Raw genomic sequence first — 63882 nt, 5'->3', positions numbered from 1 at the left:
TATATGAGTGATCTTTGCCCTGCATGGATCAGAGATTCTCGACAGAATTGGAGTACCACAAATTCTCAAAATCTTCAAACTGGACTCAAGCCTTACTCCGGCCTAACCATGTAACCAAAATCTCGGTGTAGCGCATTCTATAGCCAAATGGGTGCAACCGAAAAATTCAGAGCTGATGAAACGAAGCCTCTAGTTCTTGGTTTGAACAATTCGCAGCCAACGATACCGAATGCAAATTATTACACAAGGTGGCAAAGTTATAGCCAGAGCGGCTCAGTTTTCAACCGTGGCGTGCCCTCTACGGGTATTGAAAATTCTTCCCTAGAATTGTCGAAGACCGAGGTGATGTTTTTCGGTGTCTATTTGTTTCGCCCACATCATGTAGTGTATTTGTTCCGCCCACATTCTTTTGCTGGAGCGGACCATCTGCCAGCAAGCTGGGCCAGTTATACCGTGGGTTAATGAGCCTTGCAAATGCTTGTAATGCATCTAGACAAGGCATCCTTTCAGGGAAAATTGAAATGGGTCTTCATAGGTTAGTTTTTGTGAAATGTTTACATAGAAACCGTAGTATCGGTGAAAATTCATAGCCTTGCTGCGAGGTGCTGGAACTTAATAAAAACTTTCGAAACAAACTTTAGAAACTTTAGTTCGATGTATTTCTAATAATTGGGTTTGTTGACTATCAAACATATTTGACAGAGTGCTTCATGAATTCGGAAAAGCACGTTCTGCTTTGCGCTAAATTGTTTGACTTTGCTTCAGAACAAACGGTCAAATATTAATCGGAAATATCTTACCGATCTGTCTGCCTTTTGAGATGTTTTTCCCCACCGACTCTGAATAGGAAATTTCAGGGATTCTCACACCCCATGCGACAGTCCGTTGTCAGTACTGCCCTGTAGGTACATGGAAAAAACACGGGTTAGCTTGATATATACTAGTGGTTACATTTTACTTATGCACAGCATAGCCATAGAGCTGGCTGTACGGAACTACGGATATTCCATGCACAGTAGCCCCTAACGAGTAAAACATTTATCATGGAACATTATAGGAGACTTAGTAGTGACTACGGATGCGACTACAAATACGAGATTCGTTATTTTTTAGTGCTGTTTGTTGGGTTTGTTTTTAAGACCGAGTTTGCAGATCAATTTCGTAGTTCAAAACCTAATAACTTCGAGTTTCGGCAGATGGCGTAAGCAATCAGCACCGAGTGCGGTGCAAGTATAGGAACAGGGGTCTGAGAACGGATTAAGACACGGGTTTTCTTTCTTCAGGCATATTCGTTGAAACACGTGTATCTGACGTGTACACGTTCAGCGATGTATTAATATTAAGTACCTCGCTCAAAACACACCTTCTATTCATAAACTCAACTCTCTGCAGTATAAACTAGCAAATTTTTTGAAGGAACATACATGAACCAGTATTAATTAATTGCATTGGCACGCTCTGATGAAACTTCACGAACGATTTACAAAATTCCTGTAAAAATACCCCGGCATATTAGCGAAATTACAAACGATTATGCAAATATCCGCATGGGAATATTATAACTTATAAGCCACAATAATACGTCCAAGACATTACGCACATGATGAAACTCATTTCGAATGCAGCCAGCACGTGGCCTCGCGTGGCCGATAATCACGCGCAGCGTTCAAGGACACGAGGCGGAAGAATCGAGTGATGATAACGCTTACACAAGTTCCCACGCTGTCGAATGGGAAATCGTGTTTCAATACAGTTGATTATGGGCTCTAAAGTCAAAATCAAACTCGATTTACAAACATTGAATCAGAAATGTACGGTTATGTGAAATTCAACCGAAATCAGTGATCATTGTTTGTAATCTTAACGCAGAGTAACCTTTGAAACTACTGAACCTATAAACAGAGTTGTAAAAGGCGACAAGGCTGATCTGACAATGTTTGATGCGTGAAATTCAACCATACTAAACAAACAGCATACTGCATCCTCAATATAGTGTGTTTCTTTTGGGATTTAAGGGATCTCGCGTATCGTGCTTAATTGTGTCTTGCACTTATGTGAAGGAATCTGGAAAGAGGCATTCTTATCCAGTTGGTCAGCTTGCAGACTTATAAACCAAGGATTCTTCCACAAAACTAGTCGCATTGAAAGATTAGATGAAAACCTGAACAAAGCTTAGACCACAATTGCCTCTGATATTCGATACTATCATCATTAAGAAAGAGCAGTGTAGCAACTCCAATGTTAATGCTCAATAGACATCAAAGAAACGTTAAAAAAGTATCCAAGTTTCAATAGTTCTAGCAATGCTAATTGCTCTAAACCACCGCGATATGACAATGTACTCATTTGTTGCAATTTTACGACTTTTTTCACATTTTGTTCGTGCAAAAGTTAGCCAATGATGTCTCAACATTAGTTTCATTCATAACGCTTGCTCTTTGTGCCAGCACGCGCTGCTAATAATAGCTCATATCGTCTATGGCATTGTCTCGAAACGATCGCTATTGTTAAGGTAACCATGTGTTCACACATTCAAAAGCTCAACGATGCATTGAATTAAAAACACAACGCACAATAACCTCGTATTCACTGACACCCAATACACTCGACACATCATCTTACATACAAAGCACGTTGGTTGACCACGATATGACTAAAGGTAAGACTAGAGATAACTATTCCCAACGATATATTTCTCGTAATCCTAGTTCAAGTAATTTATACGAGGGAATTTGAATATCGAATGATGCTTATCCAAGTTTAAAAGGCTCAACGGTCATTGAAAGACACGTGTGAGACCGTTAATACAGACTTGGTCTATTTCGAGTCGATTCGAATTCATAGCGGTTGTTAATTTGTAACATTGTTGTACAAACGCCATGCAGGAGATACAAGTACGCTTGCTGTCGTATAAACTACTACAGCTTTATCTAACCTGCAAGATTTTAAAATAACATTGTTTGTTTACTATTCAAAACGACGCGTGATTAAAATACTGTCAGGGGGAGTGGTCGGGAATAGATCTTCCGAATCCCTTGATGCATGCTCGACAGTTTAAACTCTCTTCAAATATAGTAACGAAATCTAGTCCGAAGTCAGAATCGTAAAACACAACTAAAACCTCTGAGTATTACAAGTTTGTCCTATAAAATTCCTCGTCCATATATCAACATCGGTAGAGTGTGGTTGGACTTCGTTTCCATTGATCCCCGTATAGATCAAAACGAGTGCCAAATAGTAGCTGTCATGATATATATGTATATGTATATATATTAAAGGTTGATTATTTAGTAGTTCAAGTTTACTTCGGCCAATCTGAGTCTAGTATTTTTGACTAGACCACCGAAAATTCATGTACATCGAACACTGGCCGATTCGGTTGGTCCCCTACTGACGTATGCGATTTGCCGGATTTGCTGACACGAGTCATCCCATTGGCTCCTTTCTCTTCGAAAGGGCAGCTAACGGTGTATTTTATCAAATCACATACGTTAGGAGTTGGGTTCTAATATATATATTTTTCGAAAAAGCCCTTTAAAAATAAATTTGGGTAGTAGTATGCAATACATCACGCGGCAAACCGACGGATTGGCTTGCGAATGTATTTCACATCCGACTTTTTAATGATTTTGTAATCGCTTCTAAAAAGTTGATTATTCTGACGAACGCGAGAGTGTCTGGTCTCGAGTAGGATGAGCATTAGCGCGGTTTGATATTTCAAGCGAACTAAGAAGGACGCAATTAATTCCCTTGAATTTCATTGGTTACTCGTTGCTGCGCGATCAATTGGGGTTAGACTGGACATGTGCGGGGGGGATTGCTTACAACGACGGCTGCTTTCGAGAGGGACATAATACAACCACCTGCCATCTAGAACACGTCTGTTTTTTCCCTTGGTCTAAAACATCCAAACGTTTCCTATTCGCGGTATGGCTGAATTGAGCCATACAACAGGCAGGGACTTAACACCAGTTGACTTTCAGAATTCTGACAACAGCACCAGTTTGTTTTTAAGTCCGTTGAAAGACGACAGTATTCACGAAAAGACAACGGCTTCTGAACCGAATTGCTTGAACGACGACGATTTTCTCAACGAAAATACGTTTCGAAGCTCGTTCTCTCATTCACAAATCGCAAACAACAACAACGGTGGCGTCGCGAGCGACTTTAAGCGAAATTTTCTAAGCACCGCGCCAAGCACAACAACTAACTCGATGTTTCACGATCTTACTCCAGGAAGCTTGTGGACACCGCAAAGCCGGGAGGACATTCAATCTCAAACAATGGCGATTTCGTTCGCGGGCAACAATTCCTTTACGCCAAATCGTTTTCACTCTCCGAAGCCGAGCAGAATCCCGGCTACGAACTATCCCGCCTCGACCGGACATCAAGGAAAGCGAAACCTTCCTGGCTTCTCGTATATGCCGATAGGCAACTCCGCTAAACCTTCAACGGGATGGAACGCGACGAACAGCCAACCTGTGTCCGGTTGGCACCATTTCCCGGCCAACCCGAATACTTGGCAGTTTCATTCAAGTCCGCATTATGGCATGACGAATCACGTTAGTGTGATTGGACAGAGAAATGGTGTTGCCTTGAGTAACGGTCGTCCATCATTTCCACCTTCGAGCAAACATCCTCGTGGACAAAGATCGAATTTAAACGGGTTGTATTCAAAACCTGTGTGCACAGCAAATTTGACACAAGGACTTCAGGCATGAGTCTATCCGAACGACCGATTGACGGAACGGTCGTTGGCGATTCTGGTATCCTTGGAATATCTGGAAATCTAACGGAATTGTCTAATTCCTTGTACATGGTAAGAATCACTTTTTTATATGTCACTATATATCAGAAAATAATTGTTTTTTGTTGTGTATTCCATTACAATACGGGACTGAGGATTTTATTTTCTGGTGAGTTTTACCAAGGAATAAATAGGAATTCCAGGGAAATAACACATATTATTGTTGATACTGCAATGGACATTTTTTTGGCTGTGTTAGGTGATGTTTGTAGCCGTCGCAACATTTGAACGCCAGACCGGTTTTGTGAGAATCTCATATATGAAGTACTTCAGATTAGACGGTAGACTAGAAACAGCATTTGATTTTGGGCCTTACATGGGGTTTTTAGACGATGTTTTAATTGTATTTATATAATAGCAGGAAAAATTAAATGAAGCTATACGACATAAATATATATACGACATAAATATATGAATGAAAAAAAACCTCTGTGAAACAAAGGACAATTTCAAAATAGGACATGCGACAGAATATTATTATAAAACTTCCATCGCAACTGTCGTGTAAGTCCACAATCTATCACGATTTCCCCCACACGACAAGGACAATATTTCAATGATTTATCAATAGATTTTGGCTTCATGTCATATTTTTTATTGTTCAAAACGTGAATGTAGCTATATCGTTATGAGCTGCGTTAAAGTTAAGCCGGGTAGAGAATCGTTCAAAGCAAGTGTTACTTCCTGTACAGCGAGTGCACTGCTAATATATATATTTATTATATGTAACATGCTCAGACAGAACTAGAATGAAAATCCTAAAAGCCAACTAAATTTCACATTATATAGAATACCATCTTTAGATTACAAATGCTGTCTTGTTGATATATGAAAATTACATGTGTATATAAAGATTTTTGCTCAACCACTAGCCAATAGAAGTTCCCACCAATGTTTTTGTTTGTAATTCTTCGTAATTTTGTTATTCAGTCTAACAGCAGTTTTTTTTAAACTCACAAAGAAATTTCAAATTTCACTCTATTAATATTAGATCGTGAGTACATAAAGGCCTAGCTTATCCTATACTTTTTGGCAGGATATCCTGTTGCTTCAACGCAGCATATATGCAACGTTTTGGTGAACAGAACGATCCTCAAAAGTATTTACCTTCATGTCTAAAACCTAACAGATGTAATTATAAATTTCACGACGAGGAAAAATATCAGCGTGGTTGTGTCGTTGGGAAATATCCCAGCGTAGGAACAGCTGTTGCAAAATAAATAATGCCTTCATCTGCAGTTATCTCTTTGTGCAATCACAAAAAACGCGCGCCCCCTCATATAGCCAGTAACATAAAAACGCGCGGAGACAATGAATGTAATAATTTCATATTTTCATTTATATATTCCTTTAGGATAAAACCAAGCAACATTCGAAGCTTTCAAACTTAGAAAGCAGCCTCTTGGACATGATAAAATCACCCCCTGATTGCTCAGACAATTTAACAGGTAAACTTAAATACAATTTCAAAACTGGACGCAAGCGTATATGAAATATGGTCAGTTCCAGTATTCCCGATAAAAAAAAGCGCGCGGCTATTATATGAACGACAATAAAATACAGATTGATCAATACAAAATAGAATTTGACTGTAGAGTGTTTCTAAATAAATGGACGGTATTACAACACCACAGATCGACTTTTTCAGTTCGACTTTCCTATCCGGCTCTTATGTTCTCAATTGAAGCGTTGAGAAAGATTTTAATATATACATGCAAGTTAAAAAATCAAATGACTTGAGAAAAGAAAAAACGGATGAAAAAAGACTAAAAGCTCGTATTATTATTGTATTTTCGAAGTTTCTAATCTTAAAATCGATCCAAATATGATATTTACTCTGTTAAAAGGGATGCAAAGTAGCCATTAATGTGGATTTTAACACAGGTTTGCAGATCGGCAAGAGAGTGAAAGACGTCATATTCATGTTGTCCGTGGTTTGATTTAGGCAAGCCGATTTGTCTGCGTTTTCAACCGAAGAGCAATTTTTTCATGTCTACTTGACAACTTGGGGAAATTAATTTTGACTTTTTGTTTTCATCTGAATGCAAATCAGATGTATATGTACATAATTATTTTATTAATGAGCGGAGAATATCAAACCCTGAATTGACGTTGAAGTATATGCTTGCGATATAATATCCTTATACTGACATCCTCTGTCGATTGTGCCAAAGAACAGCTTGTATGAAAAATGATTAAGGCAACGTCTTTCATTAAGTTTTGATATGTACAGAGCTTGCCTATAGGCCTAGAGTTTATTGGTATATTTGCATATGCACTTGACAGAACGACTCGAGACGGGACAGTTCATGTGATCCTTTTTTCCTACACGTTTCAGCTTTAAATTCTTATCATAATTTGTAAGAAGCGTAATCAGCGAGAATAACAACTTTGGGAAACAAATTTTCAAACCGCCTGGCAAATTCTCGTTCATTAAATATCGCATTTGAAATCATTTTTGGCTTGTTCTAGAAGCCTCTTTCGCCCACACAAACGCAAACAATTAAAATGGAGAGAAAAATAAACGATGTTTTCAACTAATGCAACTAGCTTATACTCCCTCGGATTTCACCTGCTTTTCAAATCGCTTCAAGTGAGACGATAGATCTTAGTATGTATGTATAAGAAAGTGTTCAGCTAACAGTCAATACTCAGCTATCACACGTATAATCGTTTATATTCATTCAACCGGATGTAAATGTAAACGTTTCCTTCGATTGAGGAAACATGAAATTAAAAACAGAGATTCATTTAACTATCGACTAAAATTACTTCCGCTTTTGGCTTTGCAATTCAAACAAATCATGTTTTTCAACTGAAACACAGTGAGAAAATTTCAAAAAGGAAAACACATTTTCAGTGCTATAGTGCTTATTTATAAAACAACGTTCCCATGCAAGCTGACCTTCGCCATAAGATATTTTTCATTTGTTTTTATTTTAAATTTTGTTTCAAAACCATATTTAACCGTGCGTTAGACTGCGGGTAAACGCGTTAGTGTTTTGTTTATAAATCTGAGGCAATATTTTTAACTGAGGAACATTTAAGAACTAGGCTTGAATGCAGGGGGAATATCGCTACTGACATCAGTATCCTCGATATATCGCCATGGAGCTCAAAACTCACGCAGATGAGATCATGAAAAACGTTTCATTTGCAGACATGCAGTGCGCCATGTGTTTCCGATAATGTTCTAATCTATTAAAAGATCTTTTTCAACTAAAATTTAAATTAAAGCAGGCGAGCTTTTATCACCAGTTCGAAATTACTTGGGCTTTTCAATTAGTCGTGATTATAAGGACCGGAAATTTTTTAGCAGTTCGGTGGTGGACACGAGCAAACGGTTGATGACAGATTGACTGCGCCAATCACTCCGGGATAACGCATAATTAATTCAACAGAGTTCAACTTACATTTTTGCTGAACGGGTTTCAAATTATCACCATCTGTTTCTTTTGATTCTCCTTGTAGCATTCCGAGCTCAGCTGCAGAAGAAGTCGTATAATCAAGGTAAGTTTTTTGTGCAAAAGAGTGGCCATTGTTGAAGCAAATGGGATACAACGATACTGAATACGAAAGAAATGCACGAAGCAAATCCAGTAACTAGTGTCTGTAGATCAACGACCGTTTTTTAAGCCTTCATTCAACTCAATCAATTCAAGTTATAAGTGTGGTTCGATCAATTCAAACGATAAGCTATAGCACTCAGCACAAGTGGGTGAACATGCCCTAAGTTACTTACCTCGTTTTTTTCTCCTCAGATCAGACAGTCCCATCTTTGGGATCTTCCTTGAACACCTCGCCAAAATCCGACGATTCACTGGAACGATATTCCAGAAAGGTGTTTGTCGGTGGTCTTCCTCCTGACATAGATGAAGGTAGGTTCAATGAAAGCCTAAGCCTCTACAAAAATCATAGACATAGATTCAACAAAGATTCTTACCATCTTTTAAAACAAGTGTTGCTTGCCTGAGTAAGAAAAGTCTAAGAGAAGAGTAATTTAGAATTCCTCACCTGCACGTTCTGCTCTTTTTGCGATCGTTGCGAGAAGATTGAGAGTGATTTTACCATTCTATAGTTGAAATCCACGCGAGTTTTTGTAAGTTTGGGAACCTGACAGTTGATTGGCCACACAAAGCTGAAAGCAAATCTTACTTCCCTCCAAAAGGTGAGTTAGTAGCACCGATATAAACACCATTGATAACAACTTTTTGGACTTCATTTTATCATAAAACACCGCACATTTTTCCAAATTCGTTATGCAGCGAACAGGAAACAGTTTTTGACAAAAACATTGAATTGTTTACCTCAGGTTATGCGTTCCTGTTGTTCCTTGAAGAGATCTCAGTGCAACGTCTCATTGAGGCTTGCATTGAACAGGATCAAAAGCTTTATCTGTGCGTCTCAAGCCCAACGATCAAAGACAAACCGGTAAGGATCCAAATTTACCTTAACTTTGACTACTAGACTTGTCAGGGAGACAGAACGGTAGTGACTAGCTGTACTGCAAAAACCAGAATATAAAATATAACGTGTTTAAGTGAAAGGGATCACAATGCCCGCTTGGCATTGAGGATGGGTCCCGTTGATCTCGTCTATTTAGACTGCTGAAGCCTGCAAAATTTTAAGCTTTAGAGAGGGATTGAGTAATTGACATGTTAACCTGTAAAAATATAGAATATAACAACGAACTCACCTTAAAGGGTGAGGTCTCCGATGTTTTACAAATGTTACAATGAATTATTTTCAATAAATTCATCTCGTTCCTGTCCTAAGGTACAAATTCGTCCATGGTGTTTATCAGATGCCGACTTCGTCATGGATGCCTCTCAAGTGCTCGACCCACGAAAGACAATATTTGTCGGAGGCGTCCCACGTCCCCTCAGAGCCGTGGAACTCGCCCTTATCATGGATCGTCTCTACGGTGGCGTGTGCTACGCTGGCATTGATGTTGACCCCGAACTGAAGTACCCAAAAGGTATGTTCAGTGGATGGAAAAAAACTGGCCGATGGTTGACCGGGGAATGCGGTAAAAACGTAGGAGGAAGGGGAGACCTGCGCGGGCAATTTAAAATTATTCCATCCAAAACATTTACAAAATCCTGTCATCACAGGGAGAAGTATTTCTGGAAATGCGTTGTCGCTTGGGCTTACGTTTTTTTCAAAACATTTCAGGTGCTGGACGCGTGGCTTTTTCTAACCAACAAAGTTACATTGCCGCTATTAGCGCACGATTTGTTCAGCTTCAACACGGAGACATTGATAAGCGGGTGAGAAATTACGATTCCTGTTGAAAAACTACAATCTTCAGAATTCCCATGAGGGAGCGCAGAGCAGGCAGCTCCCATATAACCCCACCCTTTACTCCGAAAGTGACTGTTTGGGTCTCTGCTCATTCAAGAGCACTTTTTATTCAGTTATCACTCATTTGTTTCTTTGCTCGCACGCTCAGGTTGAAGTGAAGCCATATGTCTTGGACGATCAAATGTGTGATGAATGTCATGGGGTGCGCTGTGGCGGTAAATTCGCGCCATTCTTCTGTGCCAACGTCACGTGCTTGCAATATTATTGCGAGCAATGCTGGTCGATCATTCACTCGAGAGCTGGGCGCGAGTTTCACAAACCGCTGGTCAAAGAGGGTGCCGATCGTCCACGCAGTTTGCCGTTCCGATGGTGAACGAAGCACTGGGCACTAACGAAGAAATTCTGGCGCGAAACAGGTTTTTAACAAAAGGAGGGGTGTAAATATTATGAATAGCGCAGTTCAGTTTTGTACTTGCCTTTGTAAAAGCGATGCCATTTTACTCCACATAACCACAGAGCATACAGAGGTTTGACTTTGCATTAATTATGCGTTCCTGGCGGCCATGTTGTTAGCCAGTGCGCTAAAGAGAGGCCCTATCCCCCCGAACATTATAAATAGCCATCGCTATATAAATAAACAGATCGCTCCCACTTCTATACTCTTCTATACTCTTCTAAAGGATAAAAACTAACAAAATCTGGTTTTGAGAAAAAAATTGAGCAACGTTTTTGTCAAAAATACGATTTCTCCAGATAGTTCTGTCTCGGCTGTTTATATTCCATACATGTGTTCAAGCCGCCGCCATATGCATGATTTCCCGGGGGGAGAAACCTCTCTTGAGCGCACTGGCTAAGCCAGGGGTACGCAAAATTAACAGCAGTCAAACCTCTGTATGCTCTGTGACATAACTCAACAGTCCAGATATATTTCAGTCCGTAAATTAACCGCTAGACGATGATCTCAATACACGATTAATCTGCTTCGATTTAATCAATAATAGTGCATCGCTTACAAACGATTGCAAATACTGAACTCGTGACGAAAGGGGAATTTCTTCAGATTCAAAAGGATCCCGACCATTTTTACTATTATACTTTATTTTTTATTTTAAAAATTATATTCTTAAGCTGAATCTTTGTACTAAAAACGTTTCCAGAATTTACAACCGGAAAGTAATATATATTTTAGATTAGGACGAAACGGTTCGTATCCTGTATTGCCAATCGATGAATACATCGAATTTTTTTCGAATTCAAGTTTCAAGATTAGGTTTTCAAGAAATGTATAAAAATTCTAAGAATTCAATGCTCCGAGATTCTATGAAACTTTGATAAAAGTTTTAAGTTTCCATTTTCCATCTCTGATGAGAACCGTGGATTTTTTTGGTAAAGATATATATATATATTATAGTTATCTTAAAAACGATTAAAAAAGTCGTGGACCGAATGGCCACTGATAAAAAAAATTCTTGCACAGGGAACGACGAAAGGTTGAAAGCAAATCAATGTCATTTGTAGAGTAAAGAGAAACACAATTCCGTATTGAGATATTTCTTTGTGACGTGAATACTTTATTTCGAAAAGGAAAATGCGATTTTACGACAAAACTTATCCGGTATATATATTGAGAGGAATAAAAATAAAAGTTTTTCTCTTCGAAGAATTCTAGTTCACTCAAGTTTTCAATTGAACTGCAAAGCACTGTTTGACATTGAGAGAAATTAATTTATGAAAGCCTGTTTTAAATGGGAATCGACAATAGAAACCTAAATATTTTCGATCATAATATTAAGAAAGTATATATAATATACCTATAGTGCATTTTAATATGAATTTATCCTTTTTCGATTAATTTACCCAATAAGATTCGTATTTTAGCCATATTTTATGCCAAATATATTGTAAACTTTTCTAGAGATTTTATAATTCACCCATTATTGCGGTAGTGAATATATCGTTAGTGGTGCTTTGCAAATTTCACAATCTGTTATAAATAAATTTAGTAGAGCTTTTTGCACAGATAATTTCTATATGAATATAAATATATCGGTAAATTATAGTTTGATTTTGTTGTTTTGATGTATATTAAACTTAAAAATGACCTCACCGGAAAATATAAATTATTTTTTAAACATATTTGCAAATTTTCAATAACTTATTTCTGTATAAATTGACATGCCATTGATCATTTTGTACTATGAAAACAGCTGGACTTATAATAACAAATCGCTGTAAAAACTAAAAACGGTCTCTATTCTTACTGAACAGTGAACAGCAAATTAATAGAAAGATACAAATTGGTATGTAGAATTATACAGAAGTACTTCATGTAACAATATAGTCAATAGCAGTTTAAAGACAACTTTACAGTACTTAGCAAAACTTTGCGAATTTTCTAGATAAAAACTCCCTTGTTATCTAAACACTTCTTTCATTTTACACATCAGTTGATCTTGCATTGATCTTGCTAAGGAGAATCGTATTTGCTAAAACGTTGTCTTTAAACTGTGAACTGTTTTTTCAACGAAAATTCACATGAACTTGTCTATTGTGGCTTTGAATTATTCAAAGCTTTTTAATCTTGTTTTTTACTCGTGGACATGCTAAGAGAATAATGAACCGGCTTTGAAAATCAGCACGCTGAAATCAATACTTCAAACTTTGACAAGTTTTAAATTATGCGTTGCAAAAACAAATGACTTTCAGTATATAAATACTGTACTGGATTGTTTGTCTCGATGTAAATTAGTTTTCTGTTCAATATACATTCTATTTGTTTATATGAACTCTGATTATTTACTATAATTATATACGAATTGTTTAAAATTGTTCAATAAATATCTTATTGTTAAGGAACTGATGTAGCGTTTTCACTGCCTCAGAAAGAAATAACCGTCTTCAGAAACCTATTTCTTAGCAAGGTTAATACAATTTGTCTACGGGACTTTGAGGACACATGATCTGCCATGTTTGAATGCGATTTTTTAGACGCAAAGTGACATTTCACGCAACGTTTTCACTCCGACACGAACATGTACTTTCATCTACTAGACTGTCATGATATTTCATCATAATTTTTGTTCTCTTCTGTCTCTAAGCTGACTTCCTCTGAAGGATGGGAATATTTACATGCATCACCCAACGAACACAAACCTTTTTTGAACCTTTTGCATTCAAAATTCTTTAATCTTTCTTCGTTGTAGGACGGTGTTTTTCGCTTGCCTTGATTTCTCTTGCGTTTATCCGCAAGCTCGTCGGAATCATCGACACATTTGCGAGCTCTTAAAAAAGAAATAAAAAGGCAAGATTTTAGAGGAAGATACTACCATTTTGTACCATACCCATACCATACCATACCATACCACATTACCATACCATACCATACCATACCATACCATACCATACCATACCATACCATACCATACCATAATCATTAACATACCATGCCAAACATACCTTGCCTTTGGTCCCCATTCTGGCTCAGGATTTTCAGGAAATCGCGTCATTTTGAGTTGTCTTGAAGTGGGATTGGCGCCGGGTTGAAACTCAAAGCTCACTTCTGTCTGCGGTGGTTTACTCAATATTGCATGACCCGGAGAATTTTCATGTTCCTTCTTTAAGGGATGTCTCTTTACCCATTCTCTCATTATATCCCAGATGACTAAAAGGTAAAATGATTTTGAAATAACCAATTCAGGCCTTTCTCCAAATGTTTCCAAAGAGAACCACTATTACCTGATTTATCTGATTTGTAATGGATGAGTTAAATCATTTAATTCTGCCTCTTACCATTATTAGGTGCGTTCGTCTTCACAGCCGACTTCGCGGCGTGCGATCCCGAGACTTCATAGCCGCATCTCATTATAGCTGACCGCAATTGAATCATGGATGGTGTGGTACAATGAACGACAGAACTGAGTTGATCGAGGGTATGATATAAGGGTGAATGAGGAAGCTCTTCTGAAATGAGGGTGAGCATACCTGGGGGTAGAAAATGAAAAAATTACTGACATTTGCATCAGACCAAAGGTGCAGGTTTAAAAGCAAAAATGAGGGAACCAAACAATTAGCAACATACTAACCGATTATTCTTTCTGATGTTTTATAGTTCTCATGGCTCTTCTTCACTTTATTCAAGACCTTATTCACGAAATCTAAGTTGTGAATAGGTTCGGACCATATCGGGCCTCCAAGATGAAACTTTCGTCCACACTCCGGGCAGGTCTGCCCTACCGGAGGCCCGGTACCAGGGGGATACTTCTTCGAATTTCCCTGTTCTATACGCTTCCCAACTAGAGGTAAAGATTGAGGGTACAGATTAGCCAAACAGCATCACTGAGTTGAAACTTTTTCTGGACCTTTGTGATTATCTTGGACTTCATTTTTCTCTCTTTTGATTCCGTTCTACTCGTCACAGAAATGTACGTTTAAAAGCGGAAGGTTTTTGATTAAGTCTCGCATTTTTTACTATCAAAGAGATATTTTACATACATGGTATCCTGTTTACCAACAATTTATCTTTAAATACTGCAATTTCATTCAATTCCGTTACGATTAGAGCAACCGATTGTAACAAATAGGAAAACGTACCTGGTTGAAAGAAACAGCTTCCGCAGCCCAAACAATGGTAGACTAAGGATTTCTTGCTTGCAGATCTCTTCACCTCAGCAGCGCTTGTGAACACTTGCAAAAAGACGCGGATATAGAAATCTGCGCTAACAGAAACTAAGGGAACAATATAACGCTTGTAGTGGTTCGCGTGAGAGTCGATACAAGATAGAAGAATCCTCAATGCCTAGAAAAGAAGTAAAATTTGTTAATCTTATGCACAAGAAGCCTGCAAAGACACCAATAGGGGTTCATGTTCTGCCTTAGGAACTTCCAAGGCACAATTCCACATCTAAAGCATTACTATATAGGATAACCCAAATGATCTATACATATATCTCCATACCATTTCATGGCAAAATTTCCCTTTCAATGACATGCTACCATATTTTGCATAGCATGCCTCGCTGTGGTTACCACAGAGCACTGCCATGTCGGTACAGGTTACAGCCAACATACCACCATCGCTGATAGATTGAACGGCACCATCCAGAAACTCTGCAGGTGAACCATAGGGGTCAAGATCAATCACATCAAACCTGCATTGAACTGGATGTCTCTTCTGGTACATCACCAAACTGGTGGATGAGAAGGATTTTTTAACTCATAAACTAGAAACACACTTTCACAATGGGGTTAATCTTCTGGAAAAAGACTTAGCACTCTGAGTGCATTGCCAACTGAAAGATCAGCAAGAGATAAGCCAGTAATGTTTTTAAATGTAACCTGCCCTGGGGTATCAAGAGTCCATCTTTCACCAGACTACTTTACTTGTCAATTTTAGTGTATAATCTATAGATTAAATGAAACTGCACCTAGCATCCATTTGCAAAGGTTTGACAATGTGAGACACTTGATTGTCTATTACATTTTTTGACATCAGCTGAAAGGCTTCGGAACTTATATCACTTGCAACAATCTCTTCAACTCCAGGAACTTCTAAAGCGTATCTGATTGAACGCAATCCAGATGCTGCTAGCCCTTCAAACAGGACTATACCAGGGTCTGTATTGCTTCCTGAAATGAAAAATTGGATGAATTAAGCTGGCACACATAAAATGATGGCTCGTTTAGGAATGATCACCACTATCAATCAGTGTCAAATCAGCAGTTTCAGTTTCCTGATAGTAAATATTTGCTGATGCGTACCAGTACTAGCCTGTTCACCAGCTACATCCTTCTCAATACACTCCTTGCGTTTTTTCTTCTTGAACTTGACAGTTAACGGGAAAAGTTCCTCGGTGTAAACCTGTATGCAAGCAACGCTCAAGTCCCTGTTGAATACTTGGACAGGGTTATAAAACACCTCGTTAGGATTAGTAAACGTTATTTTCGCCTTTCCTTCATGGACCTCCTTACATTTAGAAGCCTCGGTTGCTTCATCCATTGCAAATTCTATTGATAGATTATCAAAACGTACGAAAAACACGAACAATTTTACCTAGATTAGGTCAAATTTAGCCTCCTCCGCAGGCATCTCTTATGCATTTATATTAGGCATTTATATTTGGCCTGGGTTAGCTGTGTCGGGGAAGGCGAGGAAAAAAGTGGGAGAGATGCCTGCCATAAATCGACACAAGAATTTGCACTGCGCATACCAGCTCGCGCATGCTAATTTTAGAAAAAAACGACAAAATCATACTGTGTATAGGCGGGAGTGGAAAGGAGTGAAAGCATATTGCTACAAATTTGCGTAAAATTTTGTGGTTTATTAAAGAACGAATAAAAGTGTTCTGAAATTGTAACATGATAATCCGTGAAGTATGTAGTCTGTAGAATATAATTTGATTCTTTTGATATCGATTTTATCCATATAAAAATATTATTTCGCATGTCAAGTTTTGTCAACATCACAACATGGCTGTGCATAATAGGCGAAATCAAGCAAATGTTATCGGGAAAATGTCGAATTTGCCTGTGTTTGAACCATTAAACACGCAGGGTTTTAACGCACACTGTGAAGACGAAGGAATATAAGTTTTAATTCAAGCGAATAGTTCTCGGGAAGCTGCAATAAATGTGGGATTGATGTTCGTCGAATCACTCGAATGTATTGCTAGATCATAGATGTATGCCTTCTTCTCCTGTGTCAATACATTGCATGCAACACCCAAATCTTGTTTGTGTATACTCTAAATTATGGGGATAAAGTTTAGGTGCTATGTCTTCATTGTCTTGATTTAATGACAAAGACATACTGTCAAAAATATTTGCATAATAAAGTCCTACCAGGTTCAGGGTTAGATATTTGTAATTAGTCAAACATTGACAACATGCTTTCATTAGGTCTATCATCTATAACAATACATTCAATATGGAAATCACATGGGAAAGATTATAGGTACTTTATATAGTGCATAAACATAGTTACATAAACCAAAGATTATATTAATTTTTAACCTGGATATAGCTTTGTGCAGCATATTATTGAGGATGTTGTAAGATGTGGAATATTATCACTTTCTACATTATAACTATCTATTTAAAAATGCTACTAATTACTAAAGTTAACTAGGATATGATTGAAGTGAAAACCAGGCCTTATGCTTAATAAAACACTCCTGCTAGTTCATTAATAAAATGGCAAATAAAAATTTCTTATGTATATATATATAATTTATAGTGTAAGCACTTCTTGCAATTTATAATTATCTTTGTTTTGCCACAATGGCTAACATATGGAACTGGCATATCTACAAATGTATTACAAAAAGCAAATCAGAGTAATATCTGGCCAGATCCAATTCTATAAACATATTCAAATTCAGCTCGGTCAGAGTAACACCCTCATAACAGTAGAATCTAATGGAAGGGAACCAAAAATAAATATGTGTAACTTATAAGAAATTTAAAAGATTGCACAGCATAGAAGTTAGATCGAAATTTGGTCAACTTTTCCCACATATGACAATTCCTAACAATGAAGGGTTCAGTTTTAAAACAGTTGCTTTTGATAGTCTCTTGCATTCTGGTATTGACTGGTAACCCCTTCTCTAAGACTGATATAAAGATATCACTAGCAAGTTGCTTTGCTTGGACAAAGCCTACTTCCTTTTTAATTATTTCTTTAACTTTGGTTTTGAAAGCATGATGTGTAGAAGTAGGATTGTCATTGACTATAAAGCAACAATATTTAAGTAAGTTGGCCCTTCATGTACAGAAAAATTAATTTATGGGACCAGCTCAGATGAGCATTTGAGTGCTGTATTAAATCCACACAGAAAATATCACACAAGGCAAGCACTGAGGGTAAATGCCATATACCACGCAGATTAGCATTCAGAAGGGTGAAACAGTAAAACGGTAATCGTGTTACGATGTCAGTTTGATTTAATGAATGTAAATATTCAATAGTGCATGACACAAACATCAATACACGCTGTAGCCTGTATATTCAATAGTTGATTCAATATCTTTGCTGCCGATCGACAAAGAATGTTTCTTGTATACTGGATTAAAAGACATTTTCAAAGCTTCGCTCCTTTCGAACCTCCTTTCACTCCTTCGCATTGAAGGACAATCGTGAATATATAATTAGAGTGCAAAACCTACTTAGGGGACCCGGGGTACAGCGACAAGTCCACGAGGTACAGCGACACGTCCATTTTGTGCGATTTATGGCAGGCATCTCACGCAAATTTTTTTCTCACTCCCCGACACAGCTAACCCAGGCCAAATATAAATGCCTAATATAAATGCATAAGAGATGCCTGCGGAGGAGGCTAGGTCAAATTTTAAAAATCTTGATCGTCATTTTGATCTCTTTAGCCTGCAAACAGGCTGAACACGTGCAATTTCGAAGTTGCGCAATATTTGCAAGTTTGCAAAAAAATCGATGCTTTAGTTTTGTAGAACAAACGTTTAAAGCCATAAAATAGACGAAATGAAAGCAAATTCCAAGCGATCTCGTGGCAGTAATTCACGCAATGCTTCCACGTCGCAAAACAACTCCTCCAAGGCTCATAACTTGTGTGAAAGACACGCATTTACGCCGCAAGAGATCGAAAATTTAAGACAGCAATTGTTAGATTGGTACGACGTGAACAAACGCGATCTTCCCTGGCGAAGATTGGGCGCACAGGAGAAGGACAGGAACCGTCGTGGCTATGCGGTGTGGGTCTCTGAAGTTATGTTACAGCAAACACAAGTCGCGACCGTTATCGAGTATTATAATAAGTGGATGAAACGGTGGCCAAGTTTGGAAGATTTGGCCAAGGCAAGTTTAGAGGAGGTCAATGAGATGTGGGCAGGATTGGGTTACTATTCCAGGGCAAGGCGCCTTCACGAAGGATGTAAAAAGGTACGTGAAAGTTCCAGACTCATTCAAAAGTTTGCCATGAATGATGTACTGGTCTCCCCCTTTACAATCCAAAATTCACCATCCTTCTTATTAGGTTGTGAAGGAGATGAATGGTGAAATGCCAGACAACGCCGGTGTTTTATTGAAGGATCTCCCAGGTGTTGGTAAATACACATCAGCAGCCATTGCATCAATTGCATTTAACGAACCTGTCGGTCTGGTTGATGGCAATGTGATAAGAGTCCTTTCCCGTCTTCGGATAATTGGCGCTGACTCCTCAAGCACAGTTGTGGTAGAGACGTTTTGGAAACTAGTTGATGAACTTATACCCCAGGATCATCCTGGCGATTTCAATCAAGCAATGATGGAACTTGGTGCAACAATTTGTACACCGAAATCACCTCAATGCAAATGTTGTCCAGTAAAAGACATATGTCTTGCTTATGATCAGGCCAATAATTATACCTCTAGAACTGAAAATAGTTTAAAGAGTTTCTTCGGAAGTGAAAAACAGGTAGAAGATTGTCCCAGTGATTCTTTGAGAGATATTGAAGATGTGGTGGCCAATGATTGTCAGCTGTGCTTGCCAAATGATTCACGTTATGATTCCAAACTAGGAGTTTGCAACTACCCCAGGAAAGCCAAGTTGAAAGAGGCACGTCAGGAAAAGGTTGTCGTTTGTGTCCTAGAATGTGCGGCTGGTGACGATATGTTGTTGTTTCTGGTGAAGAGACCCTCAACTGGACTTCTGGCTGGTTTATGGGAGTTTCCTAATTTCATAGTTGATTCAGAGTCATCTAACAAATCTTTAATTAGTAAAGTTGAGGAATTCATGAGAGAACAATTTAACAATTTACCTGACAGTGTGAAGATATTCTTTCTGGGTGAAGTTGTTCATCTATTCTCACATATCCATCATACATACATTGTTCACAAGATAGTCATACCTGAATCTGCCCAGGAAAACATGACAACAGGTCAATCAGCTGATGGTCGAAGCACAAAGTGGGTGACACAGTTGGAGTTTCTAGAAACGGCCGTTTCAACTGCTATGAAAAAGGTCTATAACTTGTACAAAAATAATGGACAGCTTAAAACGACTGGTGTTAAAAGAAAAAGAGTGACAAAGAATGACAGTAAAAAACAGAAAGTTTTGGAATCATTCTTCATAAAAACATCATGAGAATTAATGATTAAGAAATAGGAAAATCAATTGTTATAAAAATACATTCAACAGTTTTGCACTTGTTCTGCACATCTGCAGAGTTGCCCTCTATTTGAGATTTGGTTTAATTCTCAATCATTTACCCAAAATTGTATTTACTATCTAGTTTTGTGAAGGAATCAATATATACTGTATGTACATCTATAGATCACAGAAAACGTTTTCATTGGAAAATAAATATCTGTACATAGTTGTCAGCATAGTGGATTGCATTGTTATAACTTTGATTTACTTGGTTCCTGCATCAAAGTCATAGCCCTGAGTCGAGGAAACAACCGCCTGAACAACTCAAAGTCTCCGAACATGTTCGAAAAGTGCCCAGTCAACCCGCACTAAAGGGGAACAACTGAGGTCTCCCGAACATGTTCGACAAAGTGCCCAGTCAACCCACACTAAGAGGGGAACAACTCGAGGTCTCCCGAACATGTTCGACAAAGTGCCAAGTCAACCGCACTTAGAGGGGAACAACTCGAAGTCGCAGAACATGATCGACAATGTGCCATGTCAACCCGCACTAAGAGGGGAACAACTCGAGGTCTCCCGAACATGTTCGACAAAGTGCCCAGTCCCGCACTAAGAGGGGAACAACTCGAGGTCTCCCGAACATGTTCGACAAAGTGCCCAGTCAACCCGCACTAAGAGGGGAACAACTCGAGGTCTCTTGAACATATTCGACAAAGTGCCAAGTCAACCCGCACTAAGAGGGGAACAACTCGAGTCTCGAACATGTTCGAAAAGTGCCAGTCAACCCGACTAAAGGGGAACAACTCGAGGTCTCCCAAACATGTTCGACAAAGTGCCCAGTCAACCCACACCTAGAGGGGAAAAACTCGAGGTCTCCCGAACATGTTCGACAAAGTGCCAAGTCAACCCGCACTTAGAGTGGAACAACTCGAGATCTCAGAACATGTTCGACAAAGTGCCAAGTCAACCGCACTAAGAGGGAACAACTCGAGTCTCCCGAACATGTTCGAAAAGTGCCCATCAACCCACACTAGAGGGAACAACTCGATCTCAGAACATGTTCGACAAAGTGCCAGTCAACCGCACTAAGAGGGGAACAACTCGAGGTCTAAACATGTTCGACAAAGTGCCAGTCAACCCACTAAGAGGGGACAACTCGAGGTCTCAACATGTTCGACAAGTGCCAGTCAACCCGCACTAAGAGGGGAACAACTCGAGTCTCCCGAACATGTTCGACAAAGTGCCCAGTCAACCGGCACTAAGAGGGGAACAACTCGAGGTCTCCCGAACATGTTCATAAAGTGCCCAGTCAACCGCACTAAAGGGAACAACTCGAGGTCTCCCGAACATGTTCGACAAAGTGCCAAGTCAACCTGCACTAAGAGGGACAACTCGAGGTCTCAGAACATGTTCGACAAAGTGCCAGGCAACCCGCACAAGAGGGGAACAACTCAAGTCTCCCGAACATGTTCGAAAGCCCAGTCAACCGCACTAAGAGGGGAACTACTCCAGGTTTCCCGAACATGTTCCATAAACTGCCCAGTCAACCGCACTAAGGGGAACAACTCGAGGTCTCCCGAACATGTTCGACAAAGTGCCAGTCAACCCACTAAAGGGGAACAACTCGAGGTCTCCCGAACATGTTCGACAAAGTGCCAAGTCAACCGCACTAGAGGGGAACAACTCGAGTCGAACATGTTCGACAAAATGCCAAGTCAACCGCACTAAGAGGGGAACAACTCGAGGTCTCCCGAACATGTTCGACAAAGTGCCCAGTCAACCTGCACTAAGAGGGGAACTACTCCAGGTTTCCCGAACATGTTCGACAAAGTGCCCAGTCAACCAGCACTAAGAGGGGAACAACTCGAGGTCTCCCGAACATGTTCCATAAACTGCCCATTCAACGCTGGGCGCTAAGAGGGGAACAACTCGAGGTCTCTTGAACATGTTCGACAAAGTGCCAGTCAACCCGCCCTAAAGGGGAAAAACTCGAGATCTCCCGAACATGTTCGAAAAAGTGCCAAGTCAACCTGCACTAGATGGGGGAACAACTCGAGGTCTCAGAACATGTTCGACAAAGTGCCCAGTCAACCCGCAATAAGAGGGGAACAACTCTAGGTCTCCCGAACATGTTCGACAAAGTCCCAAGTCAACCCCCACTAAGAGGGAACAACTCCAGGTCTCCCGAACATGTTCGACAAAGTGCCCAGTCAACCGGCACTAAGAGTGGAACAACTCGAGGTCTCCCGAACATGTTCGACAAAGTGCGAAGTCAACCGCACTAAGAGGGACAACTCGAGGTCTCAGAACATGTTCGACAAAGTGCCCAGTCAACCCGCACTAAGAGGGGAACAACTCGAGGTCTCCCGAACATGTTCCATAAACTGCCCAGTCAACGCGCACTAAGAGGGGAAAAACTCGAGGTCTCCCGAAACATGTTCGACAAAGTGCCAAGTCAACCTGCACTAAGAGGGACAACTCGAGGTCCCAGAACATGTTCGACAAAGTGCCGAGTCAACCCGCACTAAGAGGGGAACAACTCTAACGCATGTATTCTAAAAGCTCACTCACACTCAAACTCATTGAGTGTGAGATCTTAATCTTCTCATAACGTTTCAATGGCGGTATTTCCAGCCGAACAGGGGCTTGATTTTCAGTGATTTACCTTATATCTTTCCATCTATCTATCTATCTATTCCATCATTGATCAGCATTAACGAAATTTATATATCACACTCGATGAGTATGAGTGTGAGTGAGCTTTTTGAATAAAGGCTTAGGTCTCCCGAACATGTTCGACAAAGTGCCCAGTCAACCCCCACTAAGAGGGAACAACTCCAGGTCTCCCGAAAATGTTTGACAAAGGGCCCAGTCAACCGGCACTAAGAGGGGAACAACTCGAGGTCTCCCGAACATGTTTGACAAAGTGCCCAGTCAACCGGCACTAAGAGGGGAACAACTCGAGGTCTCCCAAACATGTTCAATAAAGTGCCCACTCAACCCACACTAAGAGGGGAACAACTCAAGCTCTCTTGAACATGTTCGACAAAGTGCCAAGTCAACCCGCACTAAGAGGGGAACAACTCAAAGTCTGCCAAACATGTTCGACAAAGTGCCAAGTAAATTTGCACTAAGAGGGGATCAACTCGAGGTATCCCAAACATGTTCGACAAAGTGCTCAGTCAACCCACACTAAGAGGGGAAAAACTCGAGATCTCCTGAACATGTTCGAAAAAGTGCCAAGTCAACCTGCACTTAGAGTGGAACAACTCGAGGTCTCAGAACATGTTCGACAAAGTGCCCAGTCAACCCGCAATAAGAGGGGAACAACTCTAGGTCTCCCAAACATGTTCGACAAAGTCCCAAGTCAACCCCCACTAAGAGGGAACAACTCGAGGTCTCCCAAACATGTTCAATAAAGTGCCCACTCAACCGGCACTAAGAGGGGAACAACTCGAGGTCTCTTTAACATGTTCGACCAAGTGCCAAGTCAACCCGCACTAAGAGGGGAACAACTCAAAGTCTCCCGAATATGTTGGACAAAGTGCCCAGTCAACCGGCACTAAGAGGGGAACAACTCGAGGTCTCCCGAACATGTTCCATAAACTGCCCAGTCAACGCGCACTAAGAGGGGAAAAACTCGAGGTCTCCCGAAACATGTTCGACAAAGTGCCAAGTCAACCTGCACTAGGAGGGACAACTCGAGGTCCCAGGACATGTTCGACAAAGTGCCCAGTCAACCCGCACTAAGAGGGGAACAACTCTAACGCATGTATTCTAAAAGCTCACTCACACTCAAACTCATTGAGTGTGAGATCTTAATCTTCTCATAACGTTTCAATGGCGGTATTTCCAGCCGAAAAGGGGCTTGATTTTCAGTGATTTACCTTATATCTTTCCATCTATCTATCTATCTATTCCATCATTGATCAGCATTAACGAAATTTATATATCACACTCGATGAGTATGAGTGTGAGTGAGCTTTTTGAATAAAGGCTTAGGTCTCCCGAACATGTTCGACAAAGTGCCCAGTCAACCCCCACTAAGAGGGAACAACTCCAGGTCTCCCGAAAATGTTTGACAAAGGGCCCAGTCAACCGGCACTAAGAGGGGAACAACTCGAGGTCTCCCGAACATGTTTGACAAAGTGCCCAGTCAACCGGCACTAAGAGGGGAACAACTCGAGGTCTCCCAAACATGTTCAATAAAGTGCCCACTCAACCGGCACTAAGAGGGGAACAACTCGAGGTCTCTTTAACATGTTCGACCAAGTGCCAAGTCAACATGCACTAAGAGGGGAACAACTCGAGGTCTCCCGAACATGTTCGACAAAGTGCCAAATCACCGGCACCTAGAGTGGAACAACTCGAGGTCTCAGAACATGTTCGACAAAGTGCCCAGTCAACCTGCACTATAAGGGGAACAACTCGAGGTCTCCCAAACATGTTCAATAAAGTGCCCACTCAACCGGCACTAAGAGGGGAACAACTCGAGGTCTTCCGAACATGTTCGACCAAGTGCCAAGTCAACCCGCACTAAGAGGGACAACTCGAGGTCTCAGAACATGTTCGACAAAGTGCCCAGTCAACCCGCACTAAGAGGGGAACAACTCGAGGTCTCCCGAACATGTTCCATAAACTGCCCAGTCAACGCGCACTAAGAGGGGAAAAACTCGAGGTCTCCCGAAACATGTTCGACAAAGTGCCAAGTCAACCTGCACTAGGAGGGACAACTCGAGGTCCCAGGACATGTTCGACAAAGTGCCCAGTCAACCCGCACTAAGAGGGGAACAACTCTAACGCATGTATTCTAAAAGCTCACTCACACTCAAACTCATTGAGTGTGAGATCTTAATCTTCTCATAACGTTTCAATGGCGGTATTTCCAGCCGAAAAGGGGCTTGATTTTCAGTGATTTACCTTATATCTTTCCATCTATCTATCTATCTATTCCATCATTGATCAGCATTAACGAAATTTATATATCACACTCGATGAGTATGAGTGTGAGTGAGCTTTTTGAATAAAGGCTTAGGTCTCCCGAACATGTTCGACAAAGTGCCCAGTCAACCCCCACTAAGAGGGAACAACTCCAGGTCTCCCGAAAATGTTTGACAAAGGGCCCAGTCAACCGGCACTAAGAGGGGAACAACTCGAGGTCTCCCGAACATGTTTGACAAAGTGCCCAGTCAACCGGCACTAAGAGGGGAACAACTCGAGGTCTCCCAAACATGTTCAATAAAGTGCCCACTCAACCCACACTAAGAGGGGAACAACTCAAGCTCTCTTGAACATGTTCGACAAAGTGCCAAGTCAACCCGCACTAAGAGGGGAACAACTCAAAGTCTGCCAAACATGTTCGAAAAAGTGCCAAGTAAATTTGCACTAAGAGGGGATCAACTCGAGGTATCCCAAACATGTTCGACAAAGTGCTCAGTCAACCCACACTAAGAGGGGAAAAACTCGAGATCTCCCGAACATGTTCGAAAAAGTGCCAAGTCAACCAGCACTAAGAGGGACAACTCGAGGTCTCAGAACATGTTCGACAAACTGCCCAGTCAACCTGCACTAAGAGGGGAACAACTCGAAGTCTCCCAAACATGTTCAATAAAGTGCCCACTCAACCCGCACTAAGAGGGGAACAACTCGAGGTCTCTTTAACATGTTCGACCAAGTGCCAAGTCAACCCGCACTAAGAAGGGAACAACTCAAAGTCTCCCTAACATGTTCGACAAAGTGCCCAGTCAACTGGCACTAAGACAGGAACAACTCGAGGTCTCCCGAACATGTTCCATAAACTGCCCAGTCAACGCGCACTAAGAGGGGAACAACTCGAGGTCTCCCGAACATGTTCGACAAAGTGCCAAGTCAACCTGCACTAAGAGGGACAACTCGAGGTCTCAGAACATGTTCGACAAAGTGCCCAGTCAACCCGCACCAAGAGGGGAACAACTCGAGATCTCCCAAACATGTTCCATAAACTGCCCAGTCAACCCGCACTAAGAGGGGAACAACTCGAGGTCTCCCGAACATGTTCGATAAAGTGCCCAGTCAACCCGCACTAAGAGGGGAACAACTTGAGGTCTCCCGAACATGTTCGACAAAGTGCCAAGTCAACCCACACTAAGAGGGGAACAACTCGAGGTCTCCCGAACATGTTCGACAAGCTGCCAAGTCAACCGCACTTAGAGGGGAACAACTCGAAGTCGCAGAACATGATCGACAATGTGCCATGTTAACCCACACTAAGAGGGGAACAACTCGAGGTCTCCCGAACATGTTCGACAAAGTGCCCAGTCAACCTGCACTAAGAGGGGAACTACTCCAGGTCTCCCGAACATGTTCGACAAAGTGCCAAGTCAACCGCACTTAGAGGGGAACAACTCAAAGTCGCAGAACATGATCGACAATGTGCCAAGTCAACCCGCACTAAGAGGGGAACAACTCAAAGTCTCCCGAATATGTTCGACAAAGTGCCCAGTCAACCGGCACTAAGAGGGGAACAACTCGAGGTCTCCCGAACATGTTCCATAAACTGCCCATTCAACGCGCACTAAGAGGGGAACAACTCGAGGTCTCCCGAACATGTTCGACAAAGTGCCAAGTCAACCAGCACAAAGAGGGACAACTCGAGGTCTCAGAACATGTTCGACAAAATGCCCAGTCAACCTGCACTAAGTGGGGAACAACTCGAAGTCTCCCAAACATGTTCAATAAAGTGCCCACTCAACCCGCACTAAGAGGGGAACAACTCGAGGTCTCTTTAACATGTTCGACCAAGTGCCAAGTCAACATGCACTAAGAGGGGAAAAACTCGAGGTCTCCCGAACATGTTCGACAAAGTGCCAAATCAACCGGCACCTAGAGTGGAACAACTCGAGGTCTCAGAACATGTTCGACAAAGTGCCCAGTCAACCCGCACTATAAGGGGAACAACTCGAGGTCTCCCAAACATGTTCAATAAAGTGCCCACTCAACCCGCACTAAGAGGGGAACAACTCGAGGTCTCTTTAACATGTTCGACCAAGTGCCAAGTCAACCTGCACTAAGAGGGGAACAACTCGAAGTCTCCCAAACATGTTCAATAAAGTGCCCACTCAACCCGCACTAAGAGGGGAACAACTCGAGGTCTCTTTAACATGTTCGACCAAGTGCCAAGTCAACATGCACTAAGAGGGGAAAAACTCGAGGTCTCCCGAACATGTTCGACAAAGTGCCAAATCAACCGGCACCTAGAGTGGAACAACTCGAGGTCTCAGAACATGTTCGACAAAGTGCCCAGTCAACCCGCACTATAGGGGGAACAACTCGAAGTCTCCCAAACATGTTCAATAAACTGCCCACTCAACCCGCACTAAGAGGGGAACAACTCGAGGTCTCTTTAACATGTTCGACCAAGTGCAAAGTCAACCAGCACAAAGAGGGACAACTCGAGGTCTCAGAACATGTTCGACAAAATGCCCAGTCAACCTGCACTAAGTGGGGAACAACTCGAAGTCTCCCAAACATGTTCAATAACGTGCCCACTCAACCCGCACTAAGAGGGGAACAACTCGAGGTCTCTTTAACATGTTCGACCAAGTGCCAAGTCAACCCGCACTAAGAAGGGAACAACTCAAAGTCTCCCTAACATGTTCGACAAAGTGCCCAGTCAACCGGCACTAAGACGGGAACAACTCGAGGTCTCCCGAACATGTTCCATAAACTGCCCAGTCAACGCGCACTAAGAGGGGAACAACTCGAGGTCTCCCGAACATGTTCGACAAAGTGCCAAGTCAACCTGCACTAAGAGGGACAACTCGAGGTCTCAGAACATGTTCGACAAAGTGCCCAGTCAACCCGCACCAAGAGGGGAACAACTCGAGATCTCCCAAACATGTTCCATAAACTGCCCAGTCAACCCGCACTAAGAGGGGAACAACTCGAGGTCTCCCGAACATGTTCGATAAAGTGCCCAGTCAACCCGCACTAAAAGGGGAACAACTTGAGGTCTCCCGAACATGTTCGACAAAGTGCCAAGTCAACCCCCACTAAGAGGGGAACAACTCGAGGTCTCCCGAACATGTTCGACAAGGTGCCAAGTCAACCGCACTTAGAGGGGAACAACTCGAAGTCGCAGAACATGATCGACAATGTGCCATGTCAACCCACACTAAGAGGGGAACAACTCGAGGTCTCCCGAACATGTTCGACAAAGTGCCCAGTCAACCTGCACTAAGAGGGGAACTACTCCAGGTCTCCCGAACATGTTCGACAAAGTGCCCAGTCAACCGGCACTAAGAGGGGAACAATTTGAGGTCTCCCGAACATGTTCCATAAACTGCCCATTCAACGCGCACTAAGAGGGGAACAACTCGAGGTCTCCCGAACATGTTCGACAAAGTGCCAAGTCAACCAGCACTAAGAGGGACAACTCGAGGTCTCAGAACATGTTCGACAAAGTGCCCAGTCAACCTGCACTAAGAGGGGAACAACTCGAAGTCTCCCAAACATGTTCAATAAAGTGCCCACTCAACCCGCACTAAGAGGGGAACAACTCGAGGTCTCTTTAACATGTTCGACCAAGTGCCAAGTCAACATGCACTAAGAGGGGAAAATGTCGAGGTCTGTCGAAGATGTTCGAGAAAGTGCCAATCAACCGGCACCTAGAGTGGAACAACTCGAGGTCTCAGAACATGTTCGACAAAGTGCCCAGTCAACCCGCACTATAAGGGGAACAACTCGAGGTCTCCCAAACATGTTCAATAAAGTGCCCACTCAACCCGCACTAAGAGGGGAACAACTCGAGGTCTCTTTAACATGTTCGACCAAGTGCCAAGTCAACCCGCACTAAGAGGGGAACAACTCAAAGTCTCCCAAACATGTTCAATAAAGTGCCCACTCAACCCGCACTAAGAGGGGAACAACTCGAGGTCTCTTTAACATGTTCGACCAAGTGCCAAGTCAACATGCACTAAGAGGGGAAAAACTCGAGGTCTCCCGAACATGTTCGACAAAGTGCCAAATCAACCGGCACTAGAGTGGAACAACTCGAGGTCTCAGAACATGTTCGACAAAGTGCCCAGTCAACCCGCACTATAGGGGGAACAACTCGAAGTCTCCCAAACATGTTCAATAAAGTGCCCACTCAACCCGCACTAAGAGGGGAACAACTCGAGGTCTCTTTAACATGTTCGACCAAGTGCCAAGTCAACCCGCACTAAGAGGGGAACAAGTACATGTACTCGTACAACACAGGGTACAACCCAAGCTTTGGCTGCAGTTTCATCTTCTTCACAACAATTCCAGATGTCAAGTCCTTCGTATAACACTAGAAGATTCTTTGGTAACCAACGATCAGCAATAAAATCAAATCGTTGGAGAAAAGGGAAGGACTCGAAAAAACGAAAAAGTAAGTACTGGGCCGTTCTCACGTGATGTTATCCTACTAACTGGTCCAGATGTCAAGGACATACCCCGGCAAGGAAGTAAAGTGTTTTTACAAGAAAATGGACACATTATTAGTGCCTTTGAGTTTCAGAAAGAGTGGAGTGACATTGACGTAGAACTTGAAATACGTCAAGCTTTCCAGGGAACACTGCCTGATGACGTTGATATTGAAATTGTCCATTCTGTCCACACAACACTGCTCAAGCCTACATTGGCACCAGGTCAACATTTAACTGGTTCTGTAATCAACAGAGTCTTCAGTAACAATAAGCCAGTGTATGTTAAGCCATGTAGACAAATGTTACAACAACCTATCAATAAAGAGAAGCGTCAAAGGTATAACCTTCCTGAGGATGTGTTTAATGAAGATAATGATGATTATGACAGGTTGCCACAAACTCTCAATGAAAACTCATTTGGCACATTGGAAGGTACGAAATGCTATTTATACAGCAATGGCCCGGCTGATAAGAAAATAACTTTCTTAACAGTTAGCCAAGTCAATTAGTTGCACCTTTCATTGTGGTCATTTATTCCTAGACTAGTCTAGATACAGCAGTGTTGTCTTGAAAATGTTTGAAAACAACTTCTAGTTATCTGCATAACACAAGCTTTCCTAAGTTTTTGCCAAGCAGGGGGGGGGCTTGAATCATGATTGATGGGTACCATTTAATAACTTGTTTTAAACTTTAAACTATATTTTAAAACTATATTTAAACTCTTTTTATATTGGGAAACCTTTGAAACAATTAAGGTGAGACAACACAACTCACTAAAGTTAACCCAGAGAACAGGGTTTCTCCAAATACTTGTGCTGCTGTCTCGACTTAACCATTGATAATTAAGAGGCAGTAAGTGTACTAGTCACACTTGCCAATTTTACTTGCCATTCGTACTTCTCATAGTTTATGATCAACAATGAAGTTTAATAAATATCGATATTATAAGTATCAGCAGCTTCCCAAAACATACATTTGCTATATTAAAAAAAATTAATATAAATACTTGTGATGGTTTTATTGTTGTTTATGAAGTTTAATGGATTAGGGATGAAAAAATAAATTGTGGAATATACTGTTTACACTGTTATTTTAATCCAAAATTTTATAGATAATAATATAAACAACCAAACTAGTCATGTCATGCATGGAAAGTCAAGTCAAATTGCTGTGGTCCTTGATGATGAACGAATCCAACAACTGCAATTGCCAAACAGTAACCATCCTGAAGCATCTGAACATGAAATTACGAGTGAAGTAGAACAGATCAACTATGTCAAGCCTGCTGATACTCTTGTAGATATGACCCAGCACGAACCACCTAGCCAAATAATGCAGAATAACCACAGTCAAATGGACATAGAAGAACCACTTCTCTTTCAAGGTAAACAATTCTTTCAAATTGAAATTTTATAATACATTTTACAAACGCATGTAGGTCGGATTCGCCATTCACAACATTTTAACGGCGGATGTTTCTCTTGCCATACTTTCAGTAATGTTAGAAAGTTTACAAGTTTCTTTGAGTGTTTTTTGTATCGGCAGATTGTAGAGATGCAGTCATTGACGCACAGGGTCAGTTGTCTAACGATGCTCAACTAACGAACACTCAGTTGGTCAAAGAAATCGCTATTAACCGCAATAACGTTTTAAAGGACATGATCACTGCATTTAAGGACGAAGAAGTTTTGTTTATTAATTATAATAACTTGTAGTGAATGGCTTGTAGAGTCTTTTCATCAATACATATCCAAAGATGAGAGTAAAACACTAAAAAGAAGTGTCTCTGACGAATGCCCTGATCCATCAGAAGACAAGGATGTAACTGACTTTCTCACAAGCTACAAGTGCCGCAGAGTGGTTAGAAAGGACACCATGCCAAAAATAATCGAGGAATTAGCACACCAAGAGATTGTACAGCGTCCGAAATACGTCGCTAATGCCTGGTCTCCGATCGTGAACCAACTTAAACGTTTTAAAGAATTTGAAACTGTTGATAACTTGGTGAGCCTTTATCAAGCTAAAAAGCCCACTCAGAAAAAAGTTTGTAAGCTTTTGACCTCAAATCCAGCCACCGATGCCGAAAGAGAGTGCTTCTCACACTTAAAGCGGTTCGTTAAATCCCTTGACGATAACCTAGTGAGTATTTTTCTCCAATATGTGACCTTCCACGGGAAAACATACGTTAACGATATTTCGTTCGTTCGAAAATATCGTTCGTTATCCGTTCGTTTGCCGTTCAAACGCTTGAAGCGTTCGTTGAAACGATTTTCGAGATCGTTCATCGTTCAAAATTGCCCGTTCGAACGCTTAGGAAAAAACGTTTGAAAATTGGTCCGAAAGCGTTCAACCGTTTGATTTACCGTTCGTTGAAACGTTTGCCGGAATTTCGTTCAATCGCATTGGATTTGGTTCAACATATTAGATTAAACATTTGCAATGCTACAACTTTGTAGAAGAAGCGCAGAATGTGCTACACAGAAATACTCCCGGAAACGTATTCAGTTCCTTAGTATAGAAGGCTTGTAAAGGAAATAGTGGGGTTATATCAATCTAGCCTAATCGAATGCTATTTTGTGCGCTTCATGTTATGGTTTATGCTTAGCGTCATGCAGACAGAAGGCTATTAAGATTCAGTGCATGCAATTATTCCATTAGCGTCAAATTTCACGTCTTAAGCTTTCTCTCAAAAAATTATCGTTTTTTGAATTTCGGTAATGCACTAAATTGTTAGAATTTGTGCTTTACTATACTTCTGTAGCTTCCATAAGCCAAATTTCACCGCGCACCCAAACAACTCGCAAGCCATATATTAGCATTACGAGCCATAATATGCCTTGGCAAGGTGCTAATTAAGTTGCATAATTGTCGGAAGTCTCTAAATTTATGTAAACAGACAAAACCAGATTCTAAAATGAATTGAGGGATTTTGCGTGTTACATATTAATATCGTACTTTTAAACCATGTGTATATATAGCTAATTTATTTACATCTGATAAACTTATCTGGCCTCCGTACGAACAGCTACTGATTAAAATCTATTCAAAATTAAGGACCGCATCCTAGGACGGACCTTTCAGCTTGAAATTCGTTGTCTTTAATGCAGTCTGACATAGCTACAAATTATACAACAATTGAAATACCCTAGGTAATATTTGAAGACACAAACACAGTGACCTAACGCGCGTTCGGTAGGGTTACGACGAGAACTAAGAGATCCTCATTTATTAGAGGCCAGGATAGATAACAAAATATCATAGTATAAGCAAAACGTGATTTATGACAAACAGGAAGCCCGCAGTACCAAGTATACCTCAAGACCCCATCCTCAGCTCTGTTCGTTACGCCACTGCATGAATATAATAGCAATTTAAATATGCACGTGCATCTAGTCTAAAACTAGAGCCGGAGCAACAAGATCCTCAGTGCCCCGCTTACAAAATTGTCTTATTTCCTTAAAAAGGTATCTTTGTCTCCCCAGATCTAAGCCATCTGGCTCGATCGTTGCTGGCATGTTGAACGGTGGCAATTGCATAAATATAACTTATACATGGCATAAATATAACTCATGCATTGTAAATATTTATTTAGACTCTTAATTCACAAAAAAATAATACTTCATATATATTGATATATGCACATTTCAGCACAATTCACTCCCCATGTATATTTTGGTTGTAATTTGATTTCTCTCGACTTGCTCCTCGAATCGGAAAGGTGGAACGCGGAGAAGGCTCAAATCGTATAAATGATAGAGACTGTATGAGAGTAATGAACCTATATCAATGATGTTTATTGTGTGACTTTTTTTATTACAAAAAAATTCCGTGTTTTGTGAGGTTGAGTTTTGCGCTATGTTTTAAAGTGCGTGCAGTCCTTCATTGCGCACAACTGGGCTGACACAAGCCCAAAGGGCAAGTTGCCAAGCTAACGTTTACAAACATTTAAGTTTGACCTTTCAGATATTTTGCCACATATATTTCGCTATATATAATTCATCAGAAAAGGAGCATTGGAGTTTATCTTGCTTGGACAACATATCAGCTGTTGGGCAACAGGAAAATTTTCACTAATTTTGATTTGGCCTCCCTTGATTAGAAATTACATTCCAGATATTAAATTGCAACTATGCATGGTCATTGCACCTTGAAGCCTGCCAGCTAGAGCGGCAAAATGAGCAAATTTGAAATGGCGCCTGTCAACTGTTTATGCGTGCATGAGCGTGCGGGTAAAGATCTTTACCAATAATTTCGCGAAGACTGTCCCAAATATTTGCTGGATATTAGCATCTATGGAGAAGTCAAGGCGTTTTAACGCAAGCATATATAAAGGTTAATACCAGGTATGAACACTAAATGAAACATTAGCTATGATATAAGGAAAGTCATGACTTGGCCACTTTATTAGGCGCGCTTGCAATTATTTTCCTCCAAGCATTGAAATCAGGCTTATTGATGAGATCATCAACAGAAATCGTATAACGGTTCTCTCGATTTAAACTAAAGTTTTTTTTTCCTTGAGTGTATTTGCTTGGCTTCTCTATTGACCATGCATATATATCGAAATATGACACGCATTCGAAGTAAGATTTCATATAGATGATCATGCAATTGTATATAACAAGACGTTCTCAATTGCATTTTATGTATATGTTAACGCGAGTAAAATGTATTCGGATATAAATGCGCACTGCAATTTGAAATTGGATGGTAGACCTTTCTGGGGTAAGTCTAACAAAGGTTTAGAATATCTGAGTATTAAGTAATTCACTTTTGACCTGGTATTTATTCATGTTTCGTTGGTGCACAATAGGTTTTGAAATTTGCGATTGTGCTTAACTTTAAAATGAACTAACTAGATTTCGTAGTCGTACTAAAGTTAGTCGTAGGCGTAGCGATTCTAAAAGTATTAGAAGCTAAACATGCACATGTTAGGTTGAGACATCCAGACCAAATGTTTGTATTTTCAAGGTAAAGAACAAATATCGTTTGGTATGGTGCCGCTAAAAAACATGCCATATTCAACTTCGCAAAGCTCAAAAGCTGTAATACCACTTGCAATAGCAAACTGTGGTGAAAATGTGTAAGTGGATAAAATTAATTATTACGATTTTTGATTACCCGTGCAAGTGATTCTAAGTTTCAAGGAAATGTACGCACAATTATTTTGTAAGCATTTGTATATGAGACAGAGTTTTGGAAAAGTCAGAAATATCGTGATTTTTACAAATATAAGTCTTTTATTTTATAGATATATTTGTTTAGTATTATTATTAAAAACCCGGAAAAACCTGGATTAGCGAACTTAAAATAAGAACCAAGGGTAACTTGTTATATATATGTTTAGGCAAAACATCAAAAGCATGATTAAAGACATCACAGTTGCCAAAGAAGAAATTAAAAGCAACGGAATGACAGTCGATGGTAGAAGATATCAAGTCAACTTCACAGGTTTGAATTTTTATTATCCAGGTTTTTCAACTGATTCAGATTTTTGTCTCCATGCAAATTCCATAATTTTTAACCGGTCCCATCCGAAAGGCCATGCAAGCAATTAATAGGACTCACTGCAGTAAGTATTTCCAAATGTAAAAAAAAAATTGTGGTTTATGCATGTGGAACAGTTTTTTTAAACTGAAGCTCGTGATTACAATTCTAACTCCATCTTTGCAATTGTGTGAAATGTAATCACATGTTTTCAAAAGTTGCGGATGCAATCTGCCAATTTTATTGCAAAAATTAAATATTTATATAGTGACACTAGACTATAAAGCGCTACTATTGATTGTAATCAAAAAAGAAAGGAAGGAAGAAGACCCACCAGCTGCAAAGATTAAAAGAAATATCCTTGGAGGAAGAGGATTAAGTGTAGAGTTTTGCGTATTTTGCACTGCTATTAGAGTAAGTATATAACAGTTTAGGACAACAACGGCGGTCGAGGAATTTAGGAATCTCTAAACTATCCGTCCTTCGTTCAGCCGCCGGATACAATTTAGGCATGCAACGGCAGCAACACGAACATATTTACTGTACATACATAATATATTCAATTGAAAAATTCAATTCATTTCAGTGACAGTTCTTTGCAAATGCATATATCCAGCTATTCGTGTTGATTTGACATGTGTTGTTAAATTATATACAATTCCCTTCACATTATTTAGGGATGTGCTTGTCCTGGGTTAGCAGCTGGAGAAACATGCATAGACTGTTTTGCTAAAAGCAAAGGAAACATTGGAAAGTATGAAAGATTAAATATAGAATTTAGAATAAATAATTCCATTCAGACTTTAAAACGCTGTTGCAATTAGTAATAGTTAGCAAGACAGGCGAGTAATTTCAACTCAATAATCTTTGTTTTCTTTTATACTATATAGTTGGAAAGAGATTCGTGATGACCTCACACTACTGCTGGATGAAGAAATGCATTCAGTAAATTTATGTGCATTACACTGCGAAATGAGAAACACGGAACAAATTCTTGGATCATTGGGCCTATACGCATATAAAATTGGGAGTTTGGACAATGAAAATGCGAAGCTGGGAGAGTTAGGACCAAAATCCATGAAGAAAAACTTTGTAAGAATTAAGGATTGCAGGAATAAGAATTTAGAAGTCACGAAAAACCACATAAAGATAGCATCAATTTCAGGTAATTAACAGAACCCAAAAATACGTCATAATATACTATTCAACCAAACTGAACGGTCTGTGAAATGTCTATCTGTTCCAGGTCTGACTGAGCGAACTTTCCTTGCCAACATAGAATCCATCGTAGACTCAGCCCTTGTAATAGATAAGCTCGTCGATTATATAACCATTCCGGCTGCCGAAGATTACCTTCTTAAGAAAATTGGATTTTGCGAAGAGATTAAAAAGGTAGCACTATATATAGACACAGTTCTAACATGTGTTGCTCTGAGAGCCGAACTACATGCATGAAGTACATCATGTTTAGGACTTTGAACTAACAAACAATATGCAGAATACATATATCTATGCCACACAATAGTGAACATAGTATAACATATCCTTAAGCAAATTTTGTATTAAAGTTTTTAGAGAGCAATCTGCCTGGAAAGACATTCGTGCGAGACTATGGTGTTCGTCAAGAGGTAATAACCATCATGCCCAGAAGTGAGTTCATCATTAAATCTACAGTATTATTATGTATTATTAGGATTTTAATAAATTGTACGTCATATGCAGCAACATATAATGAATGGCATTTCTCATATGAAAAAAGTGTTTTTTACTATTCTTTTGACATTACTATTACGTCTTTTAGCAGTAAATCAAAATGAATACTGATTTTCCATGATAGGCAAGGTTGAGATGCATGTGCGAGAAAGGTTGACCTTTTGGGAAAAGATGAGTGGCAGAATTGAAGAAACCCTTTGTGTTATCGATGCTATAGGAGATATAAATATCCAAAGGGTTGTAGCCGAAATTCAGAGGGAATTATTTAAAATGGTACATATCGGTCTAAAATTATAGTGATATTGATAATCACATGCATACTGTACAAATGCAGGTGGTTGTACATGCTTGTACATGTAAGATTTTTAGTTTAGTTTAGTTTTTGTAGGTGTACAGTATACAATATCAGCTAGAACGTCGTTCTTGGTGTGAGTATGTGACAACACTGAACTAATAATATTCTTTAGGTCGGATCCATGTGGAAAGAAATTGCTGAGGTAGTCCGCGATACCATTTTTCAAGAAGAGGAAGCTGATGAAATCGATGTATTTGACCTAAAGGTTCGTACTTGTATAAAGTATAGAAGAGTTTATAGAGTTACGAAGTCCTAAAACTCTATTGTATTGTTTACAATACCCAATAACGATTGCCTACGATAATGAGAATCCTCTATAAGCACCACTTAAAGTAATAAAATTAATTATACCATAACAACTGTTAATTCTAGTGTAAGGAATGGTGCTACCACCTTCGTGATACCTTTGGTCCATTGCTTGGTACTGGCAATTATGGTCATCTAATTATTGAGCATGCCTCAATGTTGATGCGAACTTTTGGATCAATGAGGGAATTTAGCAACCAGGGATTTGAAAGTTTTCACAAGGTTGATCGCAGGCTTTACTTACAAGCCACCAATCATGATATTCAGGCAAAAGATTCTTCAGGTTTGTGAAAATAGCTTAGGGTAAAACTCTTTCGGATATAAGTACTGTAGATACACATGTTTCAGTTATATTATAAATTTTCCCTTGTTCTCTTTTGCAGTAAAACAAATTTTAACGCATGTCTATGTTGATAAGTTGTTGTTCCTTCGTCACTCATTGAGAAAAGCCTTGGAGTGCTTTAAAGCAGGTAAAGGGATTTACTTATGACATTTTGGAGATAGTCCGAGGATGATGATAATTGTTTTTTAATATAGATAAGGAATTTTACTTCCGTGGTTGTGGATGAAAGGTGAAGAAGGTAAAATGGACATTGGATGACATGAAATGGATGCAGAAAATGTGCTCATTGTTTGACATGTTATTTGGTCCTGATAAATTTCAGTTCAAAACCTCCAACAAATGCCTTGTAATTCAAAAACATCACCAGCCCAACTTCACCTACAATCACAGCATTTGGGAACAACAGTTTGAACTGCCTGAAATAAAGTCAGAGACTAAATCAAAGGCTAGATGCTCACTCGAGAATGCTTTTGCCAAGGTCAAATGCATCAATCCTGTGGACACTCCCAAAATAGATGTATGGGTTCCCAAATGGGGTGGCTATGCTTATTTGCAGGATAATATTGTTATCAAGCTTATAAACACATGTCCTGTGGATAACTACTTGACCATCCTTTATCTATATTTGAAAGATCATCCACCAGTGCTACATCCTTTATTAGAATTAGCTGCTGTGCATGACTATGCTAGATGTCTCATTAATGTCGTCCAGGCCTTTGACGATGCTGCTGCTGGTACTGGAAAGGTACATTGGCTGCAACAGTTTCCTAAATTCGAATTCTTAGTATCGTCAACTGTAAATATTTGGGGATGTGAGCAAGACATGTTTGTTCCTTGTTTAACACCAGTCACTAGAAACATCTTAACAACAACTTGTACATCGCAGGACTGTCCCCGGCAAATACAGGAACACAACTACAACAGCATTCAATTCTTGATTGTGATGTGGACACAAATGAAAATGTAACGTACCTCGAGTCACTATTTTACCACTGTTGTGTCCTTCACCCAAAACATGCAATATGGTATTCCAGCAACAGCCTGCAATGACAGCACCAACAAAACTCGGCCATCCTCGACTTGATCTTTCCGATGATTCCTGGACTGAGCCTCTGTGTTGTGGAGGTACTCGCTTGTCAGAAACTCGAAACTTCGCCAATGGACTACCCTAGTTTTTTCCAATTTTCCTTGGAGACTTGGCACAGACAGACAAGCTTCATGGGCCTGAAGAAATTCCAGCCAGTCTTCAGATTTCAAAAGCAAAATACCATTTGGGTGCAATCACATTTTGGAATAGAGTCAATTATTGTGCAAGACTCCAATATCATGGCAGGTGGTATGATTATGACGGTATGCATAACATTCCTCTTAAAGAAATAATTGATGTTTCAGCTCCATCACCAATAGGTTTATAATATCTTCCTGTGTGTATTTTAAAGAATAAACCGACAGTAAAATAGCTGTATGAATATGAATTGATCAATCAGTACAGTAATAGTAACATATAATTTTATATTGTAGATATACATTTTCCAAATTTAAAAATAATTAGTGTTCTGTCAAGTCAAGTGAGTTGCTGTTGGAGTGATGAGGATTTAGTGAATGCTCTTGTGTCAGAAAGATGTAGTCATCTTTTGCTGACAGATTAAGAAGATGCAGTCATCTTTGCTTGATCAGTTGAAGCTGAATGTCTGCTCATTTACTTCACAGCAACTTGAATATAAACCAACAACCATAATTTATCAAATCATAAGTTACTATTAATTTGTAAGTCAGCTAGGGATGGATGATACTGTTTTTCTTTATCAATTATCATATTATACAGCTGCGTCTGAGGTTAAGCCATGTATATTTTGCTCAATTAATGCCTATATATTGTATATGTTTTATATATTTTGACTTTTGAGGCATTAAATTCAGTAAATTGCTGTTGCAAGATAATAAATGACAATTCTTTCAGTGAATGCTCTTGTGTCAGAAAGATGTAGTCATCTTTTGCTGACAGATTAAGAAGATGCAGTCATCTTTGCTTGATCAGTTGAAGCTGTATGTTTGATCATTTATCATACAGCAACTTGAATATAAGCCAACAACTATAATTTATCAAATCATAAGTTACTATTAAATTGTAAGTCAGCTAGGGATGAATGATACTTTTTTGTTACCAATTATCATATTATACAGCTTTAAATGAGGTTAAGCCAGGTATATTTTGCTCAATTAATGCCTATATATTGTATATGTTGTATATTTTGACTTTTGAGGCATTATATTCAGTAAATTCCTGTTGCAAGATAATAAATGACAATTCTTTCAGTGAATGCTCTTGTGTCAGAAAGATGTAGTCATCTTTTGCTGACAGATTAAGAAGATGCAGTCATCTTTGCTTGATCAGTTGAAGCTGAATGTCTGATCATTGACCATACAGCCACTTGAATATAAACCGACAATCATAATTTAATTATACAATACAATTATACAATTACATAATCATAAAAAATTGGGCAATTTCACTTCTTTTTTAATGTCTAATGCTTGTACAGAAGTCAGATTTTTTTAACAATTAAAATACTTTTGAACAATAACAATATCGAACTTCTTTTGCACAATGTTACCAGGTATTAATATTGATTGTTTATTATAGAAATTGACTTTCAACATCAAAAAAGAATAAATAATGTTGAGAGAAAATCTTCTTATTTAATTTAAGAGGATATAAAAAAGTAATACAAGAAGAAAAGCCAACCCTGGGTTAAATAAACCATGTATGTTATTGATGATATAAGCCCCGTTTACACTACACTCAATTTATGGCACGACACGGCTAAAATGGGTACCCGTGCCCCTTTCATTAGTTCCCGGCCTTTGTTTTGACAGGCTGAACACTAATAAAATTGGGCATGGGTACCCATTTAAGCCGTGCCGTGCCAATAAATTGAGTGTAGTGTAAATGGGCCTATAGTTAATTCATTTTTTATAGTAGTTCAGATTTCAGGACAAAAAAGTGAAGTTGGAACTTAAAACTTTTCGTGGTCTTGTACAAGTCGGCCCAGTAGATGATTTCAGCCTCTCTTGTCGATCTCACTTCGCCTTCTGAGACAACAAGGGCGATACGTGATGTCGGTGCCTGTTCGATTCGCTCTGAATATGACAGGTTTGTAGCATTGGCTTTTGCCCTTGCAATTTTCTCCTTCATTGACAATGTCGAGCTTGAGCAACCTGCCGTACTCTCCACCCGCTGAAAATGGTGAACGCTGAAAATGCCACTTTTGGATGAACTTTAACTTTTTTCTGCACTTCTAATACGCTTTTTAGGGCTATCAATGAGTGCACGCGGTAGCTAACTCTTTTTGCTCGGACTCGATACGGAACAGCACGGTGACAAGTGTATGAGATGCTATGCGGAGACATGACTTCATCTGTTAGGTCCAGTATGCTAGCAACAAAATGCAAAACATATTTCTCTGGGACACAGGGGTCTTCAATTTTCGTCCATCGTCCTTGAAAACAGTGAATGTGCATGTATATATATATATATGCCCAAAATTTGGGTTAGGGCATTATTCGTTCATATATCAGTAACACAATTAATATTTTGCAAATATCTCTTTTTTACCTGGAAGCGCTGGATGTAATGCCTCATTTACTCTTTCAGCGAGAGTGGCAAGCCAATTATGATAACCTTCAAGATCCTCATGTAAAATATTAGGCTTAGTGACCTCAACAATTTTGTTGTCTTCTTCTATGAAATCAACCGCCGAAATGCGAAGCTGATGAGAAGCCATCATATGTCGCCAGACTGATTTTGAAGATTGCCATGATCTTGAACAACGGGGACATCTTACACTACAATTGAAGCGCTTTAAGGACATTTTTATTAAAGGCCTGTATCTGAACTCGTATGCACGTGTTTTTAGCGGCGTAGCTATTCAAAGGCTTTTAAATGCCTGCCATATGTATAAAACAAGACAGGTTCGGTCATTGGATAGCCTGTCGGCTGTCGGTAGCTTAACGTACTTCCTGATTAGCGGTAATATGCAATTTCTTATGTTTTACAAACTTGAAATTTACGAATCTTCACAAACTACAAATGATACCTAAACTAAATGGTATATAGCAATAGATAAAGATAAATGGTCGATAATACGGAATCTAATCACTCCAATGCGTAGCCAAGCCTGGTAGTTTTAATAGCCATAAAATGCTTTGCAAACTCTAAGGAAATACCAAAGCACCTTGTATTTAACAAGGTATCAATTTTCAACTTAACCTTAATGTTCTAACAAATTTCTGGCAACAAACTGATACATATACAGTCAAATTGGTAATCGTATGGCAAAAACGAAAGGCAAAAGCGACTTCGTTTGGCGTGCGAACTCGTTAGAAGCGCAAAATGAGAAAGAAAAGAAACGAAAGAAAAAACAGAAGTGGAGAAAAAAAGGAAAAACAAAGGGAGTCGCCGAAGCCGAAGTTTACGTGGCTATGCAAGTTGCACAGGGTGAGGCATCGCAGTGTAAAATTTACCACAAAATCGAAGTATATAGCACCCAAACGAGACGCAGCAAAACGAAACGACAAAAAGGAACTGGTAAATACTCTACTGCTTATATAATGATAAAGCTAAAGAAGTTAGTTTACCCAACCGCTTCATTTGTGTTTGAGAGTCACTTGTTCGCCTTTTCCCACTTAGGTTTCAAGACACCGAGTCGATGTTAAGAAATTAAGCGCACTGATTTAATCGACATTGGAAACGCGAAGTCAGTATTTGCGAAAGGAGTCTTTGGAAAGTGCCACCTTAAAATGTACCAGGGCCACCTGTTTTGCCAAAGAATTCCGAGACGGAGTTTCAAGGTCCGAGGTCATAAACGAGGCCAATACTGATTGATTTGCCCAGCCATCCTGGATTACCCGTTGTTCTCGGAGTTGATATTTCGACGCCCTTTCTTATGGTTTCGTTATTTTATGGTTTGAATGAGAGTAACACAACATTGCACAGCCTATTGAGCGTTGACGAGCAATTTGTTCCGTCAAGAAGATAGAATTTTTGGCAGTTATTAGGCAGTTGTGTGAAGTCCTCAAATATCTTCACGCGCACATCTTCTGCATAACGACATTAAATGATGTTGTAATTTATAAAGATTTGGAGGGCCTTAAACCCGTCCTAATTGACTTCGGTAAAGCTTGCAGAATCGAAGAGGGGCGATTCAAAAAGTTGACCGAAGAACAAAAAAAATATCGTGAGAGATATTCCATATTGCTCTAGAGATTGTCGAAGGAACAGTGGCATAAACGGCTTCAAGTGATTTTTTTGCACTCGGCAGGATCATTTTACAAATCGGGACTCGTCTTGACTGCACTAAGATAGTCGATCTCAGTAAGTGTGTGTGCTAGTGAAACCCTGCCAAACCGTGCACATTATCGTTTCTCGTAGAAGAATGTGACCTAATTATTTGAGTAATTCAGTATTAATCCGTTATTTATGGGCTATGTCACTATGTGAAGTCTGTTGATTCAATGCATTGTACTATTTATACCACTTGCAAGTCATTTGGTTATGTGTTCATTACCCAATAGAAACAAAACAAATTACCAAATAACAACAAAATAAGTTAGCGGTCTGCTTTGAAACTGGCATGGGAAAAGTTACAATATACCAGTGTATTGACTGAACTAAAGCGAAACTATACTAAACCACCGCTATGTACTTCAGGGCCGGTTGTATCAAGCCCGTTTAGCTTAAACGGTGGTTAAGTTCAAAATAGAAAGCAAGTCTATCGTTTATTCAAGAAGCAAACTGAATGTTTATAACCTTAATACAAAGATACTGTTTACAACTACATATTTAGTGCATAATATTCAGGTTGATTCATTCAAGAGAGTTGTAAGAGTGTTATTTGATTTTCATTTAACCACCGTTTAAGCTAACGGGCTTGATACGGTCCCAGGTATCAACCGCCCCAATTAAATAAAGCAAGACATTCAAACTAATCATGCAGATTAGTGAATGAAGCGAGCTGAGTTTCTATGCCTCTATTTAGCCGCTTACTGGGAGGCGGGAGTGGGAGCGAATGAATGGCATTGACAGAATAAAACATTTGACACCTTTTCTCTGTATATTAATTCATGTTAATAAAGAAGCAAGTAATAAATGTTTTTCATTAACCTCATGAAATATCCTCTCCATGTGTGCATTTTTAATTAATAATTGTTAATAACACTTAGAGCAGAGCGCCTATTGCAAAGTAATTAACTAATTACTGATTGAAGACAGCTTTCCCCATTAAATTTAATGAGATAATGCACTTTGATTTCCGGACGCAAAGTTGCATTTTTTGGGGCGTGCGGGTCCTCATGTTATGGCCCTTCTTTCTTTTATTTTCGATGTTCTTAATGATGAATTAAAGTAATATTTGGCACAACATGTAAAAAAGGTTGCTAAACAAAACCGCAAGAGATATTTGTTAAACACTCATCGTACATGCATAAAAATTAAAAGTTTCAGTTTGTTGGCTATAAATTACACTACAAAGTCAAATTTATTTTTTCATACATTTTGAAAGAATTATTTCTCAGCTAATACGAAACAGGCAAGGTTGTAATAGGCACAAAGGTGTAAATTTACTAGCGAACAAAACTGCTATGTTTTCGTTTCTCATAAGGAATATACAGTTTGAAAAAATCATTGTTTACATGTGTATGAAACCGGGAATTTGGCAGCGATCTTATTATGGCGCTTCTTCTTTCTTTTATTTCGATGTTCTAGGTGATGAATTAAAGTAATATTCGGCACAAACATGTAAAAAAGGTTGCTAAACAAAACCGCAAAGAGCTATTGGTCAAACATTCATCGTACTACATGAAAATTAAAAGTTCTTATTTGTTTACTATAAATTACACTACAAAGTCAAATTTATTTTTTCATACATTTTCAAAGAATTATTTCTCAGCTAATACCAAACCGACAAAGTTGTAATAGGCACAAAGGTGTAAAATTTGCTAGCGAACAAAACCGCTATGTTTTCGTTTTTCAATAAAGAAAATACAGTTTGAAAAAATTCATTGTTTACATATGTATGAAAACCGGGAATTTGGCAGCGATCTTTGTTATTATGGCGCTTCTTTTTTTATTTTCGATGTTTTAGGTGATGAATTAATATAATATTCGGCACAAACATGTAAAAAAGGTTGCTAAACAAAACGGCAAAGAGCTATTGGTCAAACATTCATTGTACATACATGAAAATTAAAAGTTCTTATTTGTTTACTATAAATTACACTACAAAGTCAAATTTATTTTTTCACACATTTTCAAAGAATTATTTCTCAGCTAATACCAAACCGACAAAAGTTGTAATAAGCACAAAGGTGTAAGATTTACTAGCGAACAAAACTGCTATGTTTTCGTTTTTCAATAAGGAATATACAGTTTGAAAAAATTCATTGTTTACATGTGTATGAAAACCGGGAATTTGGCAGGGATCTTTGTTATTATGGCGCTTCTTCTTTCTTTTATTTTCGATGTTCTAGGTGATGAATTAAAGTAATATTCGGCACAAACATGTAAAAAAGGTTGCTAAACAAAACCGCAAAGAGCTATTTTTCAAACATTCATCGTACATGCATGAAAATTGAAAGTTCCAGTTTGTTTACTATAAATTACACTACAAAGTCAAATTTATTTTTTCATACATTTTGAAAGAATTATTTCTCAGGTAGTACGAAACAGACAAAGGTTGTAATAGGCACAAAGGTGTAAAATTTACTAGCAAACAAAACTGCTATGTTTTCGTTTTATAATTAGGAACTTACAGCTTGAAAAAATTCATTGTTTACTTATGTATATTTTACAAGTGTAATATGTTAAGGATTCCAAACCTAAAAACAAAAAAAAAACAATATTAAGCAACATATTGCATATCAAAAGAAAGCTTAGAAAACAAGCTTTCTAATGATATGCCTTTCATTGCCAATGAGTCAATACTACATAGTCAGTTGTAACAGAATTTGAAGTGTATATTTTCTATAATTTAACGGTCAAGTATCATAAGGATTTCTAATCTAAAAACAAAAGAAAACAACATTAAGCAACATAATGCATATCAAAAGAAAGCTTTGAAAATAAGCTTTCTAATGATGTGCCTTTCATTGCAAATGAGTAAATATATAGTCAGTTGTAACAGGATTTGAAGTGTATTTTTTCTATAATTTAACGGTCAAGTATCATAAGGATTTCTAATGTAAAAACAAAAGGAAATAACATTAAGCAACATAATGCATATCAAAAGAAAGCCTAGAAAATAAGCTTTCTAATGATGTGCCTTTCATTGCAAATGAGTAAATATATAGTCAGTTGTAACAGGATTTAAAGTGTATTTTTTCTCTAATTTAACGGTCAAGTATCATAAGGATTTGTAAATAAAAACAAATGGAAACAACATAAGCAACATAATGCATATCAAAACAAAGCTTAGAAATAAGCTTTCTAATGATGTGCCTTTCATTGCAAATGAGTAAATATATAGTCAGTTGTAACAGGATTTAAAGTGTATTTTTTCTCTAATTTAACGGTCAAGTATCATAAGGATTTCTAATATAAAAACAAAAGGAAACAACATTAAGCAACATAATGCATATCAAAACAAAGCTTAGAAAATAAGCTTTCTAATGATGTTCCTTTCATTGCAAATGAGTAAATATATAGTCAGTTGTAACAGGATTTAAAGTGTATTTTTTCTCTAATTTAACGGTCAAGTATCATAAGGATTTCTAATGTAAAAACAAATGGAAAGATTATTTGGCAACATAATGTATATCAAAAGAAAGCTTAGGAAATAAGCTTTCTAATGATGTGCCTTTCAATTGCCAATGAGTAAATATATAGTCAGTTGTAAGAGAATTTGAAGTGTATTTTTTCTCTAATTTAACGGTCAAGTATCATAAGGATTTCTAATATAAAAACAAATGGAAAGATTATTTAGCAACATAATGTATATCAAAAGAAAGCTTAGGAAATAAGCTTTCTAATGATGTGCCTTTCAATTGCCAATGAGTAAATATATAGTCAGTTGTAAGAGAATTTGAAGTGTATTTTCTGTGTAATTTACCTATCATACAGATTTCAAAATATAGCTTAGAAAATAGGCTTTCTAATGATGTGCCTTTCATTGCAAATGAGTAAATATATGGTCAGTTGTAACAGGATTTAAAGTGTATTTTTTCTCTAAATTAACGGTCAAGTATCATAAGGATTTCTAATATAAAAACAAAAAGGAAACAACATTAAGCAACATAATGCATATCAAAACAAAGCTTAGAAAATACGCTTTCTAATGATGTGCCTTTCATTGCAAATGAGTAAATATTTAGTCAGTTGTAACAGGATTTGAAGTGTATTTTTTCTATAATTTAACGGTCAAGTATCATACAGATTTCAAATCTAAAAACAAATGGAAACATTATTTAGCAACATAATGTATATCAAAAGAAAGCTTAGGAAAGAAGCTTTCTAATGATGTGCCTTTCAATGGCCAATGAGTAAATATATAGTCAGTTGTAAGAGAATTTGAAGTGTATTTTCTGTGTATTTTACCTATCATACAGATTTCAAAATATAAAAACAAAAGGAAATAAAATTAAGCAACATAATTCATATCGAAACAAAGGTTAGGAAACAAGCTTTTTAATGATGTGCTTGTCTTTGCTATTCAAGAAATACATAATGAGTTGTAATAGAACATAAAATGTGTTTTGCCTGTATTTTTTAACTGCAAAATATCGTACAGATTTCTAAATCGAGAAATAGAAGGAAACATTCGGGAAAAAAATGCATATTGAAAAAAGCTTAGCAAAAATGCTTCCTAATGGTGTGCTTTTTATTACAAAATGACGCTAGAGATGGGGTTGTTGTTTTCATTTCAATATTCATATTTATTTTCGGGAGCCATCTTGAATTTTCGGCTGGCGCCTTTTTCTCCGATTTTGTTGTTGTTTCAGTTTGAAACGGGAAAAGCGTTACGAACTGCGCGAAGAAAAAGTTCTATTACTCAAGTGATTGTTGGCATAACATCGATATTTTCGAAGAAAAAGCTTTATAAGGTTAGAAAGGTTATAAACAAATACTTTTGGTAGTTGCTAAGGTTTGAAAGTAATTTTAATCAAGTTTCATATTTTGGTTGCATATCGCTTTGTTTACATAACAAAGCGCTAGTATCGAAGTCGATATTTGCGGCTGAAATACTACAAGTAAACATTTTTTTGGAATCTTATAATAGGCTGAGCTTACACTAAAGGTTTTTTGGAATATTACATTGTTGATTTTGTTCAAAATACTGAAAAAATATTGTGATAACGTACTTTGTCAAACCTTCCATACAATACTATATTAAACTATTCTAACAACATATTTTGACACAGTTTATTATCTGAACGTCGTTGCTTACAGTGTCTGTAACACATGATTCATATACTGCTTATAAAATTTTGAATGTTCATTTGTTTTATCGACGGGAAATTTAGGTACTTTCTCAAACATATACACAAATTAAAATTGCATTGTTAAACCTTTACTTGTAAGCTGCCAAGCTTGTTATTTATGCATTGATATTACAAAGGGTTATTCATTAGCTGGACTCTATTGCTTTGAAACATATGCAATTTTAGCTTTTCAAATCACTGCTTTGAAGCTTACAATTGAGATATTTAAAATACTTACTGTTAAACAAAAAGTTTGTAATAAAACTTTTTGAGTGAATATTATCTGCACGTGAGTAACACAATAACCATGGCTAGAGCATGGGCACCTTCTGTTGACAGCAGTCATAATGCATATAGAACAACATCCCTTGTGTTCAACTACAAAAACCTGTCAACAAAGATAGCCTCATTTCAACATGACACACTCTTGCGAAAAACGAAAGAAATGAATGACCAACACAAATTCTTCACTCAGCGGCAATTCATATCACCTCAAACAGATGCTTTTGGTTCAGATGCAATCACTTCCATTTCATCAGCTTTGCAATACTGGGCTGAGAATAGCAGCTTTTATGTTTGCCAGCACTGTAACTCTATCTTATCAGTTAAAATGCCATACAACTTTATCAAAAGGCCAAACCCTAACAAGAGAACAAAGTGCCAATGTCTCAAACAGCGCTACATTGTGCCAAGAATGCATGATATCCCTCACCAGTTGTTAGACCTTTCAAAAGAGTGTTTACATGCACTACGGCCATTTGATCTTCACTGTGGCAACTACAAAAGACAAAAACATGGCTATAGAGTTAAAACAGGTATGATAGAACTCTTGCCTTCTCGGAAGCCTATCTTAGAAAAACAATGTGATCTGCCTGACGCTTAGGACCGTCGAAAGTGTCGTGTTGCATATGAATATCTCATGTCATCTAGTAACTCATCTTATGCCCATTTTGTTGAGTTAAGAGACGAAATTCTTGAAAATGAAGCCACATTTAATTTTTCATTAACCGTTGGAATAGAATGTGCATTATGGCCAAATATTTATCTATTCACGAGTTCGTGTGAGTCCACACTTTCTGGAAAGCAAACTCGACTGAGTTCTAAAATTGCTTTTTGTACAAAACTGTTTTCTGAAATTGCAGATTATGCACTGCATTTTGATTTGCTACAATGGCAATACGACCGAGCACTTTATGAGGTTGTTAGTGGTGCTATTAATACTGCACGTTTTACCAAATGCTCACCAGCACGAGCTCTTGATTCAAAATCTTTCTCTCTGATGTATTGGCAATGGCAGCACAGGTATTTACTTGATGCAGTAGATCAATTTGGTCTTCCCGATGCATTCATAACAATAAGCCCATATGAGTGGTCTTTTCCTTTTGCTAAATGGCTGTCCCGTATACGACAATCTACAGGAATGGGTCCAACACAGTTACCAACATATGAAACATACAATATAACACACACGTTAGAACAATTAGTTCGAGGCTATTTCTGTGGCTCTACTAGTCAAAAATGCACCCAGCACGTCTTTAGTTACAACAAACTTTCAAATTTCAAAAACGTAAAGACCTTTTTTTATCGTTTTGAATTTCAACAACGAGGAACTGTTCACCTGCACATGCTTGTCTGGCTAAAAGATATTGCGCAGACACAACATCAATTTTTTCGCGCAGATATCCCACATTCACATCCTGAGTTAGCATACCTAGTGCACAAATTGCAACAATCAGATAAAAAATCTCACTGTCTCAAACTTCAGTATGAAGACTCATTCTTTCGCATTGAAGATGGTAAAAAGGTGGCACCATCTCAAACATCCAGCGAGGAGTTTGCAATAAATTTACGGGCATATATTGCTACAGTCTTGCCAGCACTGAAATGTAAAATGGACTATCAGACAACTGATGGCGTTTCTATGCTGCTTCGTTATGTTACATTTTACGTAGCTAAATCACAAGACTCCACAACAATTGATAGCATGTACTCCTATGAACTTGAAGGTAGACAAGCAGCAGTATGTTATCTAATGCGAAACGTACCTGCTGAGCCGGAAATGTGCTTTTTCTTATTTTCTAAAAAGATAGCATGGAGTAGCAGTCGAACAAAAAGATTTATTGTTCCTATCAGTGAAAATGCTTCAAACGACAAAACAGTTCAGAAATACTGGCAATGCCACAAAGATTATGATAGTCTTAGCATGACTGAATGGCTTCGTCTTTTTGACAGGAACAAACCAAATCCAAAACCATACAAACAAGGCTCCACACTTGTTGGCACAAAAATTTTGTCCATTTTTAACAATGAGTATTTTTTCCAGTACATGTTGCTACACTTTCCTCATAGGGACATAAATGGACTACATCATCCCAATCATGAACAACTTCCAGAGCAGTTACAATGGTATGCTGCAGCTGCTCACCATTTTTCTGATCTTTGGACGAATGAATTAAAGCTTAGGTCTTTCTTGCTCACTCAGGGACATCGAGACTTTTATATTGCAACAATTTTGTCCCATGTTGCAAGTTTGCGTGATTTATTTTTCTTTTGCAAATGCAAATAATTAGGGCAGAACAGTAACAAGCTGTTGAAGTCTCTAACTCCAGTCACTTTCCCCTTGATGGATGCCAACTAGCTCTTGTACGACACATTGAAAATTCTCTATCTCTAAGGGACCAGTTTTATAACAACCATTATCAGGCTGCATATGAAAATAACTTGAGAGAAAGTGACAGCACAAGTGATAGTGATAGTGAAGGTGACAGTGATTTAGATTATGATTCTCATATGCCACATCAAGATGAACAACCATCTCACTTTTTGAATAGGTCGCAAAGAGCACAAACTGCTCACAATGACATCCAATGGCAACAACCAGTCTTGCTAATTGGCAAAGCAGGTTCAGGAAAAACTGAAGCGATATGTCACTGTGTTCGAAACGCTCACCGCAATGATCAAAATGTGCTTGCAGCTGCGCCAACTGGTTTTCTAACAATTCATTTCTGTGCAATCTTACCTGATGAGGTTACTTGCGACACAGTACATTCTGTTTTTCACATCCCTGTAGATCCGACTGAAGATGCTTCAACAAATTGGGCCATTTCTGAATATCACGTACTGATTATTGACGAGATAGCTATGATATCAGACAAAAATTTCCGACATATTTTGAGTACACTGAGCCGGTTGATTTTCCGACCAGTGTTGCTTGTCTGTGGGGACAACGCACAACAGCAACCTTTTGAAAAATCCCAAAATGTCACTCATATTGTAAATAGCCCATTAAATAACCAAGCATTTGTCTCTTCTGCCTATTCCTTCATGCTCAGAGGACAACATAGAGTCGGTGATCCAGAATATTTGGCATTCCTGGATCATATTAGATATTGGGTTCCTATGAGTCATTGTTAAATTGAATACAAGAAGGACGTGTCCTTTGCCCCAGCGGCACAGTCGATCCTCAAAAAATAATGCAAGCATTCCAAGTCCACCCCGATTGCATGATTTTAACATTCACTAACAATGCAGCAAATAGCATTAACTGCCTGGTTGTATCCCACTTGTTTTCGAACAAAGAGCCAATTGCTCATTTGCAACTGGATAGTGACACCAATGTAACACCAATTTATAAAGGCATGAGAGTAATGATTACTCAGAACCGTGATAAAGCACATAATATAGTAAATGGACAAATGGCAATTGTTGAGATGTGCCAAAATTCTACTGTTTTACTAAGACTGCCAGCAGGAGGTCTAATTGCAACATACCCTGTCACATGTCAGTTGCCAACTGGCACAAGGACTTATCATCCATTCCGTATTGCATATGCCAATACGATATGCAAAGCTCAAGGTCAAACTTTACAAAAATAATTTTGTGGTTTGATATTGACCACATTCCACCAGGTACAGCGTATGTTGCTCTCTCGCGAGTCAGAAGACTAAGTGATATCTTTTTCCTTACACCACTAAAAAGTACCTTCTTCAAACCAGTGTCACAGCCATAATAAGGCAGGTTTTCCTGCGAGAGGTTATATTATCGCCATAATACGATTTTTTTACACAATAATAGTGAAACTCATTACTTACTAACCGCTAGTTTTGACTTGGTGTTCAGCAGGTCATTAGCTGACACTTACAGTCTTGCAAATTCAGTGAAATGCATTTACGCAATATATTGTTAAATATATAAAGCGTTCAAATGTTTCTGCTATGTACTTATATTTTCAAAACATTTCACTGCCTCATTTAAAGTTTTAATAATGAAAACAATATTCTAAGACACAGACGAGCTTTCATTTGAGAACTGAAAAACTTTGAACAACTTGACAATACAAATACAATAAAATTCACAATCAACCAATCAATTAACTCAAAGCATAGAATCACCTTATCAAAACAATTTAATATCTTGTAATGCTAATAAATGTTCTTTGTTATTCACAGATGTACAAAACGACAAAAAAATCCCAAGACAAAAAAGCAGTGAGTTATTTTAACAACTTTCCATCAAACTTCCTAAAGCCATATGGGAAAGCCAGTACAGCACCGGATGAAGACACAATACAGCGCCGAATAAACCCGGTGTCTTGTGAATGGTTGCTCCGTCCACGCGTAGCAATGAGTTAATTTTCTGACACTCTCGTCGAGAACTTGAGAATGCTAAAAACTGAAAACTCCTCATTGATCAAAAAGTCGAAGTTCGCTGCCATATTTGACTCGATGCAACCCTTCCTCAACGCAATGAAAGCTTTGAACACCAAGTCAGAAGAAACGCCAACAGAAGCGGATGTCAACACAGTAATGTCGTCATTATATGATGACGACAATGCCCTCGACCAGGTGGTTGATCAGATTTTTCATCTTGGTGGTGCAATGTACACTACAGCAATACAATACATTGTAGCCCAATCGATCATATCTCTACCAGCCAAATATGCTGACAAGCTGGTTACTGATGACCAAAGCTCCAAGGGATTCAAGAAAGGGAAAAATGTGAAGGCATTGCAACGCTTCTTACACGAGCAGTGTCTTGAAGGGGGAGATAACAGCGGGCTGCAAACCACCAGTGGCCCACCCAGGAGGTCTCTTCTTCAAGAACTACAAGGGCAACAACACAGCAACACAACACACCAGCCAGAGGACAGTACAGAAGAATGCGAGCGACAAGCCGACCAACTGCAGCAAAATGAGGACGACGGATCAGGGTCAAAAAAGCGCAAAAAGAGCAAGAAGCTGAAGAAACAAACAAGAAACAGAAAGTAAACGAGGATTTAGGGTGCATCCCAACACCGGTCAAATAAAGCAACATCTTAACGTGAACCTCAAAACACTTTATGAAAATTTTTTTTGTTAAACGATGGCGAAACATTGGAGACACACATCTTAACATAATATATATCATATATTATAAATAAACTTGTACTGGTATTGGTTTAAAATAAATGCGTTTTTCAGTTCCCACCTTGTTGTTTCCAAATCTTGAGCGAACGTTGAAGATCGATGCGATGCAGGACAGTTTGAAATAGTTCTACCTCTTTTATTATGCAGAAAATTTCGCCTCAGCAATTTGCACACTGTTTCATTTGACTGATGCTATTGAAATAAAAGCAACATTCTAACGTGAACCTCAAAACACTTTATTATTAAAATTTTTTTGTTAAACGATGTCGAAACATTGAAGGACACAAACATAATATATCATAACATAATTATATATCATATATTATAAACAAACTCGTAAAACCAATTGGTTCAAATAAATTACCTTTCAAGGTTCCCACCTTGTTGTTTCTAAATCTTGAGCGAACGTTGGAGATCGATGCGATGCAGAACTTAAAATCTTTTTGTTAAACGATGTCGAAACATTGAAGACACACATGAAAATATCATAATATAATATATATATCATATATTATAAACAATGCGTAAAACAATTTGGTTCCAAGTAAATGAGCTTTTCAGTAGTTCCCACCTTGTTGTTTCCAAATCTTGAGCGAACGTTGGAGATCGATCCGATGGACATATTCTACATCTTTTATTATGCAGAGAACTTTGCCGCATTAAGTTGGACACTGTTACTATTTACTACTTTATTCATATATAAATATTGAAATCTGTTTTTTATTATATGAAAATCATTACACTCAAATTTTTCACAAAATATTCCAATGCATTATAACCTTTAAACAGCAGACATATTCATAGATAGGGACGGGTTGGCAAACTGCATTGGACAGCAATCAACCACAAGTTATTTCATCTATGAAGTACACTTGATGTCATCATGACATAGTATGCTATTATTATTACAAGATTTCAGTATGGTAAATCATATTATCATTCTGATCTAATTTCATATATATATTATAACTTTCTGAAACTTTGCAACCTATTGATTTTTTGCTCAAAAGGTAGCTATACAAGAGTGATTTACAAAAAAATACAACAAGGCCTGGTGAAGCTAACCTGCGATTTGACGCTCATTGAAATCCTCGCATTGACCTAAATCAAAATCGGTTTTTCAGAGTGTGCAAAGATGTCATGTTTGATCTGTGAGACTCATTTTATATTTCTAAGATAGGCAAACATAGGACTATCAGTTGTGGAAATATCCGGTGTATCTGATTAAACGACTAGATTTTACAGGGAATTAAAATGGGAAATATTTCATGTTTTTTCCAAAAAAGGATTTTTTAAATTTAAAAATCTGTAAAATATTCCCAATTAATTTTCAAAGCAAAAAACTTTGCATAGTGCTAGACAATATACTGCTAAAAACATTTGTGAAAATTGTTAATCACTAAATTTTACAAGAGTTACAGGCCATTGAAATTTCCCATTTTACGTCATTTTTTTCTCAGGCTGCAGACGTCTGCGTTTCAGGAGCTGTAAGATTCGACAAACGAATTTGGGCAAGATAAACATTACATATTCGGAATCTGTGTTATGTAAGCTTCTATCTATGGCAGTTTCATAAATTTTGAAGCCGTTTTTGGTTTTACTTCGCTCGTACTTCAACGCCACATTTAACGTACATCATTATATGCGATTCGAATCTCAGGCTCGCAGACGTCTGCGTTTCAGGAGCTGTAAGATTCGACAACGAATTAGGCCAGGAAAAAATTACATATTCGGAATCTGGTTATGTATGCTTTCTATCTAGCAGTTTCATAAATTTTGAGCCGTTTTTTGGTGTTTACTTCGCTCGTACTTCAACGCACATTTAACGTACATCATTATATGCGATTTCGAATCTCAGGCTCGCAGACGTCTGCGTTTCAGGAGCTGTAAGATTCGACAACGAATTTAGGCCAGGATAAAAATTACATATTCGGAATCTGTGTTATGTAAGCTTTCTATCGATAGCAGTTTCATAAATTTTGATGCCGTTTTTTGGTGTTTACTTCGCTCGTACTTCAACGCGCATTTAACGTACATCATTATATGCATTTCGAATCTCAGGCTGGCAGACGTCTGCGTTTCAGTAGCTGTAAGATTCGACAACGAATTTAGGCCAGGATAAAAATTACATATTCTGAATCTGTGTTATGCAAGCTTTCTATCGATAGCAGTTTCATAAATTTTGAAGCCGTTTTTGGTGTTTACTTCGCTCGTACTTCAACGCACATTTAACGTACATCATTATATGCGATTTCGAATCTCAGGCTCGAAGACATCTGCGTTTCAGGAGCTGTAAGATTCTACAACGAATTTAGGCCAGGATAAAAATTACATATTCGGAATCTGTGTTATGTAAGCTTTCTATCGATAGCAGTTTCATAAATTTTGAAGCCGTTTTTTGGTGTTTACTTCGCTCGTACTTCAACGCACATTTAACGTACATCATTATATGCGATTTCGAATCTCAGGCTCGCAGACGTCTGCGTTTCAGGAGCTGTAAGATTCGACAACGAATTTAGGCCAGGATAAAAATTACATATTTCGGAATCTGTGTTATGTAAGCTTTCTATCGATAGCAGTTTCATAAATTTTGAAGCCGTTTTTTGGTGTTTACTTGCTCGTCTTCAACGCACATTTTTACATCATTATATGTGATTTCGAATCTCAGGCTGGCAGACGTCTGCGTTTCAGGAGCTGTAAGATTCGACAACGAATTTAGGCCAGGATAAAAATTACATATTCGGAATCTGTGTTATGTAAGCTTTCTATCGATAGCAGTTTCATAAATTTTGAAGCCGTTTTTTGGTGTTTACTTCGCTCGTACTTCAACGCGCATTTAATGTACATCATTATATGCGATTTCGAATCTCAGGCTGGCAGACGTCAGCGTTTCAGGAGCTGTAAGATTCGACAACGAATTTGGGCCACGATAAAAATTACATATTCGGAATCTGTGTTATGTAAGCTTTATATCGATAGATGTTTCATAAATTTTGAAGCCGTTTTTTGGTGTTTACTTCGCTCGTACTTCAACGCACATTTAACGTACATCATTATATGCGATTTCGAATCTCAGGCTCGCAGACGTCTGCGTTTCAGGAGCTGTAAGATTCGACAACGAATTTAGGCCAGGATAAAAATTACATATTCGGAATCTGTGTTATGTAAGCTTTGTATCGATAGCAGTTTCATAAATTTTGAAGCCGTTTTTTGGTGTTTACTTCGCTTGTACTTCAACGCGCATTTAATGTACATCATTATATGCGATTTCGAATCTCAGGCTGGCAGACGTCAGTGTTTCAGGAGCTGTAAGATTCGACAACGAATTTGGGCCAGGATAAAAATTACATATTCGGAATCTGTGTTATGTACACTTTCTATCGATAGCAGTTTCATAAATTTTGAAGCCGTTTTTTGGTGTTTACTTCGCTCGTACTTCAAAACGCATTTAACGTACATCATTATATGCGATTTCGAATCTCAGGCTGGCAGACGTCAGCGTTTCTAGAGCTGTAAGATTCCACAACGAATTTGGGCCAAGATAAAAATTACATATTCGGAATCTGCGTTATGGAAGCTTTCTATCGATAGCAGTTTCATAAATTTTGAAGCCGTTTTTGTGGGTAGCCTGCGCATGCGCGGCTAACCACTATGTAGTCGAAAAAGTGTCCGGATGTATGGAACACCGCGGAAAAACGTCTGCGCACGCGCCGAAATATCAAAATATGATGGTAAATCTAAATCTCAACTTTTGGAACAAAACATGCCCATTATTTGATAAAATATAAGTTAGGAAAAGGCACAAGTATACAAGACGGCCAGACAGAACATAAATTAAAAGTCTTCTAGCATTTAGAGTATCGAACGAACTGGAATTCACGGTAAATTTTCCTTTTTTTACGGGGTGGTTTTAGAATATTTTTCGAAAACAAAAGTTTAAACCTAAAAGTTAAGAAAACACGCGGAAAGTTAAGCTTTCTAATCTATTTAAATTGTAAAATACATCTTAATTTTCAATTATTGAGAACACGGCAAACGTCTCGTATCTGGCGACATATTTTTTTTTAATAAAACGTGTCTAAATTAAAAGTTCGGAAACTGTCGTTGCTTATTTGATAAAAAAATGTTTGAGACGAAAAATTTGTTAACAGTCACCTTTTACAGGTGTTTTTGTAGGATGCCACTTCTAGGACTCTCTGGACGTTTTTTCTCTTAGTTTCTATAATGCAGTGTTTATTTATGTCCTCGAAATATGGATTTGAAGACACGAATGAAATCACTCCTTTTTACCGCCATTTTTAGCCTTCGGAAACGTTCGGAACCGCTTTTTAATTATTTTTAATCTCACTTACAGGCAGAGTTGACGCGTGCGCAGACGTTTTTCCGCGGTGTTGATGTATGGATGTTTGTGGGTGCCACATCTTCGGCAATAGCCGGATATACGAAAGATGACGAACGGTACGTTCGTTTTACGATTGCCTATAGTTTTTCTACTTCTGGAAAATTTCGTTGTTTTCGAAGGACCGAAGCAACCGAAGTCCCGTAAATACGTTTGTAGTTTGTCAAATTTTAAAGCGAAGGTGAGTACTTTAAAGTTTGTGTATTTTTGTGACATTGTTATTTTTATCGCTCGTTTTCTACCGTGCTCGAGGAATTTCGATCACAATCGGATTATTGGAGCGTACATATTATATATTCGGGGCAAACTTGCCTGCACTGACGGTTTGTCAGGCGCTCTACGTGTCGGAGGTGCACGTATCAAAATCAAATAAACTGGAGCCATTGTTGCTCGCACTGGTCGTCATTTTAGATCAGGGTACTATTCACGTGAAAGGCCACGTATCAAAACAACCTAGCCATTGTGCAGGTATTGAAATTAAACCTAGCCATTGTGCAGGTATTGAAATTAAACCCAGCCATTGTGCGGGTATTGAAATTGAACCCAGCCATTGTGCGGGTATATAAAACGACAGCCGTGTGCTGTTATACTCAAACAAACTATTTGACATTGCTGCCAACTTGCAGTTACAACACTTTTTAACAAATATACTGACGACCTTATAATATACCCAAATATTATCTGCCAACTTGCAGCAAATTACTGACAAATAAGACACTTTAAAAAGTCAAGAATTGACATTTGGTTTCTGAGTTCTAGACCATAAATATGGGTGTGACTATTGAAGTTTATCGGGCCAGGATTGGTTCACATCACAATTTTACAGATTGTCGCAACAGTCTGTGTCGTCTTAAAGGTATACTTTGGAATCAATTACTATTAATGTTTTACTTTAATGTATTCTGCTTGCCTTATCTCAAAAGCCAATTGAATAAAGCCAAAAAAACAGTGAATTATGCTTATGGTATGTTCAAATGATATACTATAATAATGTTTATGTGCCATTATTACTAAGACTTTCAAATGATGTGGAGGAAAATCCAGGTCCTAGGACTATAAATGATATAGTTGACCCTGCTTGTACAATCCATGCTGATTTTAATCAAGGTAATGACTTAATGTTTGGGGTGAATGCTGGTAAACAGTGTGTTGCCATGTCACTATATGCAATTGTTTACAAAGAAATTAAATCAGTCAATATTTGGGACAAGTCAATTCTAAACACAATTTTAATAAGTGGAAACAGTTTGTATTGTGTTATCAGCCGAAGTATAAATAAGAGTTATTTATTATTAACTGATGTCCCTGAGTTTGTAGACATAGATAATCATACCTTTAATTTGCAATACAGTGATTCCTTTTCAGGAGCATTATATTTGAGTGAAAATAGTTTTCCATATGTGACTCTTGAGCATGCTTTGAATGAAGTATTTTATTCTTTAAACTATAAAAGTTGTTTACTTACAATTGGTATGAACACTGTGGCAATCATGATGCCTTTTCCTGGTGTGTTTAAAGTGTTTGATTCTCATTCTCGAGATATGTATGGTAGACCATCCGCATTGCATTATTGTGTTTTGATATCAGTGGAAGGGATAGAAAATCTTGGAGAGTATTTTCGGTTAACATCAAGGTGCAATGAAGCAAATATTGTTTTGCCATTTGAGTTAAAGGGCGTAAAGTGCATCAATAATAATGATTTAGAAACACTAGTATTGTCTACAGAAGATAATGGAAATACAGATATGACAGATACTACTCAGCTAGTTGAACAACATAATGTTAACAGAAAAGAGTTGAACAGTCAAATAATTGGTAGTCAAATAAATACATGTAGGAAAAGGGTGAGACCAGATGAGTCCACTCAGCAAAGGGAAACTAAACTTGCAAAAAAAAGAAATGCTAAGAAAGTAAGAAGGCAAAATTATTCAGCAGAGGAAAAAGAAGCTAGACTTGCAAAAAATAGAAATGCTGAGAAATTAAGAAGACAAAATGAGTCCGCAGAGGCAAAGGAAGCTAGACTTGCAAAAATTAGAAATGCTGTGAAAGTAAGAAGACAAAATGAGTCAGCAGAGGAAAAGGAAGCTAGGCTTTCAAAAAATAGAAATTATCAGAAAGTAAGAAGACAAAATGAGTCAGCGGAGGAAAAGGAAGCTAGGCTTTCAAAAAAGAAATTATCAGAAAGTAAGAAGACAAAATGAGTCAGCAGAGGAAAAGGAAGCTAGACTTGCAAAAAATAATAATGCTAAGAAAGCAACAAAACAAAATGAAACTACTGAGCAAAGGAATGCAACAATTGCAAAAGAGAAAGAAAGAAAGAGAGCTTCTAGAGAGCTTTGAAAAGCAAAAGTAATGAATCACATTCAGTTCAAAATATTGCAAATGCTGAGAATTGTTACTTGCCTAGTGAAGATACATTGACACTTGTGAGAAATTTTCATAATTCTGTATCTACAGGACCTTTGTATGTTTGCACTTGCTGTGACCAATTATGGTATAAACATTCTGTTTCTCTGGCAGACAGACTAAGAATGGTCAATCCTGATATAACTAAGTATCTACAAAATATAAAAAGTGTTGATAACATTGAATGGCTTTGTCAAACTTGTAACAACCATTTAACGAAAGGCAAAGTCCCCCTTGTGCAATTGCTAATGGCATGAAATTTCCAGAAAGACCTTCTTTCTTTGATCTAAATGAACTAGAATGTCGACTTATTGCTCCTCGGTTGGCATTTCAAAAGATTTTTCAGGCCCCAAGAGGTGGCCAACTCAAGATTACAGGTAATGTTGTCAATGTGCCTGCAGATGTAAACAGCACTGTTAATGTGCTGCCCAGACTATCAGATGAGATGGGTACTATTAAAGTTCAACTTAAACGAAGATTACAACAACAAAAGCTCTGCACTTTCAATGAATGTAAGACCTCACAAAGTAATGCAAGCAACTGCATGGTTAATTAACACAAGTACTTTGTATCAAGATCAAGGGATTATTATAAACCAGAATTGGTTGAAAAACCTGGAAGAGTCATTGGATGTCCAGTGATATTGAGACATCAAATGGTGAAGATGATTTAACATCAAACCTCCCTGAAGATGAATGGAGTGAGGCTGAAGCAGAAATACCAGCTGGAGTAACTGATAGTATGTTGACTCCTCCAGACTTTGTCAGTGATAGTGAGAGACAGGAAATCTATAATGTTGCTCCTGGTGAAGGTAACAGGCCGTTGAGTATATTTAGAGATCAGTACTCTGAAGAAATGTCATATCCAGGCATATTTCTTGGACAAAAAAGACCTGATGATAAACAAAGGTTAAGAAGTGTTTACTATAGTGACATATGTAAATCTGAGTTAAGAAGATCTGATCGACGAGCTGCCATGTGTGTTGAAAATATATTCTTCAAAGCTAAGAAGTTACAAATGAAATTCTTGATTGGTCAGTCACAGATTGCACTCCGAAAAAACAAAATAGGTACAAGAACACTTACTGCTGGAGACCTAAAAACTGCAGAAGGTTTACAAAGTTTAATAAACCATGATGATGGTTTCAGATTCTTGAAAACTCTTAGGGGTTCACCACCTTATTTTGAACGAGCCAAAAAAGACTTGTTTGCCATGATTCGTCAGTTAGGACCAGCATCATTATTTTGCAGTTTCTCGTCAGCAGAAACCAAATGGAATCATTTATTAAGAATTCTTGGTAAACTTATTAATCACAAGGATTATAGTGATGACGAATTGAACAATCTTAATTGGGAGGAAAGGTGTCGACTAATACAAAGTGACCCAGTAACCTGTTCAAGACATTTTGATTTTCAGTTCAATACCTTCTTAAAAGATGTCTTAATGAGTGAGCTTGCTCCATTAGGAAAAATTAAAGATTTTTTATAGAGTTGAATACCAACAGCGGGGATCACCTCATATTCATATGTTGATATGGCTTGAAAATGCACCTGTGTTTGGTGTTGATAAAGATGAAGATGTTGTTGCTTATATTGATAGCATAATTACCTGCAGCAAACCAGAAGATGATACAGAATTACTTGATCTTGTAAATAGACAGACACACAGACATTCTCATACTTGCAGGAAAAAGTCTAAAATCCACAACCACCAATCAGATGTACTCAGATTCTTTATCCACTCGATGGAGATATCTCTTCAACTGTTGCTAAAGCCAGCAAAGAATTGTGGAAAGAGATTAAAACGAAACTAAATGATTTTAAGGAAGGTAAAGACATTACTTTTGATGAATTAGTACAAGAGTTAGGTGTTTCGGAACGGCAATATATTCTTGCTATACGATCATCTTTGAATACTCCGACAATCTTCTTAAAAAGAAGTCCAAATGAATTAAGAACAATATTACAATCCTGTTTGCCTTCGGGCATGGCGAGCAAATATGGACATTCAATATGTCTTAGATGTATATGCATGTGCAATGTATATTGTATCATATATTTCCAAAGGTCAAAAAGGAATGAGTGAATTACTGCGTAAAGCTTGTGCTGAAGCGAAAGAAGGTAATACAAATATCAAACAGCAAGTTCGTGATATTGGCAACAAATTTTTGAATTCTGTTGAAATATGTGCACAAGAAGCCGTGTATATTGTTTTGCAACTTCCAATGCGAAAATCGTCACGTAGTGTAATTTTCATTAACACATCTCCTCCTTCTGAAAGAGTCGAATTACTTAAACCATTGAGTGAAATAGAGAAAATGTCTGATGAATCAGAAGAAATTCAGTCTGGTGGTCTTTTAAAAAGATATGTAGAACGACCTGATTGTTTGCAAAATGTGACGCTGGCTGATTGGGCAGCATGGTACGACTCTAGTGGTCAAAAAACATATAGGAAAACAAACAAGCCTGACGTTGATAACCTTCCATTAGAAAATAATGATGAAGATAATGACGACGAGTTGTTAATAAATGACGATAATCTTCACGTTGTAAAAACTCCTGAAAATATGAAAATAAGGAAAAGATCTCGAGCTAGAGTAATCCGAAGTGTCTGGTTCAATAAAGAGACTCAACCTGAAAAACATTATCGCGAGTTAATTATGCTCTTTACTCCTTGGCGGAATGAACAAACCGATTTAATGGGAAATTATTCCTGTTTTGAAGAACACTATTTAGCTCGAAATGAAGAAATCAGTAAGCAAATGGAACAATATGCTGTTTGTAGTGAAGACTTAAATGAAATTGGACATCATTTAGACGAATGTGATGATGATGCTTTTGATACCATTGCACCTGTGACACAAGATGTTGAACGACATGATCAGGATGAAGGATGCGTGGATACACATCCTGATTTAAACGAAACATTTGATCATCTTGCTGAAAATTTGGGCATTCCGTCTTCTTTACCAAATAATGAGCCGTTGATTTTAAATGAAATGCAAGATAACGAATATCGAACCTTAGTTCAGCTGTTAAATAAGAAACAAAGAGAATTCTTCTATCATGCTCTGCATTTGATAAAAACATCAGATAAACCATTTTACGCATTTCTCAGTGGAAGTGGAGGTGTCGGAAAGTTTCACCTTATTAAATCGATATACCAGGCAGCATTGAAGTATTACAATTCACGAGCAGGGGACGATTTTCATCGTGTTCATATATTATTGCTTGCTCCAACAGGAAAAGCTGCATATCTTATAAAAGGTAACACGATTCACAGTGCCTTGCGCATTCCAGCAAGTCAGTCATTGAAAAATTATAAACCATTGGATTCTGGAAGACTGAATACGATGAGAT

The 63882-nt window shown here is 38.3% G+C and overlaps 4 protein-coding genes across 4 annotated transcripts; 3 read left to right on the top strand and 1 right to left on the bottom strand.

Moving 5' to 3' along the window:
* Positions 1-3803: 3803 nt before the first annotated feature.
* On the top strand, positions 3804-10712 carry LOC114542881 (cytoplasmic polyadenylation element-binding protein 2-like). Its single transcript, XM_028562263.1, is given in 10 exon segments — positions 3804-4713; positions 4716-4819; positions 6162-6255; positions 8279-8317; positions 8569-8685; positions 8886-8975; positions 9120-9238; positions 9584-9785; positions 9983-10077; positions 10260-10712. Coding segments are annotated over 10 exon segments (1869 nt in total). The 5' UTR covers positions 3804-3929; the 3' UTR covers positions 10485-10712.
* Positions 10713-12344: 1632 nt separating this feature from the next.
* LOC114542883 (tRNA (guanine(26)-N(2))-dimethyltransferase-like) lies at positions 12345-16197 on the bottom strand. Its single transcript, XM_028562264.1, has 8 exons — positions 15869-16197; positions 15535-15736; positions 15066-15297; positions 14702-14906; positions 14194-14403; positions 13901-14092; positions 13568-13772; positions 12345-13392 (listed from the first exon to the last, which is right to left on the bottom strand). The coding sequence occupies exons 1-8, from the start codon at positions 16104-16106 to the stop codon at positions 13167-13169; spliced, it is 1710 nt and encodes a 569-aa protein (XP_028418065.1). The 5' UTR covers positions 16107-16197; the 3' UTR covers positions 12345-13166.
* A 2363-nt stretch (positions 16198-18560) lies between these two features.
* LOC114542884 (adenine DNA glycosylase-like) lies at positions 18561-20480 on the top strand. Its single transcript, XM_028562265.1, has 2 exons — positions 18561-19019; positions 19114-20480. The coding sequence occupies exons 1-2, from the start codon at positions 18603-18605 to the stop codon at positions 20200-20202; spliced, it is 1506 nt and encodes a 501-aa protein (XP_028418066.1). The 5' UTR covers positions 18561-18602; the 3' UTR covers positions 20203-20480.
* Positions 20481-29683: 9203 nt separating this feature from the next.
* On the top strand, positions 29684-31351 carry LOC114542880. The gene is made up of 3 exons (XM_028562262.1): positions 29684-30068; positions 30748-31020; positions 31182-31351. Exons 1-3 carry the CDS (start codon positions 29936-29938, stop codon positions 31349-31351), a joined length of 576 nt encoding a protein of 191 aa, XP_028418063.1. The 5' UTR covers positions 29684-29935.
* Positions 31352-63882: the final 32531 nt, after the last annotated feature.

This window comes from Dendronephthya gigantea, unplaced genomic scaffold (genome assembly GCF_004324835.1).
Source record: "Dendronephthya gigantea isolate DGI-Jeju-01 unplaced genomic scaffold, DenGig_1.0 000409F, whole genome shotgun sequence".
NCBI classification, from domain to species: Eukaryota; Metazoa; Cnidaria; class Anthozoa; order Malacalcyonacea; family Nephtheidae; genus Dendronephthya; species Dendronephthya gigantea.
This window is presented reverse-complemented; position numbering and strand designations above follow the sequence as displayed.

Excerpts from the sequence above, each read along its gene's own strand:
- LOC114542883 (XM_028562264.1), bottom strand. The coding sequence starts at position 16,106 with ATGGATGAAGCAACCGAGGCTTCTAAATGTAAGGAGGTCCATGAAGGA. Across the intron at positions 15,298-15,534 it reads CCTTTGCAAATGGATGCTAG|TTTGGTGATGTACCAGAAGA; the intron begins GTGCAGTTTCAT and ends CTCATCCACCAG. Across the intron at positions 14,907-15,065 it reads GGAAATTTTGCCATGAAATG|GCATTGAGGATTCTTCTATC; the intron begins GTATGGAGATAT and ends CTTCTTTTCTAG.
- LOC114542884 (XM_028562265.1), top strand. The coding sequence starts at position 18,603 with ATGAAAGCAAATTCCAAGCGATCTCGTGGCAGTAATTCACGCAATGCT. Across the intron at positions 19,020-19,113 it reads TTCACGAAGGATGTAAAAAG|GTTGTGAAGGAGATGAATGG; the intron begins GTACGTGAAAGT and ends CCTTCTTATTAG.
- LOC114542880 (XM_028562262.1), top strand. The coding sequence starts at position 29,936 with ATGTTACAACAACCTATCAATAAAGAGAAGCGTCAAAGGTATAACCTT. Across the intron at positions 30,069-30,747 it reads CTCATTTGGCACATTGGAAG|ATAATAATATAAACAACCAA; the intron begins GTACGAAATGCT and ends AAAATTTTATAG. Across the intron at positions 31,021-31,181 it reads AGAACCACTTCTCTTTCAAG|ATTGTAGAGATGCAGTCATT; the intron begins GTAAACAATTCT and ends TTGTATCGGCAG.